Here is a 72089-nt window from a genome sequence, read left to right on the forward strand (position 1 = left end):
CCCACCCCCCATCATCAATGCTCCCGTAAAGTAATTGTGCAATTAGGACGGAGAGGCCAGAACCCCGTGTTTCTCCACATTGTTACGTTGGGAGTCTGACTTTGACTCCGGCTTGCTGGAGTGGGTGAGCTGGCCCGTTATTAAAAAAACAATTATGCTGTTAAGAAATCAGGAGCTCCACAAGTGAAGAGCATCGATTGGCAAGAGCTGGTCAGTTATCACCAGAAGGTCCTGACAACACACTAATAGGTTTTTCTGAAGATCCAATCAAATTTTCTAGGCAGAGGCTCGAGGTGTTCCACATGGGATAATACTTGTCCTGTGCGGTATTGATTTCAGTGTGTGGCTCTCTCCTCTCTCCCTCTTACGGACTCCCACTTCTGCTGAGGCTACCTTTTTTCTCTTTTTTTTTTTTGGTAATAAAGACTTGAGCTTTGTAGCCCATGTTAACAGTGGGATGAGGGAGGGGGAGCCTCGGACGCCTCCTTCTGCCCTTGGCTGGGACCTCCGTGTGCTATCTCTTTTGTTAGTCCACCCTTAAAGACAGCCGCATCATGGCTGTTTCTGCTCTGCTTCTCCCTGACCTTGTGGACTGTGTTCTCATAGCTGTTTCCTGCCTAGCCAGCAGCTCTCTTAAAAGATTCAGTCAGGAAGCCTACTGGGAAGGAGGGAATGAAACAGCGGGAAATCACAGAGGTTTCCCACCCTCATAGACACTACCAAGAGAATAACTTACAAATACAACATGGGAATAGCCTTGGCCCATACTGTGTGTGTGTGTGTGTGTGTGTGTGTGTGTGTGTGTGTGTGTGTGTGTGTGTGTGTGTGTGTGTTGGCTATGGATGGTGAGAGAGAGAGGAACACAAGGCTACAGTTGTGCAGACTCTGTTTGACAAGGGTGTCAGATCACAGGAGTCCATGGAGACAGAGATGAGGCTCCTCTTCTGCTAACCAAGCTCGGTGCCCTGACACAGTGACATCATCTTTTTGTTTACTTGCTTGTCTGCTTTTCGAGACAGGGTCTTGCCGGATAGCCCGAGCTGGCCAACTCACTCTGTAGAACAGGTTAGCCTTGAACTTTTATTTGTTCCCTGCTCTATTTTCCTGAGTGCTAAGACTTCAAGGGTTTATCACCACACCCAATCAATGCCTGAAACCTTTCTCAGCCAGCTTCCACAAATTTTTGGTTTTCTCCTGAAAACCTTATTTTTCTCTTCCCTAAGGGGACAAGTGTTTACCGTCACACCTGAACCAAGTACATCTCCAAAGGAAGGAATCTGGTGTGGTATTGATTTCTAGTGTATACAACATGAATTACTTTGCTACCAATTTCTGCTGGATCTGGACTCTTGGCCACTTCCAGGAGCGTCTCAGATGTAAAGACCATGTTGGGACTTCTCACGATCATTCTGTGGTCATTGGCAGTCGCATTAGCTGGGACCTCTTACACCTACTTGGTTAGCATTCACCTTACCCACCCATGAGTCCAAGTAAAGACAGTCCACAAGGCCCCGGGAGGCTACACAGAGCACTTCTGCTCACACTATCTCTTTCACGCTCCTTACCCAACCTTTTGACCAACACTGGCTTTGACTGATATTGGTTGAAGCCCAACTTCTCCTCATGACCATCAACTTGAGACAAGTCTGAGCCTGTTTCTTCATCCAAAACCTATTCACCTCACACCAACTGGTGGGGATGGTACAGGTAAGAATGCTCTGTTGCCACACAAGCATCCACTACTGAGTACTGTCTAACTCAGAGCTCTGGAGCCTCACTTCCTTTCAGGGCCTCTCCCCTCACCACTCGCCATGCCCCAGGGTATCCCCTAACCCACTCAGGTCAATTAGCACATGGCTGTGACTGACATGTCCCTCCATGGCTCCGTGGTAACTCCTTGATTCCCCTGGGTACTTACCATCATGAATCTTTTAGTGTGAAGCTCTTCCCACCTATGAAGAGACTTAAATGGGATCGGTAGCTCTGGTTGAGTTCATCGACTCATACGATACAGATATGTCAGATCTCTATGTCAGTGCCCCAGAGCCCATCCAGTTCAACCCCCTCAATTTACAGACTTAGACTATAAGCTGCCTCACAGAAGGAATATCAGGTACCAACCTTGGAGATGTGCTACCGACCTCTGCCCTCCTCCAAGCAAGACAAGAGCCAAGTTAAGGAGGGCAGTGAGTCAAACAGCCGGAACACAGAACTCTTTGACAAGCGGATCCTCAGCCCCACCCACTGCCACTGACTGAAAGCTCTGGGGGGTGGGCTCAGCGATCAGCTTTTCCTATAAGTCACAGGGTAGGTACTAAACGCCCACTCTACTGGGAGCTTTTCTGCCCGTCCTATTGGAAAGGCGCTAGTTTGAAATCCAAAAGCCCCGTGTGTACAGCTGTGGGCTATGCTCTCTGCAGTCAGAGTCTCCGTGAGAGAGGCAGGAGCCCAGCTCACCTCACTCAGCTTTGTATATTCCCCACCAAAGGACACACCTGGCACATAGTAGGCACTTAAGAAACGTTCGCAGCGTTTGAGCTGCCACTTGTCTGGGGTGAGTGGCTGGATGTCTGATTGCGAAGCTGATTAGAGGACATGCAAGTTTCATCAGTTTCATCAGGAAAGACAAATCTATTAAGTGGCTAGACGCATGGCATTCTGTGAGCTGCGTGCCGGGGCGGGGGGAGCTTTCCACGAACTGGGACAGACAAGAAGATACAGCACAAAGGCCAAAGGTCCAGGAAAAAAAAGGATCACGTTCTGGGAGTCAGTCCCAATCCAGCCAGCTGCCTTCAGGACCTCACAGACTTACAGTGACGCTCATCCACTCTACAGATATTTCCAGGTCTCCACTCCGTGCCAAACAATGTGCTAGGCATAGAGACCACACAGAGAAACCAATTCCCTAACACTTTGTTGTAGATGAAAGTATACACCAGCCCCCTGTGTCCCAGCCCCTTTACAGTAGGACGGGGTGTAATGCTGCCTCTCCGGACCAAGACCACATGGTCTTTGCTCACGCAACAGCCCCCAGCCTCTTCTCTCTGCTACAGTGTCGGAGGAGGCCGGGTGTTCTACTTGGTCCATCCACAATGGGCTGAAGCTGCCACTGCCCTCGGTCTCTGAGTGACAAAGTGGAGCAGACACCATTGCTCATCACCATGGGACACAGGACATAAGGCAGAAACAGGATTGGGAATTTATGACGATACTGCTCAGCTCAGCCTTTCCTGACAAGTGTCGGCTGTACTGTTACATGCACCCAGAATACAAATACACACTCTCTGAAATATCCAACTAGTACCGAGATGTGCTGTTAAGGAGCCCAGGGGCTACCGAGGAAGCATGCAGGAACGGAACCATGTTTTTCCTTGGAGCTAGGGGGTGGCCTTAAAGAAGATGTGGTCCTCTGCCTTCCATTAACACCACAGGCACCAGAGAGAATCCATTTAGAGAGGGAAAAGGTTTATGGCTCCCTTTCGGAAGTTTCAATATGTCTTTGATTGGTTGGTCCCCTGGCTTTTGGGTCTGTGACAAAGTGTTATCTCATGATACAAGAACTCACGTCTGGGAAGTAAAACAGAGGAAGAAGAAAAGGTTAAGGCTCCACTATTCTTTCCAAAGACCTGCCCATGATGAACTAAAGACCGCCCACTGAACCCCAGCACTGAAAGCACCCACCCCTTCCCAGTAGTGTGAAGCCAAGCTTTAATATAAAGGTCTGGGGGGCTGCATGAAAAGCTTCTCTGAGAAAGGTAAGTTGAGACTGGAGAACTGGAGAAATGAGTGTTGAATAGCGAGAGCTCAGAAGCAGGGGAGAGGGAATATGGACAGAGACCAGTCCAACGGGGAGGATCTTGTGGAGGTGAGCTGAGGGGCTGATCTGGAGGATAGGATAGAATAACCCAGGTTCAGGATTTTGGATTCGATCTTAACACCACTGACAAAGAGGAACTCTTAAGTGACAGTGACAAGAAATTTGGTTTCCTGATGTGACGAGAGAACTTCACTCTCTTCAGAGCCCCAATGAGTGTCAGGGCTGCACGGTGGCTTTGAAGCCTAGTGGGGGTAGGATACCAACCCAGGTAAGACACTAGCACCAAGCCCGTGGCTAACGCTTAGAAGATCCAGCTGTCACTCTATCTGCTTTGTCCCCGCTCAGCAGGTAGGTCCAGTGCAAGTGCACTCTTGTGTTCCTTTATGAGAGAGGCTTCATCTTCAGGCAGAAGCTAGAACGCCATGCTATAAGATCCTGGCTGGTAATTCTTACTCCATGACTCCATGGGCCAAGCCTGACTGTGGTAACTTTTGTTCAGGATGAGAAACTCACAAAAAGGACCATTAAACTATTTGTCAGGGTCATGTAAGATCTTAAGTAGCTGGGTATATTGAAACTGAACTATAGATTCAGGCCCTGATCCCGGGGCCCTCTCTGTTATTCACTCAGATTCATTAACTCTTTGGAACTTAGGGGTTTTGGGGAACCACAGTGATGGAGGTGAGGGGGAAGCACAGACTGCCCGTGAGAAGGGAGTCTCAGCTTAACCAGGACATCACCTCACCTCTCTGTCCCTGGGAGTAATGCACCTGCTGCAGGTCACCTTCATCAGCCTCCAGGGAACCTTCCTGAGAAGCTCCTCCTTCCCACAGATCCTTGTTCAAGGACAGACACAGAGCCACAGTGGGAATGGAGTCTGGCGCGTCAGTACCAGCAGGGCCCTTGATGTCAGAGAAGGGAGAAGGTGTGACCCTAGCTGGGCCTGGGGACAAATAGGAAGCTTCATGCTCCTGCCCCTCTCTGCAGTCAAGCAGAAAGTCCAAAAGCTTGCACAGCGACCAGTGAAGCAGATGGCGGAGAATATCACTTGTGTCCAATATCCATGAAGTGGGAGCTGAGCAGACCTGTGGCCGAGACTCCCGTCCCAGGCAGCGTAATTCGGCCCTGTGTGATGAACAAGACTGTGATCGGGGTAGTTCCGAATTACTAACCATTTGCAAAGATTACACACCTCTCACATTTTATCCTAATCTTACTTTAATGCACACTACTCTATCTGGATGTATAATTTTCAGGGCGGGGCAGGGAGGGGGAGGGGGGGAACACAGGACAATTTGTAGCCTTAAAAGCCAAAGCTGTAGCTAATACACTAACATCCAGATTAGAGAGAAGGAACCTGTAAGATCTGGAGCTAAAGCCATCCAAAGCCCCCTCCCCTTCCACACAGGAAAAAGACAGCTGCACTGTAAGGTGCTCCGCCTCACTACCCATGTCTCCAAGGGGATGCAGGGCGTTACGGAGGGCACGCTCTCCAAGCTTCACTTGGACCTGCCCACGGCATCCAGCGGGGACTCCTTGAAAGCATATTGCTCTTCACTGGAGGAGATGGGCCATTCCTGTGTGAGGAAGGAAGCAAGGGGCACAGGCAGAAGAACTATGGAGTCATGGAGTCACAGTTGGTGTCAAGTGCCCCTTCCCTAAAGCTTAAGGTTTGTAGGGAATAAGTTAATTACTTAGCTCTACCTCAGGTCATCATCTGTTGAATGGGCATGAGATGAAACAGAGACACTCCCTCCCTATTCATTCATTCTTTAACAGTTCCAGGACTTGCTAAGTGTCCAGCACTCTTTCAAGTACTGGGGAAACAAAAGTCAAATTAACTAGATAGATAGATAGATAGATAGATAGATAGATAGATAGATAGATAGATAGAATTATTGATAGATGGTAGATTGATAGGTGATAAATTGTGGGTGATAGGTAGATAGATAGATAGATAGATAGATAGATAGATAGAATTATTGATAGATGGTAGATTGATAGGTGATAAATTGTGGGTGATAGATAGATAGATAGATAGATAGATAGAATTATTGATAGATGGTAGATTGATAGGTGATAAATTGTGGGTGATAGATAGATAGATAGATAGATAGATAGATAGATAGATAGAATTATTGATAGATGGTAGATTGATAGGTGATAAATTGTGGGTGATAGATAGATAGATAGATAGATAGATAGATAGATAGATAGATAGATAGAGCGATCTCATTCCCACTTAGTGAGCTTTATTATTTAAAAAAAAAATCAGGAGACTAGGTGACAGAATGCCTACATTTAGAGAACTCATAACAGAATTATACTCATATAATACTGAGGAAGGCATGAATCTTTGAGGATATCCCAGAGACCCCCTTTCTGCCTAGGAGGTAGTCCAGCAGGACTCCCATACTCCCACTCCCCAGCAGTTCCCTGTATAAAATGACACTTGCATAAAAAAGGGACAGGCAGCAGCGACTTCCTTCCTAGAGTGCCACCATCCAGAGAAGACCTTTGGTTAGAGCTCTACTGATGAGAGAAGGCAGGTAGGACATCCCTTCACTTACACAAAGGAGGCCAAAGCACAGAGCCATGGAAGGCAGTGCTTGGCGTTCATTCTGTACACCATGTTCTGGAATCCTTACAAAGACCCATCTATCATGGACAGCAAGGCCACAGGAGAGAAGACCCTCTCTGCTTCCTAGCCCAAGCTCACCAAGATGTGAGGCAGGGGGCTGAGGAGATACACAAGAACGATGAGACTCTTGATCAGGACCAAACCTCTGTCACCGTCCAGCAGTAGTGGGCCAGCAGAGGACATGCCCGATGACAGCTATTCTGGCTGCCCCTCTGCAATCTGCATCAGAGCCATCCTGAGGACCAGGTAGAGCCCCAACATGAACTGTGATAGCCCTTCTCCTCCTAGCCTGTCAACCCACAAATGGTGCATTGGGATATTACAGCCCAATTTATCCAGGCCTCCCCAACCTTCCTCTAGCACCTTCCCATATTCCCTCTGCCCTTGATGGCCTTGCCTTCGGCCTTGAATTAAGGAAGCCTAACTGAATCAGGGCTCTATTCCTGGAACTTTCCCATCAGATCTACCTTGAGACAATGTACATATCCTATGGACCCATCCTCCTCCTTCCTTTGTACCCTCTCTCTCAAATATACAGTCACCAGAGCAACAGGGTGTGGCTGTCTAAGGCCAGCAGGTAGGCAATGAAACAGTCGTTCAGGTCCATGTGTGAAGAAGAGAGCTCAAGCTACAGGCTGGGAGCCCCAAGCTCTCCTCAGCCTCCACCTTCTACCCTCTCAGTATCCCTAGCAAGCCCAGGAAGGTCTGGTGGCTGCTTGTCCCAGGCCAGGCAGAAGAAGCTCTCTCACCAAACTCTTAAGAGCCTTTTATATTAATGAGAACATTAGTAAGCCCCAGGTTTCATCATTAGCATTGTGTAACACCATGGTTGGTGGCACAGAGCTGTTTGCTGTAATGCCAGCACTTGGAGAATCAGATCATCCTTGGCATCTTAGCAAACTCGAGGCTAGCCTGGGCTACACGAGATCCCATCTCAAAAGACAAACAGAAAAATGGACCTCCTCACAAAACATTTATTAAACGTTTACTCCTCACCATGCTGGCATTTGGACATGGGGATCTTAGCTGGGTTTGGGGAAACTTTTGAGTACAGCACCTCAGGATGGGGCAGCAGTTTCACAGGGCAGAAGGGACTACGGTTTGTTTACTTTGCACACCGAGAGCCAAACCGGCTGACAATTTGGACTTGGATGTTCCAGCCTCCTAGAATTGTAAGAAATACTACATGTGACTTAGACCATCCAGGCTGTGGTATTCAATAAGTAAAATGGTGGGGTGAGAATAGACCTTTCTAGACAGCAGCCCTGCCTAGTGATCTGACAGGTCCCTCTCCTACACTATTCTTCCTACCTGGGTCTGGTTTCTACCTTTATAAGAGTGTGAGCTATGCACACTCTTGAAGGGAGAGAGAGGAACCTCCACCAAACGAGAAGGAAGAAGGAAGAAGGAAGTGTGTATATGTGTGTGGGAAATGGTTGTGGTTGCCAATGTCCTAGACTCAGAGCCATTGAATGGGGGCTGAGCTAGTCTTAGAACCCTCTCAGCTTGCCTGGGGACAAGGGTGATCTAGAACAGAGAGCTAGTAGGATTGAACCCAGACCTGTTGGGCACAGTCCACTCTCCTACGGTTTGTGTTTATAACAGGGTTCTCTCCTCAGCAGGATCCTGGGGCTCTTTCAACTTTGGAAGAAGGTTAGAAAAGGAAAAAGACCTTTCCTCTGTGCCTCAGCTCCTTCCTGCTTCTACTGTCTCGTGAGAAGGCGGGGCAGTCACAGTGACAGCTGACGCTCACTGGGTGCCATTCACGCATGGCAAGCACAGCCCCAAATCCTGCAGATGAATCAACTAATCTACCTTCCTGATGACCTTTGGAGCAGATGCTGCCATTTCCACCCCAAGAAACAGAACCGGAAAGGTGATTTGTGCCCCAAGGCAAAGAAAACAGGAGTAGCTGGCTAGTAGGGGGACTCACCTAGGCCATACCTCTAGCCCAGGCTTTCCACTTAGCATGGGGTAGCTAAGCTTCTTGTTTCTATGGGAACTGGTGGGCTGGGAAGAAACAGAGGCAGGGGACTGCTTTCTGGAAGCCAATAGTTAGCTTTTCTCTTGGGGCTGAGGTAGTCTGAGGGGGGCACAAGCCTGGGTCCTCGAGGCCATTACCTAAGCTTCCATGGTTATGTGTGGGCTTCCCTTGAGTTTATCGCCCACTCCCTGTCTTTCTAGGGTTAATGGCCTCTCCTCTCTCCAAGGATTTAATGACCAATCCTGTGGCACTGTCAGAAAGTGTGGCAGGTGGCCTTGTGGCAGAAACTCTCTGAGCCTGTGAAAGAAGCAAAGAGAATCGTTGATCACAGGTGGCTGATGACAGCATGGCGTTCTCTGAAGTCTTCAGGCTGGGAGCTTCCGGTCTTCCTGGAGCCAGAGAAGCCCTTCTTTATCTGCACAAGCCCAGCCCAGGGCTCTACAAGCTGCCTATGCAAAGAGAGTATGTGGGACACTCCCCTCACAGTCCACCAGTGATCCCGGGTAGAAATGCTGTCATGAGTGTTGGGCTTCCCTCCCCCTGCCTTTCTCCCATGTCTGAAGCAGAGTGTGGCTTTTTATATTTTTTTATATTTGTTTTTGAGGTTGGGTAGACTCTGTAGACCAGGCAGGCCTTGGCCTCTCCCTAGTCCTCCTGCCTCAACCCATCCCAGTGCCAGGATTATAAGCACGAGCCACGATACCTGGAGAATGTGCCTTGGAAACCAGTCCGGTTTCAGTTCAGATTCAGCTCCCAAGCATAGCCCTGTAGTGACATAGGTTCTGCCACCAAACTTCTGTGTCTTCATTTTACGACCTGCTAAATCTGATGTAGGCTTACACGACTACTCCCTGAGAGTGCCCGGATTTGTGTCAGGCCCACGGAAGGGCTGCATAAGCAATAAATACAATTACCTCAGGTCAGAAAGCTGAGAGCACAGTGGGACCTGTCTGCCCTCGGAAAGGGTAGAGCCTCGGAGGGTGCCACAGAGGGCACATCTCTCCTGTGTGTTTAAAAGATCTCCAGGAAAAAGGAGGTTTTTGAAGCTTCCTGTTGCATCCAATTTCATGTTTTAATAATTCCCGTCTGTGATAACTCTTTTCAGGTCCAATCTGAGTCCGACAAGCTTTCACTGGGATTGGTTTGTTTGCCTAGTCTTGAGACAGGGTTCCTCTGTAGCCGTGGTTGTCCTAGAACTCGCTCTGTAGAGTAGGCTAGACTCCGACTCAGAGAATGGCCACTCTCTCCTCCCTCCTGCGGAATTGAAGGCCCGCCTCACCATGTCCTACAGGGTTAATTTTATTTTGTCTGGTTTTCAGAAGGACATGAGGATCGCTCAGGCCCTGGGCTGCCTCTTCTGAAGAATTCAGTCTCTCATCTCGTCCTTTAGAGGCTGTGAAGCAGTTTGGTCGTGATCCCACCTCTGCCAAGCAGGAATGGGATTGCCAAGAGGGCACCGATTCACCCAGCCTGTCCAAAGGCGAACCCACAGCCTGCGCCTGTCCTCAAAACCCTAGTCTGCCCCCACAATCCCGATCCCTCCAGGTCTACATTCTAGAATTCTAGAATTGTTCTTTCTTTCTTGAATTACACGAAAGGTAGGCATGTCACAAGAAAAAGTCTGTGCATGTCTCCTGAACTGGGTTGTCTCCCAGTTAGTGCCAAGACACAATTCCTTTGGTCACAATTCTAGGGGAACAGAAGTGTGGGGTCCTGAGGGCGGAAGAGTTGCACATCCTCTCCTGGAAGGCCCAGTCCTCAGGCCTCTGTCGCACTTCCTGGCTACTTGCCGTTCCATAATCAGCACCATTTTCTCGGGATAATTTTTCCTTTTCTCAGCAATGAAGCCTGCGAAAAGCATACAAGGAAGGACTTGTATTTCTGGGACTATGTGAATGGGGCGGGGTGGGGGGCGTGGTCTTGATAGCAAATGGAAAATTAAGCCCCAAAGCCGCTGATTGGTGCCTGGTGATTGTGCCTGAGCCCCTGTGTGTCCCACTCGCTGCCGCCTCAGCCTGAAGGGTAACAGTAGTCTGCCTACCTTATCTTTGTCTCGCCTATAGTTTAGCAAATCTATAATGCGTTTAATCTCCAGTCGCTGTGCTCGGCTTCAAATGTCTAATTTGTGGCAGAGAGCTCGAGCGATTCTCTCCCCTGCCACTGAGGATGATTAACTGAAAGCCTTTGTTTGTCCAAACAGCCAGGCTTCCCCCTTTCAGATGAGGCCAGCACCCTTGATCCCCTAGGGTGGCGCAGGAGGAGAAGCCAGGGAGGGAGGCAGCCTACAAACCCCAGGCATCACCACCTCACTCACCAATATCCTGCCTCCTCCATGTTTTACCTCCCATCCTCAATCTCACACTGCCCCCACTCCTGGCTTCCACTTCCTACGTCTTCCATTCCTATGCCCGTCCCTCATCCCTCCTACCCTCTCACCCCATCTTTTAGCTGCCACCTCTCCAGCCTTGCCTTCCACCCTCCCAAATCCACACACCTATCCTGCGTCTCAACCCCTCCGTCTTCCACCTCGACCCTCCGTCCCCTCTTTCCAGTCTTCATCTTTCCCACCTCATCCACCCCTACCACCCCCACCCTCTTGCCCTACCCCAACTCCAAGTTCTGTCCACTCCTGGACCATACTACGGTCACGAACAGAAAGAGCAAGTGCCTTCTAGAGGAGTGCCCAGGGCTTAGATTTCGTGTGGTAGGAGAGGAGCAAGAGAGGCTTCTGTTGTAAGAATGTATATGGAATTGGGGCCTAGTGGCTTACTCCTATAGTCACAGAAGGCTGAAGCAGGAAGGTAACTGAGTTTGCGGCTAGTCTAGGCTGTATTTCCTTTTGAGGCTAGCCTGAGCTACACGGTGAGATCCTGACTGCAAGTAAATAAAGAAGGGCTGGGATTCAGTAAGTTGGTAGGTGCTTATCTAGGCAGTATAAGTTTCTGGGTTCAGTCCCCAGCACTGCATAAACTGGGCGTGGCTCAGTTTGGGAAGGGGAGCTGAGGGGGATCAGAACGTCAAGGTCATCCTCAGAGAGGCTACGTGTGGAGTTCAAGGACTGCCTGGACTACATAAGGTCCTGCTGAGAGAAAAGATATCTCGGCAATAGCCATATATTCCAGTTTGGTGGCTCTCGAGTTCTGTCTCAAGGGCTACCACAAAGCCTCTCCTCCTCTTTCTCCTTTTGGTACGTGGGATTATGGGTTGACTGCAGAGGTGCTTTGGCTGGGATTATAGTCTGATGAGGTGAAACCGGGAAGAAGCAGATCGGTACAGGGTTTTCTGTGGAGATTTCTAGAAAATTGCAGGTTTGCAGCTGAGCCCAGGAAAGGTCTTAGGTGGCTAATTGGGCTGGCTTTCTGGCTTCTCAGCTGATGAGCGGCCTCCAGCCAACTCCTTTCTCTTCCCACGTCCCTGTCATTTCCCTGTCTTCCTATCATGCCTCAATTTCACCCTGGAAGCAGTCTCCCTCCAGGCCTGGAGCTGGAGCCAGATGACTCCTGATTCCGTCACTCTGATTTCCCCTCTCACAGTTAGGATGTTCTGGACACAAGTGTCAGAGACATATTTGAAAGCTCTGTCACGCCTACCCTTACCTCAGCAGGCCTTCAATGCTGTCAATGTGGCTGATCTTAGCCGAAAGCCCATATCCTGACAGGGCCAAGTCCAATGCCACAGAGTTTTCAACTCGGTTATATTGTTTAACTCTCTTTGTCTCTTTATCTGATCTCTGTAGGACACGGAAATATCTGTGAGACGATCACGGAATCCAGAGAAACGATAGATCAGTTCTAGGTGCGTTCTTCTCTCCCTCCCAGATGACTACACCCAAAGCAAAAATGGGTGACCCCCCTCAGGGAGAAGCTGTGGTTCTTCTCTCCCCCAAGAAGACTCCGTGGAAACTGTTTAATGAAACCAAATGATGTCATCATCACAGCCCTGGGGCAGGATGGATAATACAGTCATAGTTGTGTATTTCCACAACAATCCTGACTGAAGGCGGCCCTAAATTTGTCTTAGGAGAGTTCTACTTCTTACCCAAAATAGCTTTATTTCTGCAAAGTGAAAGTTTGCTTCTAAAAGACAGAAATACTTTTATTAAGCAATTATAGAACACGGCAAGGTGACTTGGTGAGCCCCGCAGTCCTGGAAGGCCATTCTGTCACTTGATGCCATCTGCTTAGTATCTCCCTGCTTGTTCTCGGCTCCGTAGCTTGATTAGTAAGAGCTTCTCATTCAGTGAGATGATTTGCACGAAGCACTTAGCACACGCGTTTGACGATGGGTTTTGTTTTTGTTTTGAGGGCGGCAGCCGAGAAAAAGACTCATCCAGCTGCATCTGAAAGTGTGCTTAGCATGTCCACAACAGATTCCAGGCAAAAACCGAAGCCGAGAGAGAGAGAGAGAGAGAGAGAGAGAGAGAGAGAGAGAGAGAGGCCACAACTCAGAGAGGTGGTAGGTTAGCATCCAAGTCTCCTACATGATGTCCTTGCCCCTTCAGAGACTCATGTGGTGAGGGAAGAGCCCCAGTGTCCATAATCTACAGGTCTGGCCTATGTGTAAACGTAAGCATGTATATGTAGAAGCATTTGCTTGTACATGTATGTATAAGCGTGTGCTTGTATGTGTGTATAAATATGTGCTTGTATGTGTGTATAAATATGTTCTTGCGTGTTTGTGTGTGTGTGCATGCGCATGTGTGCACATACACATGTGCTTGTATATGTATGTATCCTCATGATATCAGGTCCAAAGTAAACAATACTGTGCAGAGCTACAGTACCTAAGAGGCTGTTCTCACCTATACAAGGCAAGAGGCAAATGGCTCTATAATCCTTATGCCTCCTAAAAGAGGACATACAGCTTGCTCTGGTTTCCTAGGAGGTAGATGGACCTTCCTCTACTAGATGGATGGTCCTTATCCTGCAAAGTGAGCTCTGAATTCTATGGGCCTACATGCCTGCCCTTGAGCATTCCGGTGTCCTGAGGCTAGCCCCTAACCCAGGCTTTATCCTTTGCTTTCCTTACCCCTCTCTCTTCCTTCCATTTCTCCCTCCTTCCCTCCCTCCTTCACTTCCCTACTTCCCTTCTTCCTTCTTTCCCTTCTTCCCCTCTCCCTCTCCACTCCTCCTTTTGTCTCTGTCTTTGTCTTTGTCTCTGTCTCTCTCTCTGTCTCTCCCTCTGTCTCTGTCTCTCTGTCTCTGTCTGTCTCTGTCTGTCTCTGTCTGTCTGTCTGTCTCTCTCTTTTTCTCTCTCTCTCTCTCTCTTCCCTTCCCCCCTCCCTGAAAAGGGTCTCATGAAGCCATAGCCCTGAACCGTAGTCCTCCTACCTTCACCTCCCACGTGCTGGGATTATTGGCATAAATCCTCATGCCTAGCTCTTTTGTCTTTTCTGAACTTTATTTCTTTGCTTTTGAAATGGAGGAAACACAGGCTGCATCACAGGGTTGCAGAAAAGATGAAATCATCTGTATGACGATAAACATGAAGAGCTGTGTGGTAGCCAGGATTGGATAATAAAGGCGATAGCAGAGAGGTCCTGCTTCAGAGTGAATTGCATAGCCTGTGAAGTGAAGCTGCTTCAAGTGACAAACATATCTGGGAACACAGTGTGTCACTTAGAGATTAGAGATCAGCTGTATCAGTGCCATGCTCCATCCTGTGGGGAGTTCCCTTCACACACACACACACACACACACACACACACACACACACACACACACACAGACATACTACATGCATTCTACACACATAGCTGCAGATGCTAGTACACAAACATACCATCCGTACATATACTTCATATATATTCACACATAAACTTACAGGTGATCACATACCACATTTATGTGTACATATGACATATAGATATACTATATACATGCATACACATACTTTGTACATACTATACACAGAAACATAGATGTTACATATAAATATAGGTATAACATACACACATACAATATGCCTATCATATATGTGTTATGCACACAGACATAAATAATTGCATACCACATTCACATACCACATACTTACATACATATATATACATTCTATATGCATGCTATACAAACAGATTATAACATACTACATACACATATATACATGCCACATATATACTACACACATAAACTCAGATGTTGCATACCACATATACACAAGCACATTCTACATACTACATTTATACATATGCCATATACAAACATAGTAACATAGCACATTCATGCTACATATGTACATCACACATATCAATATATACCCACACAGATGTTCATACCACATGCATGCATCCATGCCCCATATATATACCCCACACATATGTATATTTTGTATACATATGTGACATCCATACATGTCAAAAACATATCACACACACCTAAGATCATACACATTTTTCCCAGCAATACTTTTCAGTTAGGTGCTATGATGCAGAAGAGGCAGGACCAGATTAAGATGTCATAACATCCCCTTTTCATCATGGATGGCACCCCAGAAAAAGAGGATGCCAGATAGCACACAACATGAGGGAGAAAAAGCCTATGTTGCTGCTGTGTGGACCACTGGTTATAACAAGCTACCACTGCAGTGGAGAGAACACAGACTCATGTGAGTATTTGGAAATGTGTGTGTGTGTGTGTGTGTGTGTGTGTGTGTGTGTTATGTTTGTGTGTGTGTTGTGTGTGTGTTGTGTGTGTGTTGTGTGTGTGTGTCACATTGTTGTTCATCTCTCCAAACAGACACAGGCTCCCCATTGTAGGGGCTTTCAGAAGTAGCCCACTCCCCTAAGCACTGCAGCCCTTAACTTCGAACAGGCCTACCAGGTCTGCTGTCAATTGCTGCTGAGATCAGAAATGAGCCTTCTTCAAAGATGTCTGTGACTCTTGGCAGACAGGGCTGGCAAGCCTCTGGAAAGGCTGGCATGGGTGTTAGTGGTCTCCCCAGCCCCACAGACAGTTATAGTAGGCAGACTTCCCGGAGTGGGCATGCCTACTGGGGCCAGCATCCTGCCTCCAGATGCCCATGTTTACCCAGGGTGGGCTGGATGGACCTGGATGCTGAGCAGTGTCCCCAGGAATTTGGACAGCTCTCCCTGGATAGCCACCAAGGCTCTGCCTTCCAGACAGAGACGGAGTGCCATGCATGCGGTAGTGGCACGAATGCCACAGGTAAGTAACTTGGTTTCCTGGTGTTCCCTGCCAAACGGGCATCTGTCACCTTACACTACTGTCATCTTCCATTTAGGTTCCTGCATTGTGATGCTTTTCTAAATAAAAGAAGGCAAGGGAAGCGGAGTGTGGCAGACTTCCAAGCTTCTCTTAATTGCAAATTCCCTTAAGTACCACTTCCCTGGAGCTGCCGGTCCTGTCTGCTAGTCAGGCCCACTTCAGCCTGCCTAATTTTTAATAGGCAGGAGATCATTCCTGGCGTGCACTAACCCTTCCCTTTTGTTCATCCCCATGTTCTCATGTGCATGTGCATGAGATCTTAAATTATTAGAAAGAGTGGACCTGCCCTTTTCTTTCATCTTAACATTAAATGGAAGGAAAGAGAAAGGGCTAGGGAGAAAGAGAAAGACAGAGAGAAGGGAGGTGGGTGATTGAAGTGATGGCCAGAGGATTTGCATCCACAAGTGGGGGGCGGATGCTACAGAGATCAGTGAGGTTGACAAGTTGATGAGATGACGAAATAGTGCCTTGCAGTCCTCAGGAGCCTTCCCACTGCCTTCCCCATCCCCCCTTTTCCTCTTCCTCCAGGACCCCATTTACTTCCGAATTAGACATGCTAAGGGATTAAATGTGACCAAGGTCGGGGTTGGGGGGCTTGTCCAGTACCATGCTGGGCCTATGCTTGGTCGATGCTCTGGTCTTAGATCATGTTAACTGTTTTGAATATCACCTTGGGCCGAAGCAAGAAGAAAAATGGAGTCAGGGGATTCTTTTCCTTCTAGGGGGAAAGGGAGACAGAGTAGGGAGAAACAGAGTATCTGGATGTAGAAATAAGAGGATGGCACCCAACCCGGTTGCTCCTGTACTGTCTGTACCACTTAATCTCTGACATGGTAAAATAGGCCTAGCTATATGTGTTGTAAAAGCCATGAAGTGAATCGTGAAAGGCCCCAGCCAACCACAGACACACACAGCTGCACCCCCTGGAGGAGGTCAATTCCTCAGGCTAGCAGGGCTGGCCCCAGGTGGCCCACTGCTGCCTCTTAGTCAGAAGAGGTCAGGGATAGAGACGGCAAGGCAGCCCTGAGAAAGTCCAGGGAGAGTTAATATCAGAAACTGCTGTACTGATGCAAAACACGCTCACTAGATTGCCCTGGTACCCAAGGCAACAGCTGCATGGTAATATGAAGGGAAGGGAAGGCCTGGAGACGGGAATTGATCTGGACACTTCATTCTTCCTGACTCAATAGAACCACTCTGAGGTGATTGCTGTCCAGTGACCTGGCCTGTTCCCTCCCCACAGTACCCTCAGAGGGCCTACAGCAAGCTCTTGGCTTTCCCTCGGGAGATGCAGGCAGAAACATGGCTAGAGCAATGGTTAGAGCCGCAGAGCAGAGAGAACTATGTCGCCAGGTACCCCAGCTCTGCTCCTGTCAGTGAGGCAGCCATGAGCAAGCCCTCTAGCCTCACTAGGCTCTGATTTTTCTTTCTTTCTTTTTTTTTTCGGAGCTGGGGACCGAACCCAGGGCCTTGCGCTCGCCAGGCAAGCGCTCTACCGCTGAGCTAAATCCCCATTTTTTTATTTAATTTTTTTTTTATGACTAGGTGTGAAGAAACAGCAGTGACTCTGGAAGAACAAGATTAAAAGAATAAAAGCTGAGGGCCTAGGGAGAGAGCTCTGTTTATAAAGTGCTTGCTTCACAGGCGTCAGGACACAAGTTCAATGCCCAGAACCCTCATAAAAAAAGTCAGATGCATGATCACTGTCCACACAGCCGGGAGGCAAAGACAAGCAGAGTCCTGGGCTTTCCTGGCCGGGAAGCCTATCAACTTATGAGCTCGAGAGATCAGTGAGAAACCCTTTCTCAAGAAAGAAAAAAAAGGGTAGACGATATCTAAGGAACTAAGTCACCAGAGATTTTCCTCTGGTCGTCACATGCATGTGTCTACACGTGCATGTGTACTTTTTTGTGCACACACACACACACACACACACATACACACACACACACATGATGAGGATGCTTTGCGGGTTCAGTTTGGCTTAGAAACAAGAAGTTTATCTTGCTTTAACCCATGTCAATCACTGTAAGTCCCTACCGTTTCCTTGTAGGACAGTGAGAAGGGATCATAAGATCCGGGTCAGGATGGTCTCGTTCATTTCTCTGTACTTGTTGGCTAGCACAGAAGGTACCACTGGGCAGACACCAGATCCAGTGTCTGTCAGTTTAAATGTCCCGAGACCAGCCTGTTCACAGGTTCACTCTGCAATGCTTAAACAGGGATGGCCTTAAAGGTTTCTCCTTCCCCAGCCACTGGATACCCTGTCCCTTTAATATGCTGCTTTTGGAGGAAGTATAGCAATCGCTACAGAGTGTGTTCTACGTGAGCCACGCCACCATCCCCTTCAATCCCACCCACTGCTTGTGCAGGATGGCCTGCAGCCTAGATGCCACTGGGACCCAGGAAGGTTGCAAACTGTGACAATCTTTCTCCTTCTCAAATCACTGGAGTTCTTGCATTGCCACCTTGTGTCCACTCAGCCTCTAGGGGGTTAGCAACCCCCTTGTTCTCAAGCCCACTTAAAGCGCAGTCTCTGAGACCCTAACGGAGTCACAAAGGCCACCCAACACTCAGAGGCATGTCATGAATCTGCCTTTTTCCTTAAGGCTCTCTACAAGTCATTCCTGTTGGAAGAAGAATGACATTAAAAGCCAGACTCAAAGAGGACCAATGCTTCAAACATGTTGAACGTGTACTCTCAGAGCCAGAGCGATGGCTCAGCAGTGACAAGCCCTTGATGCTCTTGCAAAAGGACTCGGTTTCAGTTCCTAGAGCCGATATGGCAGCTCAGAACCATCCATAGCTTCAGTCACAGGAGATCCTATGCCCTCTTCTGACCCCCGTGGACAGCAGGCATGCGCGTGGCACACAGACACACGTGCAAACAAGGCTCTCATACGCATAACATAAAGTAAGTAAATCTAAAAGTAAATAAAAATAAATATATATACTCAACTCAGAGAGTATCTACTCAGTTTAGAGACTCTGTCTCGTGTAAACATGGGTTCACTGGAACCTACCGCCCTGGCAGAACCGAAAGTAATAAATGAAACAGTCTTCCTGACCCCTGATCTAGTTCTCTTGCATGTCCTTGGCCCCAGCCTCCCTTCACAGTAGTGACAATATCCATCTCTCAAGGTTACCATGCAAATCGAACGGGATCCTAGATGTTGGCCCTGTTAGGCCCGCAGTAGCCAGTGTTCAGCCTTTCTTGCTGCTTCTTTTAGCTCAAGTATCTCTTGGTTGATGCTCGAGGCAACATTCTGGCTATTTGGAGTTTTTCTATGTGAGATCAAGTGGGCAAGCATCTAAAAATGAACCCAGATCTGCCTCAGGCCCAAGAAATGCTGGCTTCATAGGCTGACCATGGCTTCTCCTGTCTCCTGCCTACATTGTTCTCTGAGATGTCTGGCCTTTCCGTCCCCCACTATGTCTTTCAGCCGGGACCTTAGAGCGCACTCCACCAAGGATCCAGGCTCTTGGCTGCTCTACCTGGAAGGCGGATGGTGTGGAGTCAGGAGACTTCTCTTCTCCCTTGGCCAACTCAGCAGAACCGACTTCAGCATCCTTTTGGTAGCTTAGCATTCTCGCTCATGTCTGGGTGGGCATGGCAAGGGTGGCAGGGATGATGGCTTTTGGACTCTTCCCTGAAGCTGGGATATTTCTGGGGAGGCTGAACTCCGAGGCTCCCGCTTCTCTGCCATTGAACCACCCAAAGACATCTCTCTTTGTTTGCCTGTATTTCACTCTGTCACTGCCTGAAAGGCTTCTTCCATTTGCTTTTATATATTCATTTGAAATGACTCCTCCAATATTTAATCTTTATCAGAACCTGGAAGCCTGGTGTTTATTTTGCAGGTCAGTTGCTCATCCATTTTCCTTGAGGCCTCTGGCAGGAGGCTGGGGTGCCCGACACCCCGCCCCTCCCCCCCGGGGGGAGGGGGAGGGTGCTGCCATCAATGTTAGTCCTAGTGACAGGGGGACAAATCAAAGTGCTGCAGGCTACCGGGAAGAATATAAATCTGGCAAAAGGCTAATGAGCGGACTGCTCCTGCAGCTTGAGATGGCTGCCAAGAGTCTTCAGGCCTTCTAGAGGCACAGTGGGGGTCGTTTTCTGGGCTCTGGAGTAAGAGGGAATGTGGCCAGACTGTGGTGAGTGTTGAAAGCTTCACCCGCCTGCCAGATATAGCCGGTAGCTGCCTCTGTTCCTAGCGCTTGGTTCGAGCAGGCAGGAAAGTCAGAAGATGAAGGTTGCCCTCAGCTATGTAGGGTGTTTGAGGCTAGCCTCAGCTACATGAGAATCAGTCTTAGATGGAGGTGGCATTGGTTTCCCATGGCTATAAAGCCTGGTCATCATAGTCACATTGCATCGTGAAGGACTTGGGATAAGCAGATGAGAGAAGTCTTAGATAGCCTTGACCAATAACTGTAAAAAGTTATGAAATAGTTTTCCCTCTGTAGGTTTTATTTATTTGTTTGGAGACTGGGCCTAACTATGTAGCCCTGGATGTCCTGGAACTCCCTGTAGATCAGGCTGACCTTGAACTCACGGAGATCTGCTTGCCTCTGCCCCTTGAGTGCTGAGACTAACCCTTTATGCCACAACACCCAGCTCCTTTGCAGATATAGGAGTGGTTTAGAATGCACACCGTGTCTATAAAGAGCCGTCTTCAGCTATGCTCAGAGCGTCTGTCTGTACTGAAGTGTCCCAACCAGTCTTTAAGTGTAAAGGTGACCTGTGTTCACAGAGAGATTATGAAGGCAGCTAAGAAGCAGGATGGCCTGTGGGTTTTTGGCCCCCTGTCAAGCCCATTATTTAGGAAGTAGTCAATTGCAGTCTCATGATCAGAACACCTGGGAAAGGGCATTTGGTCTTAGGAAGAAAGTGGAAAAATTATTGATTGATGCCTGCGTTGGTCCAGCATGGGTGATAGTAGCCATTCCCTGCCCCCCCCCCAACAGAACAGGGCATATCTAATTCAGGAGAAGTATGTTGAACATCTCTACCAGTCCTGTGCAAGCATTCGGTGGAGATGATGGCCGTGGTAAATGGAAGCTATTAGGCAGAATCCAATCTGAGGGAGTGTAGGGAACTGGTTAGTGGCGGCACCTGTCTAAAATCCTCAGAAAGGAAGCTGGTCGAGTGCTCACAAAGCAGAGGAAGGCAGGACTGGAGTTCCTGGAGCAGAGAGGGAGATGAGGAGCAGTGGTGTCTACCTGGACTATTAGTATTCCGCCATCAAAAGCTGATCGTGAAGAACAGATAAGAAAGGCTGGGGGAGGACAGCGAAGGCCAGGTGAGCGGGTTTCTTCTTCCTTCCTTTTAACTTCCTCTGCCCCTTCTCTCAGAAGCCTCTGGAGCAGACGGGGGCCGCCGTGGTGGCCCCTCCCGCCTGGGCCTGTGCATTTCAAAGCACTGCCTGGTGGAGAAGCTGTTGCTGGACTCCTGTGCTGACCCCACTCCAGCAGGCATGTGATGAATATTTCATAGTCCAGATGTAATCCTGCCTGCATTTTCCTCCTCTGCCTCTGGCCAGCACCTCTCTCCTCCCGGTCTTCCATTTCCACCCAAGCCCGAGTCCCCAACCCAGTCCCAGTCGGGAAAAATCAGTCACGACGTTTATCAGGAATCGGTATGAACCAGCCAAGCGCTGTGAAGAGCTAATCTGTTCAGAGCTAATAAGAGCGAACAAAGTCGCCACAGAGTCCGCCATGGGCATCGCTGATAAGAATTTGTCAGAAGAATTGCAGGTGAGATCTGAACAGCCCCGGGAAGTAGAATGCAAATACCTCGCTCCCTGTCAGCTCCGCGGGGCCTCTGCACCCAGGGAAGAGTGCAGGACAGAGTGGGAAACACACAGGGAGGGGCAGGCAAAGGACTGTGGGATGCAGTCCTGCGGAATCACAGAGCACAGTCGGGAGGACCAGGGCAGTGGAGGGGAGAGGGATATGGAGGTGCGGAGTAAAGGATTCGTAAGAATGGGACAGTAATCCGGGAGGCCATTCTTTCGGGTCTCCAGGACTGAATGGATATGGTACACCATGGATGTTGACATTGTCTAGAGGAAGGCTGGGCAGGCAGCTTAGCCAGAAAAGTGCTCTCCTCCAAAGTGTGAGGATCTGAGTTTGAATTGCCACACCCCACGCCCAGCTTCACACAGCCAGCCGTGTGTCTGCAACCCCAGTGGACGGTGGATATAGGAGAAGCTCTGGAGGCAAACTGTCCCGGCCATTTTGACATAAGCAGCATAGGGACAAGTAATAGAGATTTTCGACTCATGTTCTCTTCCAAATAAAGCCAAAAAGAGGCAACGACAAAAGGGATAGAAGAAATAAGACTGCCAACATCTGGAAATTGGGAAGCTGCTGGAGACAGAGGAGTCACCTGTTGACCCCGTAGCGGGGGAAGTGAGACTGTAGGTCATAGCAGGGTGGCGGAGCAGGGAAGAAATGGGCCTGGGTCTCCAATCCTGCTGCTCTCAGCTGTTGAGACCGTCAGCCGGTTGTCTGTCTGCCTTCTTCCTGAGCCTCAGCTTTATCAAGACTCTGCTCTGGTGGCATAAAGGCTGAAAACCTTAGCATTTTCCTAAAAGACACGAGTCACCCTCACCGATGTGGCTTTTGTTTTTCCACTTGGGTGCTGTGGCTGGAACCCAGCACCTCGTGTGTGTTTAGTAGACTGTAGGGTGGCGGGCTGTGAAAGGTACCCTGATTCCTGGTCAAGTTAGGTGGAATCCCCAGGGACCCTTCGGGGTAGCAGTTGCATTCCCAGTCTCCCAGGAGATCAGGTCCCTCTCACGTAGCTGCAGCCCCTCATAGCTCGCTGTAGAGAGGTTTGAGACAGATCAATCACTTAGGGCAACGCCCCAAGCCCCTCCTCCACAGCTGAGGACGTGACAGTAGGTCACGTAGGCTCAAGACAGATCGGTCAAAGGAGGACCACGCCCCCAAGTATGTAGATGAGGTATTCCCACACTCTTAGGCCAAACCAATGGGAAGTACCTGCTGCCAGACCCTGACCTGTCCCAAAACCGTATTTAAGAATCCTGTTCAGAAGGGTTAGAGGATTATTCCATCGTCTGAGAGCTTCTGTCATAAGAGCTGTAACACCTCAGCTTGGGGGAGAGATCTGCTCTCCCGAAACTGACACCAGAAGCTCCCCTGTACCCCTTGCCTGCTAGTCAGTCTTCTGCTGGCTCAGCCTGGCCCGAGCGAACAAAGAGGCAGTGGTGGAAAGGTGCTGCACCAGCAGCAGAGGTGGTGAAAGCGGTCTCTCCACCTCCTCGAGTTCCCTTCCCTTCTCTTGAACCTGCACACCTAACCCCGGGCCAGAGATCGCCAGGGAAATCCACCAGCCTAGCGCGGGAGCTCCACAGTAGACATTCTTCCACAGAGCCACACTTCTGCCTCCTGTTCTTAGTTGCTGGGCATACAACCAAAGATCATCTGCCACTGGGTACCTTTGGCTATTGGTTAAATTTTTCTGTAAAGGACATTTTCAACTTTGAAGGTCAAACAGCATGAATCTCAATGACTGGGCTGTGTTGTGCGTGCCAAAGCCGCAACAGATTGAAAGAGCAAGACTTTATTCTAATAAAACTTTATTTACAAGAACAAGGAGAAGGGCTGTCTCACACCTGTAAGTTAGCACTTGGGAGTCAGAGGCAGGAAGAGCAAGGCCAGACTGCTCTATTCCGTTGGTCCCTTGCCAGCTTTGGTTACATAGTGAGACCCTATGGTCTGAATTTGGTCTTTGGGACTTTCTCTACTGTTGCTGGTGAAATAGATCTGCAAAACTATGTCAGGCCATGTCCTGCAGAAACAGTCCAAAGGCAGGCAACTGGCAGGATGGCTTTGAACCAACTGGCCACCGGGTATGAGGTTTGGAAGGTGGTGAGATACGCAGAGGCTGTGCTGGGCTTTGATAAGGGGCAGACTCTAAGGGACCTACAATTTCCCTCTGAAGAAGACATTGCTGGACGTTCCACCCTGGGTTTGTGAGAGGAATCTTCTGTCTCTGCATCTGGCTGCAAGTTTACTGAGGGATGATGCATTTTTTTACGGCATCTCCTAAAAGCAGACACATCTTCATCTTTTTCTTGAAATACATATCGTTAAATCTCTCTCCCAATTCCTTCTGGCTTATTGGACTTGGGAGCAAGCTGTGAAGAATGATTTGTTTTCGGGCCACAAAGCTACCCCCAGGACAGGCTTCTGCCACACCCCCACAGCCACAGGGGAACTCGAAGGCAGGGAGGGTGGGAGGCTCTGCTGTGGGGTGTAAATGAGGTTTTTGAATAACATTGGTTTTCTATCCCTCACATGCTTTAAAATCTGATAGTTTTCTCAAGCGCTAAACTCGCCACTCCTGGGGCAATAATAGTCTTGCATCTGTGTGGAGCTTTACAACTCGGGAAATACTTCCCCTCTCTGTTTGGCAGTCTCTACTGCCACAAGGAGGCAGCCAGTCCATCCTTAGTCTCCTAGTACTCTAGAAGGGGAAACTGAGGCATAGAGAGGCCGCTTTGGATATAGGTTTGGGGGCAGAAGAGGCAGGGAGGGAGAGTGCTGGGAACTAAATAGGAGTCTCTAATGGATTCAGGTCCTCGTGCGTGGAGCCTGGGAAGGTGACAATTGAGAAGGGGGTCTTCAGACTCCCATGCGACTCAGAGAAAGATCCTCAGAGGGAGAATTATTCTTGATTTTCCCTGAGCCCAGAATGCCATAACTGTCTTTAGGGAGCTAGAAACATAACATACATGCATGCTCATGCACATGCATATATATGCTTTTACATGTACACATCATTCACATGTGTTCACATACATGCGAACACAAATGTTTGCACATGCACAAACACCTGTTCATGCATATGTGCCACAGACTACCAGCCACCGAAAGGATCTGGAAGAGGGATGATTCTGTCCTGGAGCATCTGATGGAGTGTTCCTACTGATACCTTGTTGTGTAGCACTGGGAGAAACAGATTGTTGTACACAAGGAACCAGTGTTCTAATGAAACAGGAGCTAGGAGGTCAGTCATGTGTAGGAAGAAACCTCAGGCCGCCCATCTGTGACCCCAGCCTGCTACCCTGCTATTTGCCAAAGGTAACTGGAAAACCAGTTGCTCCTCACTGCCCTTCACCATGCCACTTAGAGTCATGGGCCTGGGAGAGCTAGAGCCAGGCTGGTGCCCCCAGATGCTCACAGGCTGGCTGGGAATGTGGAGCAGAGCCACAGGTGGGTAGGTGATGGCAGACCTGTCTGTGTGCTTTGTACATTCAGTCACGAGGCTGTCGGTCTTTCCATCACAGCTCTGTCTCCTCTACACTTAGCCTTGGAGGTGACCTAACTCAGGGAAAGTGTTTCCCCATGGACATGGAGGCCCTGTGGGCATGCAGTAGGTGTGAAGGTACCCTAACCTCCTGTCCTGAGAAGGAAAGCTGCCCTGTCCAGCAGGACTCCTGACCAAGAAGTATAATGTCCGGGACCCCTGGGACTGGAATGCCCCAGGAGAAGGTACAAAGGCTACAACAGATGTAATCTAAAGGACCAGACAAGGGTCAGAATAAAAAGGTGAGTGAAAATAAATTAAAACCAAGTTCATTTCTTGTGTTTAATAGTTCTTTCTGTCCTTTCCCCCTTGAAGCAATATTTGGCATATGTAATAGTTTTCTGTCTTAAGTTGCTCCAAAGAGTTGGAACCTAGCTGCAGGAATGGGGTACAGAGCTCAGCTTCATTTAAATTACCCCAGACCTGTAGCCTCCATGGTGCTGGGGAAGGGGCTCTGTCTTCCTCCTCTTCTCCCCTCTGCTGCATATTGGCATACAATTCATTTAGGAGGGCCTCAACCCTCTGGCCCACCTCCTAGAAAGCAGGCTTACCTCTAAGTTGAACCCAAAATGTAAATATCCTAATTGGCATCTAATTAGTGCAAGTAGAGGAGCCCATTGTTACAGAAGAGAAACTTTCCAAGCCCCTGCCAATTAATCTTTGCCTATGGCCAGTCCTTGCTCATTCCATCAATGGGGCCAGCAGCTTCCAGGGTGCACTGGAGGTGGGAAATGGTGACAGCCACCTGTGCCAGGATCCCTGAGTTGGTGAATCAGCTCTTCATGGGTACTTGCTTTTGTCGGATTTCCCAGGGTGAGTCCACAGTGACTGCTGGGCACAGGCTCTGGGAGAGGGAAGAGAACTTGCTGCTGGGACATCCATATGGCCGCACATGGGACACAGCTGTGGAAAGTAGCAGTAAAGAACTGGGATGAACATCTGTCATCTGGGATAGAAATCTGTCATCTGTGGTGGACCTCTGTCATCTGGGATGGACATCTGTCATCTGGGATGGACACCTGTCATCTGTGGGGCTTGGGTGGAAGCTATGCAACACCACAGCTTTGGGATCTCCTAGGAATGTGGCATCCTCTGCCCTTGATGGGAGGCAGAACTTCCTCTAAAACAGTGTACAGTGCATACCCAAGGAGTATCCATGGAAGAATAGGGACACCCTTACCTTTATACATTGTTGTTCCACATCTGTGAGACTTATTGTCTAAATGCAAAGCCAGATGGATTTCGAGTTCTGGTTAAGAAGCCGCACAGCTGTGGGCTCAGTGACAAAGATCCTCAAGTCTTACTTAGTACATGTTTGTGTTGGTGACTTCCGTTCCTGCCCTGGATTTCCCAGAGTCCTCACAGGAAAATTGATGAGAGAATGCTCGCTTTTCCTGTGTTCTCTTCATCTCTTTCCTTCTCTCTCTTTTTTCTTCTAGTGACAAACCAAAGGCCCATTGACCTTACCATCTCAGAAGTTTGTGAGGATAAAGCCAACAGGAGGAAGTAAACAGAAGAAGAGACGGCTGGGCGAGCTGGTGAACACCTTTAATCCCAGTACTCAGGAGGCAGAGACAGGCTGATCTCTGTGAGTTCAAAGCCAGCCTGGTTTATATAGAGAGTTCCAGGTCAGCGAGGCTTCATAGTGAAACTCCATCTCAACAAAACAAAACAGAACAGAACAAAACAAAACAAAACACAGAAAAAGAAAAGAAGGAAGAAAGGGGGGTGCAGAAGGGAGGGAACAAAGGAAGGGAGGGAGGGAGGAAGGAAGGGAGGAAGAGAGGAGTGAGGAATGACCAGGAATCAGGAATAAAGGAAACTGTATCACCAGACTGATGGATGCTTGTTACCATGGCTCCTCATCTGACAGGTTTGTATTGACTAGATCTGGACTTTCATTTGGGTACAGTTAACATGGGGAGAAGGATGTTGGGGGACAGATAGCTATTACTTCTTTGTTCCTAACATTGCTGCCAGAGCATTAAAAACACTGAAAACTAGATTCTGCCCTGCATAAAACTTTGCCTGGATCAGGTTTTTAAATTGCATCCATTTGTAAAATCCCACCTGCTCCCTTAGACACTTAATATTAACCCACAAGCCAAGAAGCCACACGGTATCGCTTAAGCAGAGACCAAACCTAGGGCCTCATTCATTCCACACAAGCTCATTCTATAGCCACATCCCAGCTGAGGATACTTTTTAAGTGAATTCTTGTTCTGCTGCCAGGAACCAATGCATCCCACAGAAGCAATGCATTCTACCGGCCAGGATAAGGAGCAGAGGAGTGTGTTATTTCTGGAGAGCCAGGCATGAGTTAGGCTCAGGGACTGTCCCGTTAGATCCTCACAAACCATTTTGAAACATCTCGTGAATTATTTCCATCATCCTACAGTTGAAGAAGCTGTGGGCTCAGAGCTGGTTCATCTGCACACCAGTCAGTGTCCGGTCTGGCTGTGAAGCCAGGTCCAGGCTCCATACCTGTGCCACCGTGCAGTGACTGGCTGCTCCAGGGCCTCTGGCTAAATGGGCAGGTTTCATCCTTGGGCTTCATACAGCTCTGGATCATCACTCAACTGTGGAGGCTTAACGGACATTTTCTGGAAAGTTCTTCAGGATCCTGTAGCCCCAGGCCAAAGTTTATGCCTCTTACCTCTATGTCACAGCGTGCCAGATAGAAACCTTTCCTAAAGATCTCCCCCGTCCTGCCTCTGTCCTGGGGACTCATGTTCTTTTCTAGAGATAGCAAGCATCTTGAGGATCAAATCGAGGTCTTTTTCCCATTGGTCAGTACAGTTTCTGCACAGGGCATGGCACATCCGGTGCTCCATAAATGATTCACAAATGAATGATGATCCATGCCTGAGAAACACAGAGAAAATGGGGAATTTTAAAGTTCATACTACTAAAGGGACCATTTACTTCCGAAGAGGAAGATTGTCTTTGTGGGTTTTGTTTTGTTTTGTTTTTCCAGATAGGGGTTCTCTGTGTAGCCTTGGCTGTTCTGGAACTTGCTCTGTAAACATGGTTGGCTTTAAACTCATAGAGATCCACCTGCCTCTGCTTCTGCCACCCAAGCGCTAGAATTAAAGGTGTGTGCCAACAGTGCCCAGTATCTTTGTGGGTTTTTAAAAAAATATTTATTTTTATTCTAATTGTTTCTGAGTGTGTGTGTGTGTGTGTGTGTGTGTGTGTGTGTGTGTGTGTGTGTGTGTGTACATGCACACTGGTGCCTGAAGAGGCCAGAAAAGGGCCTGGAACTGGAGTTACAAGTAGCTATGAGTTGCCTGAATGGCAGTGTTGGGAACAGAGGTCCTCTGAAGAAGCCACCAGTGTTCTTCCTGCCTGTGCTCTCTCTCCAGTCCCCCACCTTCATGAATTTCTAATCGGTTTTATTTATTTATTTATTTATTTATTTATTTATTTATTTATTTATTTTTTGCGTGTTTAGTTTTGCTCTTCAAGATAGGGTTTCTTTGTGTAGCCCTGCCTGTCCTGGAACTGGCTGTATAGACCAGGGTGGCCTTGAACTCACAGAGCTCTGTCTGCTTCTACCTCCCCGAGTGCTGCGACTAAAGGCGTGCACCACTACAGACCAGCGCTACCTTTGTGTTGTAATAATACACTTAACATTAGTATATCAGTCAGGTTCCTCCAAAAAGGAGAATCGATACGGTGTTTATGTATTTATTTAAATACATTTATGAGGCCTATTATCGAAATTGGTTTGTGGAAGACCGAGATGTCTTATATTAAGTTGTCTGCAAGTTAGAAAAGCAGCAGGGCTAATTATACATTTAGGTCGTGTCCAGAGTCCTAAGACCAGGGGTGCTGATGACTGTGAGTGGAAGGTGGGGGTGGGGAGGATGTCTCAGCTCAAAGCAGAGAATGAATTTGCTCATTGACAGCTCTTTTGATCTCTCCAGGCATTCTGGAGGTCAGATGAAGTCCACCCATGATGGGAAGCATTACCCATGATGTGTTTTATTTATTTTCTGTCTACAGATCCACTGCTAATTGCCTTGGGAAATTCTCTCACAAATACAACCAGATACAATTTGGGTACTCCATAGCCCAGTCAAGTTGAGACACAAAATTAGTAATAGGCAAGAAATATAGGGTTACCTTTGAACCTCAGTCATAATTAGGTTATAAGGTTCAAGGATGAAGACTGGAATCTAACCCAGACTTTCTGTGGCTTTGGGCTGATGAAAATGAAATGAAAATTAAGCATTGAGAATGGCTAAGCTCACCTTTCCCTACCGCTCATGGTCAGTCTTCAACCTTACAGTGACTTCCTGAAGATAATCCCTGCTATAGAGTTTGTATCTCTAGTTTTTCCCCCCCATAATCCTCTAAAAATAGAGCAGTTTTATGAACTTATCTGGAAATTTAAGTTTTGTTTTGCTTGCTTTGTTCTCTGTTTTCTCAAGCCATGGTCTTACTTTTTAACCCAGGCTAGCTTAAAACTCATCATGTAGGCCGGGCTGGCTTTGAACATGCAGCATTTCTCCCTGCACGTGTACATGCTTGTGGAGGTCTGTGGTCAATGCTGAGTTTCTCATTCAGTTATATTCCAGCTTATCTTCTGAGACAGGGTCTTTCATTGAACCTAGAGCTCACCAATTGGCTAAGCTGACTGGTCAGCAAGCCCCAGGGAACTCCTGTGTTCATTTCTACAGCATTAAGATTATACACCTGCGCCTGCTATACCCAGTTTCGTTTGGGTCCTAGGAACCTGTACTCACTTCCTCCTGTTTGTATAGCAATCACTTTATTGCCTGAGGCAACTCTTGAACTCTAGAGAATTAATTTTAAGAAAGTATTCTATGACACCCTAGATGCCAGCCAGTGGATAAGTGGGTAGAGGAAATACAATTTTATACAACGAATTTTTAAAACTCAGGTATAGAAAACAAACTTATTATATCATTAGTACCTAAATAAAGAAGAAATAAAAAGGAAAGGAAAGAACGTGACTGCTCCCAGGCATGGTGGTGGAGAAAGTTCATTGTAGATAGGTGGGAGAGCATAGCCAGAGACACGCACATCTGGGAGAGTCCGGAGTGGTCATGCCCCTAAGCCATGAAGGGAGAGAGGGTGGGGAAGGGAGAGAGGGACATCAAGTACAGCAGTCAAAGATACAAAAAGGGGGCAGGTAACCAAGATGTCTGGATTATATAGGGGACGGCAGGCCAGCCCCTGGGCTGGAGAGTCCAGAGTAGAGGATGCCAGGCACATCCTGTAACAGGCAGGAACTGAGGGATGCTGGGAGAACCTGGAGGGCAGGTCTGCTTTGATACGCTAAGTAGGCACCTCGGCTGCTTGTCCTGGGTTTGAAACTTAACAGTCCGAAATGGGTAGAATTGAAAGGCACCACATTAAGCAAAATAAGCCAGGCTGGGAAGATATAGAGTGCATGCTTTTGTTTGTAAGTAGAAGGGAGATTGTTGTTGGGGAAAACGGAAGGAGGAGAGATGGAGGGTGAGTAATGGGTGTGAATAAAATCAAAGTCTGAACATAGATGAAAATGTCACAACGAAACCCATTTTTCTCTGCAGCTAGTACACCTTAGTAAAAACACGGCGCAGCACTGTCGGAAAGATGTTAATGAATTGTTTGTCAATTAAAAAGTTAAAAGTAGGCTCAGGCAAGTAGCCTGAGACAGTGTGCCGTTAACTGGTGAGGGCTCTCCGCTCTTCCTCAGGCTCCTCCCTAACTTCCTTTTTCGGCCCTGTGAACACTGCCTGCAGGTGGCGCAGGCTCGGCTGCTGGCCTCGGGACCGCCATGTTTGTATTCAGATCGACTTTGATCAGCTGAGCGCTCCATAAACAGAGAGCATCTCAGACCACCTGTTCTGCATCGAGAGGAAGTCTTGGGAGGCAGCTCTTGCCTGAGAGAGCTTAGCCCCCATTTCATTTTAAAAGTCTACTTTCTGTGGCCCAAGGTCCCCCACCTGCCTGGAGCTCCTCTGACTGAGGGAGGGCGAGACTGTCCTTGGATTGTTCTCATGGTGAAATAATTTCCAGCCGGCTACGGCAGAGCCTCGGAACCACGCGAAGTGTTGTCTGGAGAAATCTTGCCCAGATATAACATTGAGACAACATTTAAAACCTCATTTAAGTGAACACAAAGAGAGGGCTCCTGGGTAAAAGAGACTTAATTAATCTCGTTTCTGTGTAGATACTTTTAATTAAATGTAACTCCACATTCCTTGCAAGTAGATTGGAAAGGCCAGACTTGGTGGAGCTGAGCACAGGGGCTGGCAGGTGGGCTGAGGTAATCAGACGCACTGGAAGTACGCTACTGCCCCAGGGCTGGAAACAAGGGATTCACCTCTCTCTGCCCTCTTTCTGCCTCCATCTAAAGCAACAGGTGCCTCCTGGCATGGGCTCCCATCACGAAACATCTCTTTAGCACCTCCTCCTCTTTCTGTGCTTCATCTTCAGGTCTAGTTCAGGCTCTTGACAGTCTCTCCTGGATTATAGCTATAGATTCCTCATGTCCGCCCTCCCGTCCCCACCTCACCCCCACTCTGTGTTCCTTCTACTCCATTCTAAGTTAGCCGGCTAACTGGTTCCCCTTCAAACCCTACTTTCATTGAAATAGCAAATGTCCAGTAATTCAAAACAGCTTTCTATGTTGTTACTAAGTGTGAACTTTTCCTCTTGGTACAGCCAGACTATCGTATCCAGAGAAAGGGCTGAGCTACGATGGAGTGGACAAGAAGTCCCCTGGGATAAAGACTCCTGGGACCAGAGTCAGGCAAACTGTAAAAATCAACTTGACTGATCTATAAAAAGGGGAGGGATTTGGATTTGAGTCAATAGAGATTGAGAGACCAGAGGAGAGACAGCATTCTCAATGAAAGGGTGAATTCTCCATGGATTCATGATCCCAAGAGAGATCAGCTGAAAGAAGGTTCCGTTGGGTAACCTGCAGTCTGTGCACAGGAGGAAGTGTTAAAGACCAGTCTGGTGTGGTCACAGCAAAGACTGGTTGTTCTTCCTGGTGTGTGAATGCCATCTACTTCCTTCCTCTCCGGTTGGTGGGGCCATGAGTTTTGGCCAATGAAATACGGGTGGAGTTTCAGCTCCTCAGAGATCTCCCACACTGTTGCCTTCTGCTCCACACTCAACTGGAAGTAGGTCCAAGGGAGACTCTAGAAGACGACAAAGATATTAGACTCTGAGCCTCAGAGTAGCTTCCGTGTGTGAGATGGTGTTATGACTAAGGAAAAAGCATGCTGTGTGAAGGTTTGAGCGTGTCCCTTGGGAGTCACAGGTTAGAACCTCAATTCTTCAGTGCAGTGGTGTTGGGAGCTGGAGTCTAGTGGGGTTAGGGTGGTAGGAGAAAGATCCAGAATAGATTAATGTCTACCTTGTAAGAATAAGTTAGATGTTTTAGGCCTTGGGTCTCCTCTTCTGTCTGTACATCCCTCTGTGCTCTTCTTCCACTAGGCTCTCGGTAGAAGCCAAGACGATGCTGGTGCTATACTCTTAAGATGCTCTAGACCCTGAACCAAGATAAATTTCTTTTCATTTATATATATATATATACATATATATATACATACATACATACATATATATTCAATATTTTCTCCCATATATACATATATATATATTCAATATTTTCTCATATATATATGTGTGTGTATATATACATATATATATATATATATATATATATAGAGAGAGAGAGAGAGAGAGGGAGGGAGTGTTTTGCTTGCTATAGCAACAGGAAGCAGAAGACATCAAGCCTCTGAGATATAGGGACTGACACACTAATCACCCTCTCATAATTAATACAGTAAGCATTCGCCATGAGAAGTCTCTTGGGAGAAAAAGAAGGTGGATCTAAAGCACATTAGGTTCCCTCAGCAAAAGCCTATGAAGTCTTGTCACCCATACCAATCCATGTCAGCATTCTACTGCAACTCTGAGTGGCCTCGGTGACCAGAGGAAAAGGAAATCTAGACCAGGTTCTACCTCAAAATGGAGAATCAGAGTTCAGGAGCAGCTCTATTCTCCCGAGACTCAGCTGCAAGAGAGAAACAGCTGTGTTTGTCTCTCCCAGTTGTGTGGTGTTGATTGGGGGAGCAGCTTCAGGCTGAGGGGCGTACTCAGATCTGCTCCACGTGGCTCCTTCTAGATCATGGCTGATTGCAGAAATGCTAACCACTCAGCTAAGTCATGCAAGTGCACTGAAGCTCTGCTCCTTGGCTCATCGCTAACGTTACATTAATCAAAGCAAGCAGTGAGCACAGAGTCAATGAGGTGAGGATGTTTGCTCTGTGGAGAGAGAGGAAAGGAAGGGAGAACGGCAGGCTTGTGGGTCAGTGGCGGAATGCTTGCTAGCGTGCACGCGGGCTCTGGGTTTGAATTCTAGTACTGCCAAAATGACAAAAAGGAAAGCCTTTAATAAGACAATTCCTGCCTAGAATTCAATATCCCTTGTCCTATGGGCCCAGTGTTTGAGTAAGACGCATTTTACCAATGTGGATGTACCAGGGGATTGTGGGTAATAGAAACAGGCCTTGGAGACAAAAGCTCCAGCCTCTTGTCCTGCTGCTGAGTGGCCGAGGACCTTTGCAAAGTCACTTCTCTCTGAGCTGTACTTTAATTATCTGGGACACGAGCAAGATGGGCAGAGTGATTTCTACCATCTTTTCAAGCTCACAACCCTGAAGACCCCAAGCAAATCACCTCCGCGACCCTAAACTACGGTCTTTCTGAAGCTGTTTTCTTCCAACCAGGTCCATGTGCTGTGTGTGCTCTGTATGGTCTGGGAAAAAAAACGTGGCTTTTGCAGAGCTGTCCCGGGAGGGAGCTGGGGAGAGGAGGAGGCTGAGTGCAGGCTTGAGTGTATTTCTCTGTGCTTCTAAAAGCCCTTAGATCAGGCTGCTCGGGGCCTGATAATTTTTCCATTAAGAGGAAATAATTTTCTGGGTCTGTTTTGGTTGTATTTATCTGCAGTTGACAGCGTCAGCCACCTCAGCCGTGACATACGGCCCGCCCCCCAGACCAGACGTGTACTTATGGGGAAAAGAAAGGGGCAGAGGTCTGCCTTTCTCCAAGCTGGCATGAAGGGGAACTCAGTCACAAAGTGACCCTGGTATCTATCTCATGTGACCCTCGGGTGACCTCAGGCACCTCCCACTCCATTTCATCCCTAGAAAAGAAATGTAAACAATAACTCCAGCGTGAAAACCCCCACCGTGCTCTCTCCACCCCAGCCCCCACCTGCTGCCTATCGCTTCCCCTAAGCCAGCCTGACAATAACCATTCATCACCAAAAAGAAAACAAAGCACAGAGAAACAAAAACCAATCTAAGGCCGCAAATTGACGTCAAACTTTGAAAAATGGACTGTGAGACAGTGTGCGGTGTGCTCTGTCTGCCTTCCAGAGCAGACAGGGCTGGGCACCTCCTTGTCTGGAACCCTTGTGGCCTCTAGTTCAGTTTGGAGGTGACTACAGCCCAGGGATCTGGTTTGACTTTCAAAGGTAACATTGGGATGGGCACGGAGAGTCTTCCAAGCATCCTCTGAGCATTGTGGTGGGGAATAGCCACCCCTCACCTCCAGAGGACCACTGTCTTGCGGGGAGAGCTGCAGAGGCTGGGCATATGACAGGGTGACATCAGCTCCATGACAACCTTCTGCGTTCTACTCTCCTGGGAGCTGGCATAGAGGATCCAGGCACGTCTGGCTTCAGGAGAGGCTGAGGAAGAGAGAAGCCGGAGAGATCGATAGTTCGCACTTGTGTGCTTAGAGGCTTTACCAAGTTCAAGTTCCTTTCAAAGGTCTGGGACATGCAGATCCCCACTGCACAGCACAGTATAGAGTGAACCACTCATAGAGCCAACAGCCAGGATCTCCTGCTACCTATGGGCAAAATCCCCCAGAGAAGACTAGGAATCCTTCAAAGAAATTTCCCTGGAGAGGGGCTGAGATGGTAATGGGTCAGACACAGATGGGATGTTTCCTCCTGGGATTTGTCTGGGGACTTCTTACTTGTTTATCCCTTAGACCACCCACAGGGCAAGATGGGAGGGATGGTGATTGGTCAGACAGTAATATGTGAAGCTTTGTTTGTCTCCCTTTCCTCCTCTTCCTCCTCTTCCCCCTTCCTCCTCCTCCTGGAGTCAGGTACTACCTCTCCAATCTTGTGCCCAGTGCCTTGGCCTGTTTCCAGATGCTATGGACTCCCCACCAACCAGCCATGCCTTGAAGAACAGATTAGCTACTTCAGGCATCACCCACACCCGCTCTGCTTTCCAGCCCACAGCCCATGCCTGGGTCATTGTCCATTTGCTCAGGGGCCTGAACTCTGTAAGAAGATCCGGATAATCCGACAGGCAGAACAAAGGCAGACTTCCAAGGTTCGAAACCAGGTCTTCCTATGAGCCTTCCATCTCCAGGCAAGTTAATTAACCTCTCTTAGCTTTGGTTTCCTTATCTGAGAAAGAGGCATACTAACACCTCATAGGGTTATTGGGAACTTCAAATGAATTTATGTAAAGAACTTAGCACAATGCCTGAAGCATAATAAATATTCAATAAACGTTAGTTATTTTTGGCTTTTAAACCTCTTCATGTTCCTGTCTTGGTAAGGGCTAATGAATCACTCCAAAGTTAAAATAGATGTTTTTACAGCAATATAATTAAGAACAAAGACTTTTATTCCCCAAGTCACACCTTTGGAAAAGACCATCATCAGTATTGGGGTCTTCCACCTAAACCCTCAGAGTATGACCCAAGCTTCAGGCATGGATAACCGCATCTACAACTGTCAGTCAACATTCTCATCTGAGCCGGAGCCCACGCCGTCCAGCATGCTCACACAGCAAGTTCTGGAACCATCGTATATGATAAAGGGACATGAGTGGAGGAGAGCCAAGTGGGAGGTGGCCTGTGGCCTGGGTACCACCTCAGCGGGGAGCCAAAGGGTGCAGTTTGAAGACAAGGATGTAAACCTTCCCTCCTCCTTCGCTGTATTCTACTGTCCTGTACTGGCTATGTGTGCTTTGTTTTGTTTTTCTCAACTTAACACAAGCCAAACTCTGATCTTCTAGGAAAGGGACCCTGCACTGAGAAAATGCCTCTGTTTGATTAGACTTTGGGGGCATTCTCTTGATTAATGACTGAGGTGGGAAGGACCAGCTCACTGTGGGTGGTGCCACCTCAGGGGAGGTGGTCCCAGTGTGTAAGAGAAAGCAAACAGAAGCAACTGGACCAAGCCAGAAAGCACAAAGCAAATTGGGAACTCAAGGAAGGGTTGTAGAGGATTCAAAAACTAAGACAGAGAGGAAGACTCTTGATGAGAAGCTGTGGCTTCTACATACATACATGTTGTACACCCAAAGGTGGTGCACACTCCCACATGAGTATGTACATTTTACACACGGGCGCAGACACACACACACACACACACACACACACACACACACACACACACAGTAAAGACCTCTTGGGCCATCACTGAAGTGTGCATGAAAAGAAGAAGGGAGGTTGATGGGGATGCAGGACTGCAGAGCTGCAATGCATTGTGGGAAGGGAAGACGTAAGTCTGGCTCTGCGTCTTTGCCTTTCTATAGGAGCTTTGCTTTTCTCCCTCTGAGTTTTTGCCTTTCTCAGCACATCTGCCCTGTCCTCTTTCCACGCAGTCAGCTTACCCGACGCTTCTCGTTTCCACACACTCCTTATATCCAAGCTCTCTGTGCCCACAAATTCCCTAGCTCCGTCTTTGTAGCACCTGCTGCCACTAATGGCCGTTCCCTGTCCAAGTCTCTGCCAAACTCCGGAAGAAGCTGATGTTCATTCTTCCCCCGACCTCGGGACTTTGGCACGGGCCACTTTATGGCAGACTTTTGACTGTCTGCCACACCCTTTCTCATTTATCTGTTGCTGGAGAACAGGGTCATGAACTCTCAGGTGAAGGGGGATTGGAGTGGAACAGTGTATTAATAACTCTTCTCAGAATTGTAATCAAATATTTGACAAGCAACCAGAGAGAGGGAGGAATCCATTTGGGTCCTGGTCTGAAGGTGGACAGACCACCTTGGTGGGGAAAGCATTGGCTTCAGGAGCAGGGAGAGATGAGGCCAGAGCTCAGCTAGATTTTTCCTTTGTCTCCTTTTATCCAGTCCAGGACCCCAGCAAGGGGGATGGAACCACCCATATTTAGGGTAAGTCTTCTTTCTTCCTGGAAAAGCACTCAAAGGACAAATTCAAAGCTGTGTCTCATCAAGTTCCAGGTGTGTCTTAATCTAGTCAGGTTGACATTTGCAATTAACCAACACAAGCCAGTTCCCCCAGAATGGCTTTCAGGTTAGCAAGCCTGGAAAATCCTGCAGCGTGTAGACAAGCTACCTCCTCAACGTTCTCTGGGTTCATCATCTGGAAAGCAGGTGACTGTGAAGATAAAATGGGGGAGTCCCTGAAGGTGCCTGCCAGTCCTCAGATCTAACTCGAGCTGCCTGCTCTTAGGGGCTCTCTAGGGTCAAGTGTGTCTCTCTCCCCTGGGCCAGTGCAGCCTCCCACTAACCAATCTCTTGCCTCAGGCTTACCTCTCCTCCATTGGGTCAAATCTACTTCCCACCTTCTAGCAATCCTGATTTTGAAACATGAGTTTGAGGACCTACAAGACCGACTCCTGGTCAATGTGTGACTGGGCATCTAGTGCTTTGCTGGTGGAACTGTGTGTTTTGGGGATGTTAGGGAAGGGGTATCTGTTACGGCTAAAAGACTTTTGATTCAGCATTACCACTTTTGACCGATCCATCCTGTGGAAACGGAAGTATGGAAAAGACTGCCAGATTGGGTTGCTTATTATAAAGCATTGCTTTAGGTCATGGTATAATCGTAAATGACCTGGAGCTCCAACAGTAAGAATCTGAAGACTTTTTATTAACCATTACTCCAGAAGACAATATCCATATCTGTCTTAAGAAGTCAGTTCTGAGGGGTTGGGGATTTAGCTCAGTGGTAGAGCGCTTACCTAGGAAGCGCAAGGCCCTGGGTTCGGTCCCCAGCTCCGGAAAAAAAAAAAAAAAAAAGAAGTCAGTTCTGTAACTGGTGATTAGGGGATATATACAATGTGAGGCAAACAGGCTGCTCACTTAAGAGTACCATCCACTTTTTTAAAGGCACACACGGTGAGCAGAGATGGAGGTGTTGAAAATGACTGGGTACCTTACACGCATAAAACAGAAGCTCCCAGGCTTTAGAGCCACCAGTGTTGGTGGGAGCGTTGCATGTTTGAGTGGTGTACTTGACCAGACTTTCGGGAGATGGTAAAGACCTATCTAGAACTCAGCGAGAAGAAACAGGCCACCTTTGAAGGTTATAGGTGATCCCTGCCTCCCCATATTGATCTCTGTCTCTCTCTCTCCTCCTCCAGGAGAAAGAACAGGCTCTTTCTCCACATGTCCTTACCACCGTGGTGTTCTGCCTCACCATGGGCCCAGAATCAACGGAACAAGGGATTGTGCGCTAAAAATCTCTGTGACTGAGCAGAAAGGACTCTTTCCTCCTCGATCAGAGATGTGCAGAACTGCTTGATCCAGTCATAAGTACTGACAGGGCTCTGCCAGATGCCTAGGCCACCCTGTTGGGCCTGACCTTGCAGGTCTGGAATGAACGATAGGTCTGGCAAGCATGTTCTGAGTGACGTTAGTGCCACTCTCTCCCAGAGAACACACTTTGAGAACCCAGGCACAGTGTGCAATGGGGGTGGAGCAATAGGTGTGGGGATGAATATGGACTTCGTCTACTTCATATTCCTTCACTAGATTTTGCATGGTTCTGTCCCTGCTATCAAGCCGGAAGTGGGATCTGGCTTTTTAAAAAGAGGTGAGGAAGTTCTAAAATCAAGAAGTAAAGAGAAAAAGAAAAAGCACTCTGCTTAGCTCAGGTCACCAGCTTTCCCGATTTCCTTTCCTGGCTTCCCATGGCTTACAGAACGAAGTCCAGACTCACGTGCATGGCATCAGACCTCCCAGCACCGAGCTCTTCAGTCATGTGTTGGCTGTACGCAGTAGACCTACCTGCCCGGGATGCACAGAGCCCTCTTTCCCTTCCCAGGAAGCCAGTTACCTACATCCTCATCTTCACTCCTGTGGTGGTTGCCTTAAATGACTAGATAGAGGCCTTTTCTCCTGGATTTGCTGGGACGGGTGGACATTAGAGCCCGGTGCATCCTGGGTAAGTGTTCTACCACCGAGCCCCACCCCTTCCTGGCAATAGGCTTCTCTTTGTGTTCCTAGCACTAGGAACAGGGCTGCGTATACTGTAGGTGCTCAATACACGCTAGGAACCAGAGAGGACAAATGAATGAAAAACCGGCAAACAGGGGAAAGCTCCTACAGGGAACCCCCTATTTGGGTAGCCTGCTACACACAGCATCTTCTGCCAAGGACTGGCTATGCTTCCCCAGGTGCTGGTTTGTCGAAGAAGCAGCGAATAAACCCGGATGGCGGCAGAGTAGGCAGGTGCGCGGGAGCAGGGTGCGCTGCAGCCCCACCTGTCTCTCCTCCAAGCTCTTCAACCTGCTCAGCCTCCCTGAGCCCACTCAGTCTAAGTGGGTAATGGTGAAGGGGGGGTGGAGGATGCAGGGAGGTCCCAGCATGAGGCTGTAAGCGGGCTGAGTCCTTATGCTAATTTCTCTTTGGAGCAAGGATGTGTGTTTGTACGCATGAATGGGCACCTATGGATGTGGGTGTGTGAGCATGTGCATACTCATCGGTAATTAATTACAAAGCCTCACGCTTGTGTGGTACTTTACAGTTTATAAAGCATTTCACGTCCATTATCCTATTAAGTCCTCGTAAAACCCCGTGACTTATGCTGTGATAGTTATTTACATTTTCGTAACGGGCGAAATAAGCCTTAGAGAGAGCTTAAGTGACTTGCTTCAGATGGCACCTTGAGGAAGCTTGAGGATAAAGAGAACACAGGTATCCCGTATCCCTGGCCCTGAGTCCTGGTGCTGACATTCCTCCTGGCACCCATGGCGACGGTGACTGAGAGGAGGCATAGTGGACCTTCAGGCATCAGCTAGTCACCCCCGACTGGGAAGGGTGCTCTCCCCAGTCCTTCCCTGAGCCCTGATAGCTCAGCACACACTGGCCCGAGCTGACGACCTGCAGGCAGAGTGGGGAATAAAGGTGTTTGCAGGAGAGAATGAGCCTTAATAGACAAGAGCTCACTCTTTGAAATCTACTAAGCTTGGGTCCCAACGTTGTCTTTGTTTTTTCTTCCTAGCCATGGCCTATTGGGTCATCACTGACCCTCTTGGTTCCAGTGATCACATCTGGAAAAAAAGAGATGGATTTTGCTAAGCTTGACTGCGGGGCTATCAAACGAGGACAGCATGTGTAAGGTGCTTTGTACAGGGTCCAGTGTGAACGTCCCAGATGACGCAGTCAGGGAGAGGCTCTGAGATGAGGGGTCCGAGTCTTGCTGGGTGTCCTGGAGTCGAGAGGAATCAGGAGGTCTGGGTTAATCAATTCCCTCTGTTTGTCTCTGGGACCTAGCTTCTCTCTAACATCCTGGATCGGCTACTTTCCATGTAACTGCAACCAAATACCTGGCAATACACCATAAAGGAGGAAGGGGTTATTTCGGTCACAGTTGCAGAAGGCGTGGCTCCTCGTGGCTGAGAGGTGACCTCAGAGGCAGTGGCAGGAGCATACTGTGGCCGTGTCTTCACTTGGTCAGAAGCCAGTGAATGCAGGACTTAACCAGCCATGCACATAACCTTCGGGGTCCCCTCCCCAGGAGCCCAAGGATCTACAACCTCCCCAGACAGCTCTGCCAGTTGAGCGGCACGTGTTCAAACACACGAGCTGGCGTGGGGCATTTCACTGTCAAACCACAGCAAAACTGTAAGACCTGGCAAGGAGAAGGGAGCTTGAAAAGAAGGGGGTGGGGGTGGGGTGGGAGTTGACATAGCCGGGGCAAGTGTAGGATCCGTCTTACAGCTGTCCTCAGACAGAACAGTGTGAGCGTTAGGCAGGAGCTTCAGCCCATCAAGGCTGGAGGGTGGAGCCCGTCATAAGTGTCCCACACTTACTTTCCCATCCTTCATGCTCTGACAGGTTTTCTTAGTGCTTGCGTTTAAGCCAATATATCTAGTTGAACCCCGTTTTCTTTACATATTGCCTATATGGTCTTAGACTAATGCCTGAGCCTCTCTAGGCTGTTTTGCACCTCTGTAAAAAGGATAATGTCTATAATGCCAAACTTGTAAGTTTATGACTGTGAATTTTGTGTGGCACGATATCCCTAGCCGTGAGAAGGGAAGGAAAGGGACAAGTCTGAGTCGCTGTCCCCTAATGAACTCGACCTCCCTTTCCATCTGCGGAAGTGACCACCTGCCCACAGAAAAGCTGAAGAAATGCACCTGCATGAACGGGTGTTCTTTTTCCCCAAACAATTTTGACAGAGCTTCAGCCAGAGTGGAAGCAGCGCCCTCTGGGAAGAAACCTGGGCACAGTGGCACAGACAAGGTGCCTTAGAACCTGGAGAAATGGAAGATGGGTCCCGAGATCCTCCATGAGCCCTCATCTCCTCCGGTCTGTCTTCAGTGGCCTTCCAAGATTTCTTTCTAGAGTGTCCATGATTATCTCTAATTCTTTATTCCTCCTAGGTTTGACATGTGACTCTTTCAAAAGACATTTTTGAGCACCAGCTATGTGCCAGATACTTTTTATATATGTCTGCACTTCAAACGTGTCCCTTCAAAGACTTTGCCTACGGCAAACCTGAGTTTCATGGGATGTCTGTGACAAGAGGCGGGACCTCTCAGCTGCCGCTGAGAACAAACACAAAGGGTGGTACCCAGTGTTCTTATTTAACAGATTGAGGTCCCAGGGGTCAGTGAGTCCGAAGTACCTGCCATGTCACCTAGTTAATGGGGAACTAGAATTGAACCCTGAGTGCTGGGTTTGGGATTTAGCTCAGCCATTACACTCCAGCTTCATCCCTAGCCAGGACTTTTGCAGGGACATCCTTCCACTGCCCCAACCCAAGCTGTCCCCGTACTGCCACCCAATCACCTTCCTGCAGTGTCATCTGCCTAGGTGACTTTCAAAGGCTTTCTGCTCTGACTTCACCCCTCTGGTAATGGCCTGGTGGTTTCCCTTCTCTAAAACACAAGACGCCCCTCTTTTTGAGCCCCTCATCACAGGCCCTCAGTCTTCTCAGATGCAATGACAGACTCTCTGAAGCTCGCTGCTTCTGTATCCATTGGCACCATCCAGCCTTGGCAAGCTCCATTCTCTCCTTCCCTATGGGCAGACACCCTCCCCCCTCCTCTCTGGGGAGACTTGGCCTGTTCCCACCAAGACACCAAGCAGGGCGAGGGCCTAGCTGCAGCTTCTGCTTCAGGAAGCAACTCATGGCGTCCTTGAAAAGGAGGACAGGAAGAATAAAGTGCAAAAGTGCAAGTTAGCAACTCACAAATCATCCAGCCTGCGCTTTCTTAGGTGCAGGTGCAGGAGAGAAGGAAGAGCTGGGGGGTGGGACGGTGCTCAGAGGTAGGGCGAGAGTTTTAACGTGAGCTAAGTTGAAGCAGCCCTCTTAAAAAACTAAAATCTGAAAGGCCGTCAACTCTCAACACTGAGAGATGTGAGAGAGAATGTGTGTGTGTGTGTGTGTGTGTGTGTGTGAGCATTGTGTGAGTGTGTGTGAGTGTGTGTGAGCATGTGTGTCTGTGTGTGAGTGTGTGTGAGTGTGTGTGAGCATTGTGTGAGTGTGTGTGAGTGTGTGTGTGTGTGTGTGTGTGCGTGTGTGTGTACCCTCTTGCACATGTGAAGGCCAGAGGAGGACATTGGGTGACCAGTTCTACTATTCCACACCTTGCTTCCTTCTGGGTCTCTTGTTGAATCCAGGGTTAGGCAGGCTGTCATTAGCAAGCCACAGCGATCCTCCTGCCTCTGCCCCAACAGCTCTGTGCTTCCAGGTGTATGTGCTTCTGTGCCTGGCTTTCATGTGAGTGCCGAGGATTCAAACGCAGAAACCTCTGAAACTTTTGAATGGTGACAGTGTGAGATTCCACAGCTGGCTCCAAGTGAAGGGTCAAGATGAAATTGCAGGTGCCCTGAAAATGTATAAAATCACTGCTCTGCTGTGCGCTGGATGTGTGGGAACCACCTGACAACTTCATGGTTCGTCCTGGGTCCTATCCCCAAACAGCTCATTGTGTATACAAACTATTCCAAAGTCTAGAAAAATGCTTAAGCATTCCGAGGAAGGACAGCTCAGTCTGCCCAGGGAGAAGCATCACTGGGCTGTTTTCACTTCCAGCCTCCTAAGCCACCAATGGAGAGGGCTTCCCAGCTAAGCCACCAATGGAGAGGGCTTCCCAGAAGGGGACCCGGCTTTGGCTCCTCTTCCTGAGAGCTTGGTTAAGGTTTACCAAGACAGAGGGGAAGGTGAAGAATATCAATATTTTTGCCAGTGCTGAGCAAAGAAAAGTTTCTATCTGTCTGTCTGGTGATCTGGGTTTGCTCTAGGGGACAGTGCACACATGCACGTGTATGTGTGTGTGTGTGTGTTAATGTATGTGTGACTGTGTGTATGAGTGTGTGTGAATGTGTGTGTGAATGTGTGTGAGCATGTGTGTCTGTGTGTGTGAGTGTGTGTGTGAGTGTGTGTGAGCATGTGTGTCTGTGTGTGAGTGTGTGTGAATGTGTGTGTGAGTGTGTGTGAGCATGTGTGTCTGTGTGTGTGAGTGTGTGTGTGAGTGTGTGTGAGCATGTGTGTCTGTGTGTGAGTGTGTGTGAGTGTGTGTGAGCATTGTGTGAGTGTGTGTGAGTGTGTGTGAGCATGTGTGTCTGTGTGTGTGAGTGTGTGTGAGCATTGTGTGAGTGTGTGTGAGTGTGTGTGAGCATGTGTGTCTGTGTGTGTGAGTGTGTGTGAGTGTGTGTGAGCATGTGTGTCTGTGTGTGAGTGTGTGTGAATGTGTGTGTGAGTGTGTGTGAGCATGTGTGTCTGTGTGTGTGAGTGTGTGTGTGAGTGTGTGTGAGCATTGTGTGAGTGTGTGTGAGTGTGTGTGTGTGTGTGTGTGTGTGTGTGCGTGTGTGTGTACCCTCTTGCACATGTGAAGGCCAGAGGAGGACATTGGGTGACCAGTTCTACTATTCCACACCTTGCTTCCTTCTGGGTCTCTTGTTGAATCCAGGGTTAGGCAGGCTGTCATTAGCAAGCCACAGCGATCCTCCTGCCTCTGCCCCAACAGCTCTGTGCTTCCAGGTGTATGTGCTTCTGTGCCTGGCTTTCATGTGAGTGCCGAGGATTCAAACGCAGAAACCTCTGAAACTTTTGAATGGTGACAGTGTGAGATTCCACAGCTGGCTCCAAGTGAAGGGTCAAGATGAAATTGCAGGCGCCCTGAAAATGTATAAAATCACTGCTCTGCTGTGCGCTGGATGTGTGGGAACCACCTGACAACTTCATGGTTCGTCCTGGGTCCTATCCCCAAACAGCTCATTGTGTATACAAACTATTCCAAAGTCTAGAAAAATGCTTAAGCATTCCGAGGAAGGACAGCTCAGTCTGCCCAGGGAGAAGCATCACTGGGGCTGTTTTCACTTCCAGCCTCCTAAGCCACCAATGGAGAGGGCTTCCCAGCTAAGCCACCAATGGAGAGGGCTTCCCAGAAGGGGACCCGGCTTTGGCTCCTCTTCCTGAGAGCTTGGTTAAGGTTTACCAAGACAGAGGGGAAGGTGAAGAATATCAATATTTTTGCCAGTGCTGAGCAAAGAAAAGTTTCTATCTGTCTGTCTGGTGATCTGGGTTTGCTCTAGGGGACAGTGCACACATGCACGTGTATGTGTGTGTGTGTGTTAATGTATGTGTGACTGTGTGTATGAGTGTGTGTGAATGTGTGTGTGAGTGTGTGTGAGCATGTGTGTCTGTGTGTGTGAGTGTGTGTGTGAGTGTGTGTGAGCATGTGTGTCTGTGTGTGAGTGTGTGTGAATGTGTGTGTGAGTGTGTGTGAGCATGTGTGTCTGTGTGTGTGAGTGTGTGTGTGAGTGTGTGTGAGCATGTGTGTCTGTGTGTGAGTGTGTGTGAATGTGTGTGTGAGTGTGTGTGAATGTGTGTGTGAGTGTGTGTGAGCATGTGTGTCTGTGTGTGTGAGTGTGTGTGAGCATTGTGTGAGTGTGTGTGAGTGTGTGTGAGCATGTGTGTCTGTGTGTGTGAGTGTGTGTGTGTGTGTGTGAGCATTGTGTGAGTGTGTGTGAGTGTGTGTGAGTGTGTGAGCATTGTGTGAGTGTGTGTGAGCATGTGTGTCTGTGTGTGTGAGTGTGTGTGTGAGTGTGTGTGAGTGTGTGTGAGTGTGTGTGTGTGTGTGAGCATGTGTGTCTGTGTGTGTGAGTGTGTGTGTGAGTGTGTGTGAGCATGTGTGTCTGTGTGTGAGTGTGTGTGAGTGTGTGTGAGCATTGTGTGAGTGTGTGTGAGTGTGTGTGAGCATGTGTGTCTGTGTGTGTGAGTGTGTGTGAGCATTGTGTGAGTGTGTGTGAGTGTGTGTGAGCATGTGTGTCTGTGTGTGTGAGTGTGTGTGTGAGTGTGTGTGAGCATTGTGTGAGTGTGTGTGAGTGTGTGTGAGTGTGTGAGCATTGTGTGAGTGTGTGTGAGCATGTGTGTCTGTGTGTGTGAGTGTGTGTGTGAGTGTGTGTGAGTGTGTGTGAGTGTGTGTGTGAGTGTGTGTGAGCATGTGTGTCTGTGTGTGTGAGTGTGTGTGTGAGTGTGTGTGAGCATGTGTGTCTGTGTGTGAGTGTGTGTGAGTGTGTGTGAGCATTGTGTGAGTGTGTGTGAGTGTGTGTGAGCATGTGTGTCTGTGTGTGTGAGTGTGTGTGAGCATTGTGTGAGTGTGTGTGAGTGTGTGTGAGCATGTGTGTCTGTGTGTGTGAGTGTGTGTGTGAGTGTGTGTGAGCATTGTGTGAGTGTGTGTGAGTGTGTGTGAGTGTGTGAGCATTGTGTGAGTGTGTGTGAGCATGTGTGTCTGTGTGTGTGAGTGTGTGTGTGAGTGTGTGTGAGTGTGTGTGAGTGTGTGTGAGCGTGTGTGAGCATGTGTGTGAGTGTGTGTGAGCATGTGTGTGAGTGTGCACGCAGCCTCTGTTCTCCCTGGCTGTGCTTGGATGCTCAGGTACCTGAGAGAGGCTGTGGCCCCACCTTGGAAGGCTACATGCTAATGAACGAAGCATTACAGTGCTGCTCCCCCAGGGCCCTGAGCCCAGGATCACATCTCCATTAATATACCCCTGGAGTTCATTGTGATTGGCATCGCTACAATAAACAGTAAATGAGTGAATAATAATTGGCCATCTATTTGACAGTGTTTCTGAGGTTGCCATGGCAATCACACCTTTTATTAAGCTTTATTAAGCTGCAGCATAGGGAGTGAGGAGGAGGCGGCCCTAGCACACTGGGCAGCTGCACTGAAGTCTGACCTGCTCAGTGACCTTGTGTGGTGTGTGTGTGTTGTGTGTGTGTGTGTGTGTGTGTGTGTGTGTGTGTTGGGGGGGTACCTGTAGGTATAGTTGCCACCTTCTTCTCACTTTTCACTGATTAAAAAAGAAAAAACAAAACAATTTACCTTCTGTGGGGTTTTGGGAGAGATTATTTAATGCCTAACTAGAGGCGAGAGGGTTTGTTTCTGTCTTCTTCTTCAGATATCTGAGAAGTGAAAATTGAACTGCAGGGGCTAGACAATGGTATTTTATGTTTGCTCTGAGCATTTCCCCCTGAACCACGGTAACAAATAAACTAAGGACAAACCTGGAAATCAGAACAATGACAGAAATCACTCAGAAAAGGTGCTGTAATCCATCCCGCCTTGAGTGTGCAGGCTCCGCCCTGCCCTCTGTCAGTGAGTTCTGCATCCCTCTATGCACAGCCCAGAATACCAGATCACTGTCATTCCTGTCCACCAGGAGCAAGACTTTGTAATGTCAGCATCATTTGCACATACAGCAGGAAGGAGCAGGCCTGCACACAGGGGCCATACCATATCCAACCCCTCTCTTCAGACACTTCACAGAAAACGGAAGCAGGGACTTCTATCTCTGATTATGGTTCTTCCCTTCCTTAATTCGTGTGTGTGTGTGTGTGTGTGTGTGTGTGTGTGTGTGTGTGCCTGTGTATCTGTCTGCCTGTCTCTCCCTTTCTCTGTGTGTCTATTTGCCTCTCTGCCTGTCTGTTTCTCTCTGTCTCTATCTCTGTCTCTCTTTGTCTCTGTCTCTCTGTCTCTCTCGGTACTACTGTTCTTGTGCAAAGGTCAGAGGAGGCTGTCAGGTGTCTAGCATTCCCCACCGTATTCCCTTGGGACGAGATCTCTTACAGAGTTTGGGGGTTCACAGTGTTAGCCTGGCCAGTGGCCACAGTGCTGGGGTGATAGGCTACTCATGGCCACACACTTGCCTTTGTATGTGGGTGTTCAGAATTTGAACTCAGGTTCTTATCCTTTTAGAATTCTTGCCCAAGGAGCCATCTCCACCTTATGAGACAAGCTCACTCATTTAACATGGTGCGCTACAGTCCAGCTAGACGGGCCGGCCAGCAAACCCCAATAATATATTGGTCAGCACTCCCCAGCGCTGAGGATATAGGTACACGCCAGGCCTTCTATGTGGAGGCAGGGGATCTAATCTCAGGTCCTCATGCTTGAGCAACAAGCACTTGGCTGACTGAGCTAAATCCCAGCCCCTCTTGCTGACTTCCGTCAGTGACGAGAAGTCAAACACAGTGGTTAGAGACCCATAGACAGCGGCTGAACTAGCCATTGGTGTCTCTGTGGATTTTAAAACAGGGGCTTCCTTTAATACCTACTGTCACATAGTAGGAGAGTCCTGCTTGGAGGTGGTCACATAGAAGGGACCGAACACGGACTTTTATGTTTTCTTTTTAAACCAAGAAAGGTACGTATTGTATTGTCTCTACATGTCATCGGGGGTGTCTTAAGACATCAGTGCCGTGTGAATGGTGAGCAGAGTTGCTCAAGTTAAGCCAGGGAAAACCAGAACACAGCATAAATGTGAACTGCAGACGAACATACAAAAAGTCTTCACATCAGTATGTCCCAACATCACGTGTGTTTTTATTAGTTACTTCTTTTCGTTGATGTGAAAGGCACACACGCAGGAGAGCTTGTCCTGGCTTAGGGCTCCAGAGGGAAAGAGTCCATCATGGTCAGAGACATGGGAGCAGGCAGACGTGCTGGAGTGGGAAGCTGAGAGCTCACGGATCCCAGCCGATCTCTGCAGGAGGCAGAGAAAACAGACACAAGGTGGAGTTAGGACTTTAATCCCAAAGCCAATCCTTTATGATACTCATCTTCTAGCAAGGCTGCGTCATCTAAGCTTCCCCAAACAGCACCGCCAACTGGTGACCAAGTGTTCAATTGTCCTGAGGACATGGGGGGACATTTCTCATACAAACCACCAAAGTATTTTATCTGGCAAGCCTAATTGCACAGTATCCTTTTGGTCTAAATTCTACAGGGTGTTGGGTTAATGGGTGGGGCATCCCAGGAACATATATGTTGAGGGTACTTCAAGCAGATAGCACGTGGGACCCCACCCAGAAGACAATCCCTAGACACTTAGTGCAAAACCTCCAGCAGCTCTTTTTATCTCCCGTCAATAACAGATACTTTGCTAATTAGCATAATTACAAATTTGTCTTCTGTGGTGAACCAAGGGGAGGTCCACATGTCTATACACTTAGCGAGTCCAGTGACCATACACACTCTTCAAAACAATAACACAACATTCTAAACAAGCGCCATTTGTAGACACTAATCAGAGTCAGTCACTCCTAACTCTGTGCCCAAGGAATGCTATGTCTTCTTGCAGTTGGCGGTCACTCCTAAAGGGTACATGACATTGACTCCATGGGATGAGTGCTTCGTTTGGGGTCAGCTTGCAAATAAATATTTGTAGGCATGGAGAGCCCAGCTTGAACTCTGCCTTCACAGACACACGACACCTGGGGCTAGGAGTGTCCCCCACCCACAGACAGAACCAATCAGTTCAGGTTGCTCTGGCTCAGGAGAGAATCTTGCATAATTTTGGTTCTCAAACCTGTCTGAATAAACAGAAATGGGGTTCCTTGAAAAGGCCCTGGAAAATGTTGAGAAAGAAATAGCAGCGCCTTATGGGGCAAAAAGATGTGGGGGGAGGATTTTTAAAAATTTTGCCATTGTGGGCCAACAAGTTGGCTCTTCAAACACAACACCTGCCACCAAGACTGAGTTCCGTCCTGGTGACTCAGGTGGTGGAAGGCGGGAACCGATAACCCCCTAAAACTGTCCAATGACTTCCGCACGCAGCACAGCACACCCAGGCCCACACACATATACATGCATACACAAAAATGTGACTTAGAAATTATTATTTACCACTGCTAAGTCTACAACTCAACAGCATAGCATCTATTCATAATTTCTGTGCAACGGTTGCCGCTATCCCCTGCCCTGTCAGGGCTGCATCTCTACGTAACTATCATTCACAAGCACTCCGGATTTATGCCTCCCAGACCCCTGGCAACCACTAGGCTGCCTTTCCTTCAGACGGCTTTACATACTCAATGGGGACTCAGGTGCCTAGTGTCCTGTTGTGCTGAATGTTACAGGATGTGACTTGACAGTGATGTTGGCTCAGAGCCATTTCCCCTTTCAGTCCAAATGATGTTCACGGTACACATACTCCACTCTCTGCACACACTTGCCTCTCCATGAATGTTTGGTGAGAGAATTCTTCCTAACAGTGAGTGTAAGGTTGAAAGGTAAGTCTCAGCTCTGATATTGCTGTGTGGTATAGGCATGTCACTCAACTTCTCTGAACCTACTTACTTCACACACCTCTCTTCTTGTTCCTTAGACTTTGCCTGTGAAGAGCAAAACAAGGAAGACGTATAAATAGCCAGAGAGTCTCGCTGTCGTAGTGTGCTGCAGTGCGTGTTCTCCTCAGGAGCAACGGGAAGATAAAACCAAAACAAAACAGAAAACAAACCTTTTCCTTCTCGTGTTTGCAATTGCTTCCGTTTTCAAGGTTTTGCCTGTTTTCCAAACCCGATTGAATATAAATATCTCGAGGCTCTGTATCTCGTAGCTCAATTTATTACAAAACTTTGAAATATTTAAGGGTAAATTCAATTAGTAAAAGTGTAATTACTGCAGAAATAAACTATACTTTAAATTTTAATATGCCAAAGAGGATTGCTTTCCGAGCGGAGCAAACCCTGTGTGATGTATTTTTAATATTTCTAAACTAACAAAGTGACGTGCAACTTAGGAAAGACACTAAGACAATTAGTCTACATCTCACCCCTCCCCCAAAAGGCCCTAGCCCACCCTGGGTTGAAATAAATGGACCCTTTTGTTAGAGGGCTTCAAGATTCCATTCTGTGAATTTAAACAAGGTCTATTTTTCTAGGCGAACTTTCCCTATTTCTATAACTGGAAGGAAAATGCCTGCAGGGGGCTAAGCTCCCCAGAGGGAGGAGGGAGGAGGTGCTAAGAAGAGGCTACACTTTGACCCTGTCCCTTGTGACCCTTGGCTTCAGGGATTGCTCAGGTAGGAGCAGGGTTCTGTCAGAGTGGGAGAGGTTGACAAGGGAGTCTGGGGCTATGGGGCTTGGCTAAGGCTCGTCTTCAAAGACACCTGGACATGTAGCAGCCTCCATGTTGTAGCCAATACCTGGGCCCCAGGAGTTTCCCAACAGACAGAGAGGGTAAAGCAAAGGAACGACCAGGCTAAGAGGCAGGTCTCACAGCAGCCCCTCCCTGGTCTGTCCACACTCTCAGTGAAGCTTCCAGCTCATGGGAGCTGAGAGGCCTTTTGCTGGCCAAATCTCTCACCCAAGGCTTCCCAGGCACTTGGAGGGCTAGTAATTAGTCAGTAATTACCCTGTTTATTGCCTCATTAGGGGGACCACCTTTTGGAAAGCTTTTCCAGGAATAGTCTTGTCTCCAGCACAGGCCTCTTAACGCTGGGGAAGGAGCAGGCGGGCATCCTAGCTCCACTGCTACGAGTGGAATTAGGTCCATCCCCATCCTCACCAACTCTCCCTTGCTCTTCTTGGCCTCCACCCAACATTCTGCCTTTATGTTTATCAGTTAACTAGTTGGGTTGAGTGGGTCCCACTAGCCGGGTAACCTCTCCCTTTCCCCACATTTCCCACCTGCATGTGACCTCAGGGGCTTGGGACAATGGCCTCAGTTAGTGTTAGAATCCAGATGCTGGGGGGCTTGTTAGTTCTAGCAGCTTAGCGCCCTCTGCTTGGGCACCAGGACGGCTACTCAGAACAGGTCCCAGGCTTCTGCGAGCATCATTTTGAGCTCATAGGGAAGGGCTGGGAGAATGGGAAGAGGGAAGTTGGATCTGCTGCTGTCTATGCCCCTATGTCTTACAAGCAAGTCATGGGCCAAACTGAGTGGATCAGCAGGGAATGGAGCTAGAAAAATGAGCTTGTGTTTCAATTGAATCCAAATGAGAACGCCTTCTTTTGAGCAGTGTGTGTGCACCGATTCACTGTTGGTGCTTTAGCCACAACATTAAGGCCCACTCAGTTTACAAAGGCAAGAGCAAAGCTTGCCACAAGGAACGAAGAAGACTCAGCACCAGTACCTCACCCAGCATGCACTTGTGAGTGGGCATCTTACTCTCCATATCCCAGTCAAACAGCTTCATTTGCTTGTCTCCGCCTTGCCTACCCTAACACCTCCCGCTCAGCCTAAAAAGGTCATCATAGCCATTTCTTTGTCTTCTCCGAAGCCTTCCGTTGAACGCCAACCTGGGACCTCACACGGCTGGAACATGGGTTTGTAGGATAACCCTGTGTTCCCCTGACCTTTAGCTGCTCCCATTCTCTTACTTTCCCTGGTCTGGAAGGACATTTCCAAGGGTATCCTGTCCTTTGATCTCTGTGAGAACCATGTACTTTCCCGACACTTCCAGAAAGATTAATCTTGCCTTCTCAAGAACCCCCTTTACACTCTGCACAGGAAGATTTGGATAGGTATGGCCCTCCCCATAGTGTGGAGACCAGCAGGGTCCCGAGGCAGGGGTGCAGGCTGCTGTTTGCATGAGCTCTGCACTCAGATGTAGGGTGGGACCTGGCACCTGATCTCATTGTCTGAGGCTTCGTCTCTATGGAAGCTGCCTCCGTTGCTAAGTTACCACAGCCCCTTTCGTGCAGCTTTAGAGCCCAGCGAGGAGGGATGCGCAGATGGTATCAGGGTCTTGTACAAACACTACCCACAGCCTCGGGCCAAGAATCTTTGTTTGAGAGGAGGGTTACATCATTCATTTATCCATCTGTCTTTATGTCCAGATGTCCATTCAGCCAGTAACAATGTCACACTTTCCACGGCCAAGTTCCTTCCTGTCACACTGTGTCAGGCAGTGAAGACAGGAGTGGGCCCATTTCTCTAGTCCTATCTGGCAGCCCACTCTCAGCTCTGTTAATTAAACTCTAGCGAGGCAGCTCTTTATGATAAGAACAGTAGTGGGCACTGGGCAGTGACTGCTGTGTGCCAGGAACTGCTGTAAAAGCCTAAAGATTTTATTTGTATTTGTATGTATATATGCATGCATGTCGAATGTGTGTATGCGTGCCTGTGTGAGTGCTGCATGTGTATGTGTTACGTGCATATGTGCATGTGTGTTCCTGTGCACACACATTAGAAGGCAAGTACCTACAGAGGCCAGAAAAGAGCGTGAGATCCTCTGGAGCTGGAATTACAAGTGGTTGTGAGCTGCCTAACGGTGGGTGCTGGGAACCGAACCCCAGTCATCTCCGAGACCAGCATATGCTCTTAATGGCTGAGCCATCTCTGCAGCTCTGGTTTTGAAGAGCAGACATCTAACGATTGGTTCTGCTCACTGTTCCATTCTGTGCTAGTTCCACCACAGTCTCCATTTTCAAAAGCACATAGAAGCAGAGAGAACGGTGAGTTTATTAACTAATCAGTAAGGCAGAACCAGGACTGAAGCTGGAGGTATTGGCTCCCAACTACACCCGCTGAACCAAGAGCACCGGTGCTAACGTTTGGTTTTACCCATGGAGAACTTTAAGCAGGAGTTAGGCCCAGAGGATTTTCAAAGTCATGCAGAATGATATATAGACGCCACGCTGAGTCAGTGCAAGGGTGGAGGACCCTGGGCCAGGAAGAAGGGCTTTGCAGGAATCCTGTGAGCAGAGAATCAAACCATAGACGGCAGGGTCTGTGTCAGAAAGACAGACAGGACTAATAAACAAACACAAAGAACCACATATGACAATCTATAGGTTATCTTTAGATTTCTGATTTTTCTTGTGTCTACTCTTAATAATGTCTTTTTCTGCCTTTTGGTAACTTGGTCAAAACCTTATTCATTTGAATAACACAGTTCAGTGAATTTTAAAATTTCTGTCCTGAGCCAGATTCAAAATTCATCTGTTATACTCTTCTCAACCCTAAGCAGGCTTTGGATTCTGGTGGAAACAATGCACAACCTGTGGTATCCATTCTACCTGGTGCCATTTTTTTATTGGAGGTGGTGGTGGAGGTGGTGGTGGTGGTGAAGGTGGTGGAGGTGGTGGTGGTGTCTTGATGTGGTTAGGGGCTGTTACTGCCTCTTTCTGCTCTCCTTCCGAATCTGTTGTATCTGGTGGTAAAGCCTAGTGGAGACACAGCTGCTGTTAGAACAGAAGATGTCTTTGAAAGTATGATACCTTCAGATGTCCAGCGACATGCACAGAATGAGCGAGGGACTAAACAAATATGAAAGACATTCATGAATTTTGCTCCCAGTGGTAATGGTAATGAGGTAATGTCTGCTATGGAATGGAAGCTAGTAAAGGGTAAGGATTCCTCTGTGTGTGTGTGTGTGTGTGTGTGTGTGTGTGTGTGTATGTGTGTGTCTGTGTGCGCGCGTGCGCACGCGTGTGTGTGTACACAAGCTCATGTTTCTATGCTGGTGAGAGCATGTATGTGTGGATATATCTGTATTGGTGCGAGTGTTCATGTGGAGAGAACAACTTTGAGCATTTTTTTTCCTCTACCTTGTGCTTTTGAGACAGAGTCTCTCACTCTCCTGGAATTTGCTAGCTGGCCAGTGAGCCCTAGGGAACCATCTGTTTTCATCTCCCTGCTGGGATGATAAGTGTGCCTCATTATTCCTGGCCTATTAAATGGATGTGTATTCTGGGGAACAAATGCTTGCGTGGCACACACTTTCCAATGGAGCCATGTTCACAGCCCAAGAGGTCATTTTGAGATGGATGGTTTCTGCATTTTGTGCTCCAAAGGCCAACCTACCCCTCCAATTTTAACTCCTTGGCATGTTGTTGTTGTTGTTGTTGTTGCTGTTGTTGTTGTTGTTGCTGTTGTTGTTGTTGCTGTTGTTGTTGTTGTTGTTGCTGTTGTTGTTGTTGTTGCTGCTGTTGCTGTTGTTGTTGTTGTTGTTGCTGTTGTTGTTGCTGTTGTTGCTGTTGTTGTTGCTGTTGTTGTTGTTGCTGTTGTTGTTATTGCCGTTGTTGTTGCTGTTGTTGTTGTTGCTGCTGTTGTTGTTGTTGCTGTTGTTGTTGCTGTTGTTGTTGCTGTTGTTGTTGCTGCTGTTGTTGTTGTTGCTGTTGTTGCTGTTGTTGTTGTTGTTGCTGTTGTTGTTGTTGCTGCTGTTGTTGTTGTTGCTGTTGTTGTTGCTGTTGCTGTTGTTGTTGCTGCTGTTGTTGTTGTTGCTGTTGTTGCTGTTGTTGTTGTTGTTGCTGCTGTTGTTGTTGTTGCTGTTGTTGTTGCTGTTGCTGTTGTTGTTGCTGTTGTTGTTGTTGTTGTTGCTGTTGTTGTTGTTGTTGTTGCTGTTGTTGTTGTTGCTGTTGTTGTTGCTGTTGTTGCTGTTGTTGCCTTTGTTGTTGTTGCTGTTGTTGTTGCTGTTGTTGTTGTGGTTGTTGTTGTTGCTGTTGTTGTTGCTGTTGTTGTTGTTGCTGTTGTTGTTGTTGTTGTTGCTGTTGTTGTTGCTGTTGTTGCTGTTGTTGCTGCTGTTGTTGTTGTTATTGTTGCTGTTGTTGTTGTTGTTGCTGTTGTTGTTGCTGTTGTTATTGTTGCTGTTGTTGTTGTTGTTGCTGTTGTTGTTGTTGCTGTTGTTGCTGTTTTTGTTGCTGTTGTTGTTGTTGTTGTTGCTGTTGTTGTTGCTGTTACTAGTCGCATACATTGCTCTCTAGTATGTTAGGAATGCTTCTCTTGATGGTGGAACTAACGTGAAGCACCTCTTGAGAGTCTGTAGAGAATTTAGGTTTGTCTGTTACCAATTAAACTTTAAGACTTATACAGAGCAGAGCTGCAAAGTCACCTTCAGGAGGCAGAACAGCTCCCTGGGTGGCTTGACTTGACAGTAACCTGATTGAATGTATTAACACACCTACAGGAAGCGTGTGTTAATCAGAAGTGACGCTGCTCAGCCATCTTGCATAACAAACAGCCAAGCACCAAGGCATGACCACATACAGGAGGAGACTAACGACATTCCAGCCGGCCCTGTGGATGTGGCTATCATGACCATTTATCAATTCACTGAGTGTGGACCCTCTACACCAGCACATCATAGGGGAATGCTGTCCTATCTCAGCTTCTCAACCTCCCTTTTGATTTTACTAGCTAGCCAACTTGATAAATGCTAGTTGAGGCTGTTATTCTGATTGTCAGTTGGCATCCTATGTGAGGGGAGGACACGATAGTCAAATCAATAGACGTTTCTCTCAAAGCAGGGGGGAATCCAGAGTTCATCTGTGAATTCCTTACAATGGAGTCTCTGTCTGTGAGCAGCACTTCCTCCACCTGTCAAGTGGCATAAGGGCAACCATGCTATAGGTCACTAGGAGAATCACTGAAAGGGTCTGGTCCAATGGGTAATGTGTTCAAGAGTTTCTTTTTGGTGCAATTATTACCATGATTCTTAGATGTAGACTCTGCTCTACATAGCTCTGTTGCTGGTTGGTATAAGACATGTATGTGATGTGTGGTGGTGACAGACTGTGTAGAGCTCATAAACATGCACTAGTACATGAACTCCCCCAACTTTAAGATTGTCTGTAAGTGCCCACTGACATGGGCCAAGTACCTGTACATCCCTGGGTCTTAGGATAGCCCACTCCCTCTGTTTGAAGTGCCCCACTACACCATAAGGGCCAATAAATGTCTTTGATGTTGTTGTTGAGCATTGGTTCACACCTGTAGTCACAGCACCTAGGAAGTAAAAGTGAGGGAACTAGATTTGAAAGTCACCTTCAGCTACATGGTGAGTTTGAGACCAAACTGGGGCAATGTAAGACCCTGTCACCACACACAGTGTCACTGTGTGTGTTCATGTGTGTTCAGGGTGTGTATGTGTGTGTGTGTGTGTGTGTGTGTGTGTGTGTGTGTGTATCAGACATCAACCTCTAGTGTCATTTCTCAGGAACTGTCTTAGTTAGGGTTTTCTTGCTGTGAAAAGACACCATGACTACAGCAACTCATAAAATAAAACATTTAACTGGGGCTGCCTTGGCGTTTCAGAGGTTTAGTCCATTACTGTCATTGTGAGAACATGGTGGTGTGCAAGCAGACGTGGGGCTGGAGGAGTTGAGACTTCTACATCTTGATCCCCAGGCAGCAGGAAGAGACTAAGTGCAGCACTTGGCTTAGTGTGAATATATGAGACCTCAAAGCCCATCCTGACGATGACACACTTCCTCCAAAAAGGCCACACCCACATCAAAAAGGCCATACCTCCTTATAGTGCCACTCCCTATGGGCCAAGAATTCAAACACATAGGAGCCATTCCTATTTCAACCACCACCTTGTGTGTTTAAATAAGGTCTCTCAATGACCTGGAGTTCTGTAAGTAAGCTGTTTGCACTTCCTAGCATTTGGGTCACACATGTGTGTCACCAGACCAGGCTTAGTGCCACTTTCTTTTCTGTGTTTTCTCAAGCGTCCTTTCCTGGCACTTTCTGACTTCCAATGTCGGCTGGGCATGCTCTTTCCATATGTATTCCCTCCTCTGCGCTGCATGAATCCATCCCACGGTAGGGACTGCACACTGCCATCCTCTCATAGACACAGAGTTCATACAGGTGACATATCATCTGCACCTACAGACACACCTGCAACTACACCTGACATACAGGCAGAGACTACAATCCTTTAGTTTCAGCGCTCAGCAGCTCTTAATGCCATTCGGGATGGGGTGGGGGTAAAGTGGCCAAATGCTTCATAGGACTTACCTGGAGCTCACTTTCCAGCGATAGAACTGAGTGACTCTGGGTCACTGACATGAACGGTAGACAAGCCTGGCACAGAGATGACATGAAGTAGGTTTTAGTACTATGTGTAGGCATGCATAGAAAGATCAGTTGTATCACAGGAGAGCAGGAGCAGAACTGGAGTGACTGTTGTGCCCAGTGCTGACCTATGCCAAGTTGTCACTGGGCTCCCACTCTGGGAGGGGTCTGGAACTTCCCATCCTTTATCTGAACATCCTGGAGAAGGCACAGGCTCCTGCTCTCCACTCTCTGATCCGAGTAGAGTGGAAAGCGGGCCTGTGTTTTGTTTTCTGGGCTCTCTGGACCACTAACATTGTGCAAGATGAGAGACAAGATGGTGGCCGTAAGGCCAGTCGGGGAGAAGCTTGCATTGAAGAATCTTAAAGAAAAGATCATTACTGGTAAACAAACCCAGCACTGTTCTGAAGCAGAGCTTGTGTTTTTCTCTCAAGGGCCCCAGGAAATCAGCCAGCTGCCCACGCATCTGAGAGCAGCTGGGCTACCCCTCCTGACCTCACATTACAGCTAATGATAAGGACTGCAAGCCCATCTCGGGCTCCCAAGGTGAGAGATGTACTTTATCTTTGGGGATTCTCCACAACCGGTTTATTTTTAGTAAGGAGAGATTTTAAATCCCACAACTCAGTACAACTTGTTTGCTTAAACAAATTGTGTGTGCTCACCGCTTCTTCTCAAGAGAGCATTGGGGAAGGCGGTTAGAACCAGTCATCATCTCTGGCCATGGGAGGGAAGGTCATTTTCTCAGAAGTCATGCATAGAGAGTCCAGATCCCAGCAAAGTAGTTTTGGGTACCATTCTGAAAGATGCAGATTGCTCTGCCCTGGAGTCCCTCGACCTATCCGTGTTTCTTTTTCAAAATAGTGCAAGGCAGAACCTTGTTTCCCAGCATGCTCTGGGGATTCATGGCCCCAGAAGGTGTGGCCCCTGGAGATAGTGCACTGTGCCTAAGAGGAGGTCTGGCTCATACCAGTCACCACCTTTAGGGCCTTTGTGCATATCGTGCCTTCTGGTTGGTCAAATTGACTTAGAGATAACGATGTAGCCAGCTCTTTCCTTCTTTAATTCCTTACTCAGAAGTGAGGTCTTCACTAGACACGCCCATAGCCCCGGTTCCTGTTTGAATTTTTCAGAGTGCTCATCCCCAGTAGCTTCTCTCTTTCTATTCCATGGGTCAGGTCTGCTAAGCCCTATCTTCACAGTCACCATGTCAAGAGGACACAAACATGGCAGATTATCTGCTGACTCGTCAGCTTGCACAGTAACTAAATCATACCAGAATGGCTCATATAACACTGGGCCGATCTGGTCCAGGGCTTCATCCAACTTGAACGGGAGAAGGAAGCACCTCGGTCCCTGATCCCAGAGGAAGAAGTAGCCTCTGCACCCTCAGTTGTAATGACTTCCCTAGTATAGTGGCTCTCAATCTTCCTAATGCTTTAAAATTCCTCATGTTGTGGTGACCCCCCCACCCCCAACCAGAACAAAATTATTTTTGTTGCTGCTTCGTAACTGTAATCTTACTACTGTTATGAATTGTAAAGGAAGGATCTGTATTTCTGGTCTTAGGTGACCCCTGTGAAAGGGCTATTGGACCCCAAAGTGGTCATGACCCACAGGTAGAGGTCCGCTGCTCTAGCAGCTTGCTATGGTTCATGGGATGTTATACCAATGACCCTGAAAGGCTTAAACATGTTGGCACAGGCTGGTTTCTACCTCAGCTGAGGAGAGAGTTCTTCCAGAAAGCCTACCTGACTACTGCATCTGAGGAAATGACTGTTTATCTCACGAACCTTCACATACCACAGTTTCCCATCATGCTGGGATTTACTCAACTCCCTCTCCCACGACAAGGCTCCCTTTGCTCTACCACTTAGTCTCTGAGTCAATTCCATGGTGCATTAGAAAGAAATCAAACAGAACAGCAGAACAGTGTATGTAGCAAGGCTTGGTAATAGCCATCAGCTACGCATGCCTGGCTTGGTCCTGTTGCCGAGGCTGACTTGTAAGCTGTACTTTTAAAGGATATACTGTGTGTGTGTGTGTGTGTGTGTGTGTGTGTGTGTGTGTGTGTGTGCATACAGGTGACCACCAAAACTAGAGTAGAGGAAGTCAGAGTTGCGAAGTTGGGAGCTGCCTGTCTCAGGTGCTGGGAACTGAACTCTAGTCCTCTGCAAGAGCGACAAGTGCTCCATTGCCTTTGTCTGACACACATTACAGTGTTTTATAGCCTAGCCCTCAAGCACACTTTAAAATTACTTTATGAATGAGTTTTCAGTGGCTTTAGACAGATGCAGCATAGAAGGCCGGACACTCGTTCTCAGTCTTGCTCCCCCTGGTGAATGACTGCCACCTTGCATTCCCAATGCCAGATGACCGTCGCTTTCGGAAACAGCTGAAGGAAGCAGGGTTCCCCCTACCTCCACAGCCACCCCGCCCAGGCTTGCAAGCCCCAAACAGCATCAGCAACTGGGGACCAAGTATGCAAATGTCTGAGACCATAAGGGAAATTCCTCACTCAAGACACCACAGTTTCTTACACAAGCATGGACGATTTGGACAGCGGCATCAGCAAAAAGCTGACCCCAGGATGATCAAGAACTCCAGGAAGCCTCTTCCCTGAGCTCCTGTGCAACTTGGGGCAGCCCCCTGTCTCTGCATATTGCCTGCTGGTATGACTGTGCCCACAGAAGCCTTGGAAGGCTCCTGAGCTGTTTGTGAGTTAAAACTCTTGTGAATCTCTTGAACCTTTCCTGCTTGCTGTCCTCCATGAGGGGATGCTTTCAATCGAGGGGGTGGGGTGGTGTTATAACCACACAATGGCACTTCTGTCTGGAACCTACTACCACTCACTCCAGTGCAAAGAGGTTGAGATGTTTGGAAGCTTAGAGTTTTCTGTTGTAAAAAGAAAAAAAAAGGGGGGAGGGAGAATTACCTTTTTTGTACAGTTGAAGTACAATACTGCAACTGAACACTCAACGAATCAGGGCTATTTCTCATTCTACTTGTGATCACTGGAACCCAGGGCTTCCCACATGAAGGCTAGTGCCAGCGAGAATCTCCTTTAGGAGCTTGCGCTTGGGGGCAAGGCATCCTTTATTCTGCACTGCTGCATTTCTCTCCAGAGGGACAAAGATCTGCAACCAACACCAGCACTTTTGTATGACTAGCACATCTCTTCTCAGTGTGAGAGCTGCCGAGATTTGGCTTTGATGGGCAGGAAGAGAAGGAGACACAGAGCAGAGGAGCTGCAGATGACTGACTGGTGTGTGGCCTGAGGGGCCTAGGTGCCTAGAACGTAACAATTCACACTGTTTTACTTCAGTGGCAAGAAGCAAGCTACAGATGATGTCAGATCTCTCTGGGCCTCAGTTTCCCTCTTTCGGAGAGACAACTGCATATTGTCCAGGGAAGAGTACAGAATATAAATACCAGAGTGACTCTTATTTGAAAACAAGGGTGTGGTGGTGGTGGTGGTGGTGGTGGTGGTGGTGGTGATGATGATGATGATGATGATGGCGGCGACGACGACGACGACGACGACGATATCTATTTGTTTCCACTCCCTGGTTCCTGGAAGAGTTCTTGACTGTGGAAAGAAGGGAGCCAGTGCACAGTGAACTCAGAGAGCTGCAGTACATGCCATAGGAAAGTCCCAACAGACAGCAGAAGAAACAGGACATTGCAGCTTGATGTCCTCAGCTCAAGTCCTGGCTCAGATGCTTCCAAAGGATCACAGACAGATTGTCTTCCTTCCTTTGCTTTTGATGCTAGGAAGGCACCCAGGGCTGTATGCAGAATGAACATGCGCTCTACTGCTGAGCCATCCCCCCAACCCCCACACCAATTACTCACTTTCTTTATCTGTCAAACGAGTCCAAAATAATTCCCATCCTGTGCCACTGAGATGCTGAGCAGATAACAAAAACAAATGCTCTTCAGGAAGCTGAGAACAGTTGTGGACTGGGAAGGTGGTTCAGTTAGTAAGACATGAGAACCTGAGTTTGAATCCCAACATCCACGTAAGAGCCGGAGGACACAGGTATGCATCTGGAACACTGTTGCTGAAGAAGTGGAGACAGGAGGATGCCTAGGGCTTGATGACTCTATTCAGTCAGTGAATTCTGGGTTTGTTAGAGAACGCACCTCAACAACCAAGGCAGAGAAGTGATTGAAGGAGACACACACTTGTGCATGTGTACCTACACACATATGATCCACACACACATGTTCATACTCACACGAACATATTCATACCCATACACAATACACACACATACATCACATACCATACCACATACACCAAGTCTTACACACACACACACACACACACACATCACATCACACACACTAACATACACATACATCACATACACCAAACCACACACACACATACACATCAACACACACATACATAACATACCATAACACATACACCAAGTCTCACACACACACATACACACACACATCACATCACACACACTAACACACACATACACCACATATACCAACCCCCCCCACATGCACACATAGATACACCTGCACACAGACACACACATGCATGAGCATGCAGACACACACAAATAAACTCACACATGTGCACACACATCACACACACATCACACACACCAATACACACATACATCACATACCACACCACATACACCAAGACACACACACACACACACACACACACACACACTCCAACACACACATACATCACATACACCAAATCTCACACACACACACACACACACACATACACACACACACACACACACACACACACACAGGCTAACATTGCAGAAGGTGGTATAACATGAGAATGTAGTACATAGTTACAATGCTGCTTTGGGGGCATTCCTGCATTATGATTCTATACTTTTTAAAGTACGAAAGTCCTGATATTTTTTTGTTGGCACGAAATAACTGTTATTTTTGTAATAGTAAAATAATAGGATTTAACTATAGCAATTTATATAATCTTATGTGATTACTTGCTAGTATGTTCCTATAAATAAAAATTTAAGGTATATTATTATTATATTCTAATAAGTACCCAATGCTATCATTTCCAAAGTTGTAAAGTGTGAACTATGAATTACCGCAACCCCCCAGACGAGGGAGAGGAACACACGATTCATATTTATGGGTCCTTTGTTTTTGTTTGTTTTGAGGCAGGATTTCACTTTGTAGTCTAAGCTGGCGGGGAGCTCACTAGATAGCACAGGCTAGCCCAGAACTCATTATGTAGCCTATGTTGGCTTAAAACTCATGGTGATTCTCCTGCCTCAGCCCCCAGAGTTCTGGGATTGCAGAGGTAAGCCACCACATCTGGCTTCCTGGTTTTAACTGAACAAACACATGTTGCTTTGAAAGCATTGGACCATGAATCTTTGTCCAGGCGAGACTTCCCAGTGCAACCTAGATTTATATTCAATTCCATTGCCAGCATCACCAACAGAAGCAGGGTGGCAGGACATGAGAGGACAATCGGGTAAGGAGACACTCTGCTCTCCCGACTGGACCGACCTGTGCCCTTTCCTCACGACCTAAGCTTCAGCTTCCTTCTGCTCTCATTGGTCCGCTGGGTCCAAGTTTATTCTCTTGGTGGCTAGGAAATAGGGCATTCAGCTGGGAAATGGGCTCTCTTTTCCAGAGAGTCAGCGTCTGAGGATTAAACCACACAAGAATAGAAATCCTTCCTCTCACCATTGTGAAGTACCAGTATTCAATAGTAGATGGATTCCCTTTGATAGTTTGGTTAATGTTGCTGCCACCGTGGATTAAAGAGCAGAACTTGCCAGCTGGAGAGATATTGTTGCTGGAGCAACAATAAAAAGCATTGGCTGTGCACACAAAGAACCCAGGTTTATTCCCAGCACCCACTTGCTGGCTCACAACTGTCCAACTTCAGTCCCAGGGGATCTGATGCCCTCTTCTGGCCTCCTCAGACAGTAAGTATGCACATGTTGCACATACATATATGTAGGTGAACATTGATACATATAAATTAAAAATAGATATATTTACTTTTAAAGGGGAGAATTTGCTGTCAGAGTACATGACTACTCTGAGGATGTTAGCCAGTCATAGGACATCAGGGTTCAGCTGCCTTCTTTAAAAAGCAAAACGAAACAAAAACCAAAGTCTGAAAACTGTGTGTGTGTATGTGTATGTGTGTGTGTGTCTGTGTGTGCGTGTGTGTGTGCACATGTGGGTGTATGTGTATGTGTGCGTGTGTGCACGTGTGGTGTATGTGTGTGTGCATGTATGTACATATTTGTGTATGTGAGTGAAAACAAGTTCCAGATCAGCTAAAAACCACACTGTTTTTTGGGGGATCTAAACTCAGGGTCTCACCCTTACACAGCAAGCACTTTATGAACTGAGCCATCTCCCCAGCTCTTAAATCCCCTTGTGTCCGTGTGGTGATCAATGTGGCATCTGGCTTGGTACCTGGCCTGTAGCAGGAAGACAGCTCTCTTTCTTAACTAGACTGCACTGCTCGACACTGGCCTGAGAAGCATCTCATTAGAGGAGTCTTTGTGCTTTCAGCTTACATGATGTTTAGTCACCAACATCTCAGCCACACGGTGTTTGTGTCCCTGGCTGAGGTGGGGACATGAACAAGGATAACTGGGATGCGCCTTTGTCTTCGCCTGGGCGACACACTTCTTTGCAACACACAGAGCCATTTGTTTTCCCACTTAGCAGGCAGGACTAGAATAAGACAAGTGTTCAGCCCCCTTAATGACCAGTGTCCCTGTGTTTGCACAGTCCCATTTGTGGGACGAGTGGAGGGTTCCGAGCCATGGCCTTGGAGATGGGATCCAGAGAAGCAGCCACTTACCAGCACCTCAGTTCCCTCTTCCTCAGGGAAACCAAAGATCAAAATGTGTGTGTGTGGGGGGGGAAGGGGCTGCAGGAGAAAGGGTACGCATGGATTCTTAAATGGGTTTCCAGATCACCTACGAGGTTGGTTTTGGTTATTTGAGGATTCTCTGCAGTCCGGGGGTGGGGGTGTCTCTGAGATATGTGTCTGTGGCAGCTTTCTCTGATGACATGTAGGGGTTTCCATAGCCAGGCTGCTCTTCGAGTGTGAGATGTGGGATTCCTATTGCCAGGTCACTCTCTGAGTTTGCTGGGTCCCTAAAAGAAGGACTGGGCTGTGAGAAGATCCCCTCAGAGCACCTAATTTGATTCAGGTTATCAGGCCGGTGATGAATCATCTCACTGGCCCTTGTTTGTTTTAAGACAGGCTCTCATTATGTAGTCCAGGCTAGCCTGGCACTATGTAGCCTAGGCTAGCCTGGAACTTCAGAACTTTCTGCCTCAGCTTCCTTGGTGCTGGGGTCACAGGAACACACCACCACGCCCAGCTTGGACTCTATGTCACATGCATTGTTTTTCAATGTATTTCCCCCTCCCCAGCATGATCTCTGCATTATAAGTTAAGAATGTGGGTGTCGGAGACATTAAACGGCTAGTCTAAGGTGACAGAGCAGAAGCTGAACAGACTAGCCTCAGAGAACTGGGCCAGCAGGCTGTACTTCTTTATATAGTGAGTGTGCCGTGCTCTGTTCACGTCATCCACAGCTGACTGAGGAAAACTCAGGACAACGTGTCATGTCACATCCAAGTCACATCAAGCGGGATGTTGAGACAGAGGGCTTGGCTTAGCTCAAGGAAGGAAGCGTAAAAGAGAGGATCCTCTGGCCTGGGCTGTCCCATTTCATTTCTATAACATGGTATGTCTATTACTACCACCCCCTTTTACAGACAGCAAAACCGAGGCACAGGGAGATTCAGCGATTTCCCCAAAATCACAGAACCAGAAAGCAAGCAATACTGGTTGAAACCTTTTGCCCTCCAGCCTGAATCCCCTGAATCACTGTGTTTCTTTCGGAGGACATTAAGCACAGGAGGAGAGAAGCTGATGAGAGGGGAAGGTTAGACTCTTAGCAGAAGGACTGGGAATGCAGCTGCCTGGTGGAGTGTTTGCCTAGCTTGTGCGTGGCTCTAGCTTCCACCCCCAGCACCAAAACAAACACAAACAAACAAACGAATCATCTGGTGATGTAGGGAACCAGGTTCAAGTTTGTTTCCAGTTATCCAGAGTCTTGAAGGTCATAAATGAGCCAACATTTCCATAGATGTTGTCAAACTATTCCAAGGGCATTTTTGCTGATCAAGGGCTGGCATGTAGCTCAGGGTTTAGTATCGCCTGCATGCGGTTCCAGTTTGGTCTCTAACACAGCATAAACCAGGCTCCTGACATCCCAGCACTGGGGAGGTGGAGGCAGGTGGATCAGAAGTTCAAGGTCATCTTCAGCTCCACTGCATGTTTGAGGGCAGCCTAAACTATGTAAGACCCGGGGGAGGGGAGGGGAAGCAAAGGACCACAGTGTCTGCCACTGGGGGGATGACCTCCTGCAAGTCCAGAGTCCATGTTTGGCTTTTGTAGCATTTCCTGAGCTAAGAGGCTGGATTGGCAAATCCTCGAGGTCATTAGCGACCCTTTAGGGTTATGGACTGATCCTATTAGACATAAGACCTGGAGTGATACCACACACCTGGACTGCTACCGGTGCAGTGGAGTCCCCAGACCCTGTCCAGTCAGAGTCCTTCACCCCGAGCATAGTGCGTAACTAGCATCACCTCCTCGTCCCCATCCCCTGCACCCAGACTGGTACTTGTTTATGTTTCTCTCTAGACACATTATATCATCCCTTGAGTTTTCTTTGTTTACATAAATGTTTCCTCTCTGTCTTGTGAGCTTCTCAGGGGCAGGATACAATGCTTTATTCAACACATAATCTCCTCAGCGCTTGCAATGGTGGGAGGGTGTGAGGGGGGGGGATCCTCCATTCCTAGGGATCTAGAGTGCTGACTCAGGACACCTGCTGATGGGTGGGAATCCTCAGTGTGTGTCCTTGGGCAGGATACCCAACCTCCTGTGCCTGGCTTCCCTCATCTAGAAAATGACAGTCACCATAGCGCCTACCCTAGGGTTCCTGGGAAGGAAAATACATTAATTTTCACCTAGTGCTTAAAATGGTGGCAGGCACTCAAAAATATTAGCTATTAATAGTGCTTGTTATTATTCTCAGCATCTCACAAAGAGTAAGTGTTTCCTGAATAGATGTCTGAGTGACTGAGTGTAGAATTCTTATAACCTCAGAGTCACCCAGAGTACTGTTTGCTAGAGAGCTGGGGTACTCCAGTTGGCAACAAAACAAATCTATACTTGTAGTGGGCTTGGGTTCCGGTCCCAGCTCGGCTGGAAACTGGGAATACATGTTGGGAAAGTCATCCGACCTCTTGTTGCCTCTGTCTCTTCTTTTCCAAATGTTGTAAATAGAAGCGGATGGTTGCTTCTAGGTTTAAAGGCATGGCCTCAGCCCTCACACTTGGCCTGAGAGTCAGGTGGGCATGTCAGACGCTGTACGCAGGTGGAGTCCGGAAGCCTGCAGGACAGCTGCCCCCACACCCCTCCTTCTGCGACTGGAGGGTGTCCACAGTTCTGGACTTACCGGCTTTGGTTATTAGCAGTGAGGATCCTGATGCCAGATTTCTAAAGTCGGCGTTTGCTGAGTGGTCTATTGTGATCGGCTCAAAATAGCCTCATGCGACCGTGTGGGGTATCAGGCCTTTGCCTAATACCCAGTAACTTCGTACTCAAAACATCAGCCAGCCATTGTGTAACTCCAGTGACAGCAGGTTCTTGCTACAAATCCTGAAAGCTGTCTCTTGGATACCCTTAACGTATTCATAACATTGGTATTTATGTATTTATCTCTGAAAACCATAACCTTGGAAAAAGCATTTAGGGGAAAGAAGGCTGTAGTGATTAAAGAAAGCTCTGTTCATTTGAACAACATTAAATACAACTGGCATAATGACAACTGAGAGATCCGATAGAATATAGAGAAGGCTGCAGATAAAGGGCTTGTATTTTTCCCTGATGTAACATAATGGTCACATTTTTCTTTCACAATGGTTTTGCCGAGATAAAGAACAAATTATACTGATTTGATTGCTACTTAGAAATACTTAAAATTGAAAAAGACAGCAGGTGGGCCTGGTTAGAAAGGATGGTTATTTTAGCATAACAGATGTATGCATGAGACATTGCCCCACCAATTTTTTAATCATAAGACCCCCCAAACTTTCCCCTACTCTTTTCCTTGGGATGTGAGTGTGTGTGTGTGTGTGCGTGTGTGTGTGTGTGTTGGAGGGGGTGAGTAGGCTTTGTTGAGGGGCACTCTCTGGGTTCTAAGTGGCAGCCATTTCCAGAGAGCCTGTGGCAGGGGTAAGTTCTGGGGTGGAAGTCAGCCCAGGGCCAGTCAGATTGTAGGGCAGGGCAAGGCAGGGCAGGGCAGGGCAGGGCAGGGCAGGGCAGGGCAGGGCAGGGCAGGGCAGGGCAGGGCAGGGCAGGGCAGGGCAGGGCAGGGCAGGGCAGGGCAGGGCAGGGCAGGGCACAGGGCTGGACCCATCGACCACAAGCACTCAGGAGCCAGGAGACAGGGAATTAGTGTTTCAAGTTACACAAACAAAGATTTGCGTGTTTGTGATTTTTTTTTCTTGTTTCCTTTTTGGAGACAGGGTCTCACTGTGTACTCCAGCCTGCTGGTCTGTGTATAGACACACATGTTTGTGTATGTGGAAGCATGCCCAATCTTGGGCATCTTTCCTCAGACACGGTGCATATATACCAACTTTCATTTTACTTATTTATTTATTTTTGACAAGGTTTTCTTACTTGCCCTGAAACTCACCAATTATTCTAGGCGGGCTGTCAGCCAGTCCCAGGGATCCACCTGTCTCTGCCCTGCCAGTTCTGGGATTACAAGCAAAAGCCACCCTGTCCAGATCTTTCTGGAAACCAAGCGCAGGTTCCCACGCTTGTTAGACAAGAACTTTTCCATCTAGGCGTTCTCTCCAGCCTCATTGGTTGGTCTTTAAAAAAAAAAAAAAAAAAACGATCCTCTTGCCCTCAGCTTCCCAAAGTGGTGGGTTTCAGCCTCCCCTGAGCTCCTCAAATTCTGTTCCCTGATTACAGGAGGAAGGGAATGTGTCAGTCCCGAACCCCGACCCTCCACCCTGAGTCTCTTGTTCATCACTGGCCTTCTTCCCCTGGTGACAGAATATCATCCAACCAAGCTGTGGCTTCAGGCTTTCGGCTCCCTAGAAACACAAATTTGGGATCGCGAAAAGAAGTACCCATTAACTCTAGCCCATGCCTCGCAGCCTGGCAAACCGGTTCTCTGACTCCAGCGGGTCCTGTTTTCTCTGTCGGAAGGTGTGTGAGCCATCGACTTGTGCAGCTCTTCGTCAAAAGATGAAAAGGACGGCTTTATTCTGGGTGAGCGAATAGAAAGTGACGCAGGTGTTTGAGTGGCGGGTAAGCAGCGCAGGCTGGCTTTGTCTTCTTAACACAAAGCCTTCAGATCTCTGGCCCTGCTTGCTCTACTCCCAACCGAGCAGACAATTGCGCGTAGATCCAGATCCCGGAGGCAGCCTGAAGAAGCAGGGGTATTGCTGTCGGGAACCAGGCCTAAATTCCAGGCTCAGGATGAAACTGGCACCCTGGTTCTCGGGGCCAAGCACTTTGTTCTTGGTTTCTTTTTTTTTTTTTTTTTTTTTCCGGAGCTGGGGACCGAACCCAGGGCCTTGCGCTTCCTAGGTAAGCGCTCTACTACTGAGCTAAATCCCCAGCCCCATTCTTGGTTTCTTAATGCTCCGTCCATCCAACCGGCCTCCTTTAGCCAACTCCTACAAAGGGCGCACACAGGCCAAATCTCTCCAGTTTTTTTTTTTTTCCTTAGACATATTTTGTTTTTAAATGGACTGAAAATTTTTTTTTAATTTTTTGGAAGCAAAGTTGGAGTTTATTAAAAAGACCTTTTTCCTTTTATTTATTTATTTATTTTTAGCATCGATTTTAAGAAGAAAGTAGAAGAGAAGGGAAAAAAAGAGGTAGCCAAGAGGGGGAGTGAGGGCTTCTCGAACAATTACATGTTTTAAAGTAACCATAGGTATCTTTATAGTAACCACATGTATGTTTTTGACATATATCTTAAGGATGACCGATGGCTGATGATCCTGATTATTATTATTATTATTTAAAATTTCATATAATGTATTTTGATTATATCCTTAAATAAACTTTCCATTGTAAAACAGTTTTAGGCTTATGGAAAAATTAGATGACTGAAAGGAAATTTCCCATATACTCTATTCCAGTCACCACTGATGTTGCTATTTCATGCTTAACACGTTATTCTGGCCTTGGTTAAAAACATTGATACATTGTTACTAACACAAGTGACGCTTTATTCCTTCTTATGTCCTTAGCACTCACCTATGTTCCCATTTCTTCTCCCTGCTTCCTGTGTGTGTGTGTGTGTGTGTGTGTGTGTGTGTGTTTGTGTGTGTGTGTATGCATTCATCTGTGTACCTAACTGTGACAGCCAGAGGTCTAGGTCAGGTGTCTTCCTCTTTGGCTTTCCATCTAGTCTCTTGAAAGAGCACCCTAGCAATGAAAACGGAGCTCACCGATTGGCTAGATTTGCTGGCTAGTTGCTCACATAATCTACCCGTATTGATATACCCTCCTATGCTAACCCCACCCATCGCCAGCAGTAGGGTTATAGATGTATGCTGCTGACCCTGGCATGGCAAAAACTTTACACACCAAGTCACCTTCCAGCCCCAACTCACATGCGCGCGCGTGTGTGTGTGTGTGTGTGTGTGTGTGTGTGTGTGTGTGTGTGTGTATGTGTGCCTGTGTGTGTTGAAATCATGTTTCACTCTGTGCAGCTCCATCTGGCTTTGAACTCAATACCTTCCTCTCTCTGCCTTCCAAGTGCTAGGACTGCAGAGTTTCTTCCATTCATTTTCTATTTCTAGTCCAGCCTCCCATCAGACATATCTCATGGCATTTAGCCACCGTGTCTCCTCTTGGCTGGTAACTGTTTCTTACTCTTTCCTATTTTGGGTGACTTGGGTGATTCTGAGAGCTGTCCAGGTGGTGGTTTCCTGTGGTGGTTTGGGAAGGGGAAATCTCAGGGTGAGTTAGTATTTTCATCATATCTAACCAATTCTGTCCTACCTAGAAACATATTTTGGGTGGATATAAGATGAGTTTTCTAAGGGTTATCATTGTTCAAAGCCATAAATGATTTCCCATGGTTTTCCTGTGATAACCTAACAGAGAAAGAAGAGACCCAGAGACTGAACATGAGTCTAAGACCAAGATAACAGAATAGGAAGAACTGTGACCCTTCAAAGCTCACCTTTCTAGGTTCTTTTTTTGTCTTAAGCATCTTCTCCCTTTGTCTATTTCCCAGGTAACATTCCCACCCTTTCCCATTGACCTATCATTGTCTGAAGGTACCTTACGACCTAACCCTTTCCAAAGCCCCGCCCCCAAATCTAGTAAAATAACATGAGATAGCTCTGATGACAGCTAATACAACAAGAAGGTACACCATGTGTCTGTATCCGCTCTCTGCCTCGTCCTCTCCCCAGTCTCTTTAGAAAGACTACAACTCCCTATTCTGAGAGAAGACCCATCCTCCACATAAATAAGGTAGGAATGCAGGGCCATGAGACTTACCTAGACCAGATAGGACTCATAGGAAAAGAAAAGAATGCTTTAACTGGAGGCCTTGAGAGTGAGACAGATGCTGGCCATGTGGTTTGTGTAAGGGCCAGCCACAGGCTAATACAATGTAGTCCGGAGCAGCACCCAGCCAGATATGTCTGTTCTAACATGGGTTGACTAGACATCTTGCCTATCTGGCCATGCCCCTCTCTTTTATAAACTTCTTCTTTTCCAACTCACCCTGCCTATCACCTACTCCAAAAATCATGGCTTGGGCAATGCTAACCATTGGGTAAGTCAGCTTATGTTCACCCAAAATGTGTTTCTAGGTAGTTTTCTCTTATTGATGCAACCCGTGTGTCTCTCCCAGTATGACCACACAAACCAACCTAACTCCCGCTCAGCCATCCTTCATATAATTGAAAGTGTTTTTTTTTCCCTTTCCTTTAGTTCTAATTCTATAGAATATCACGAATGTTTTTTTCTGTCTTTAACTATCTTTTGAAAACATGATCCTTACAGGCTTCATAATATCTCATTGTGATTATGCACTGTAATTTATTTAACTACCCTCTCATTGTTGATACTGAGATGCTTTTCAATTTGAGGTTATTACATATAATATGCAGTGAGTGTTGTGTATATCTTTGTCTGTTTCAATGATTTCCTTGGTGTGGATTATTAGAAGTAGTGTTAGTGGACCAAAGGGTAACTGTTAGATTGTATTTTGACAAAGAGTAGAGTCTTGCTATTATGTGGAAAGATCAGGCAATGCTGTGTGGTATGAAGGTTGAGACAGATTGGTTGAATGGTTGGTGGCAGTTGAGGATCCTCAGTGGCTACTGAAACATGGTGAAACTTCTGCATTAAAGAACGGTTTTTGTCCTGTGTTAAATAAGTTCAGAGTGGAAGATCAGTATGGAATCCTATATGGGGTTGTAGACATCTACAGCAAAGACCCTTACAAGGCAAAAATATCTTTTGTAGATGGAGGAATTACAGAAGAAAGGCTATTGGGTTTGTGTGAATGTGCGTGTGCATACACGCACGCATGCATGTGTCTGTGTCTGTGTGAATTTGTGTGTGTATAATATGAAAGCATGTGTTTGCTGAGGGTACACATACATGTGGAAGCCAGAGGCTGGGTATTTCCCACTGTCA

General features: G+C 47.8%; 1 long non-coding RNA gene across 2 annotated transcripts; it reads right to left on the reverse strand.

Annotated features, from left to right (window-relative positions):
• Positions 1–31178: 31178 nt before the first annotated feature.
• Positions 31179–39211, reverse strand: LOC102550769 (uncharacterized). 2 transcript variants are annotated; one of them, XR_001839365.3, is made up of 4 exons: positions 39110–39211; positions 34588–34729; positions 32387–32522; positions 31179–32168 (listed from the first exon to the last, which is right to left on the reverse strand). It is a non-coding gene; the product is annotated as an uncharacterized LOC102550769 (long non-coding RNA). The 2 variants fall into 2 exon arrangements; XR_593867.4 differs by having other exon boundaries at positions 39106–39206.
• Between the last annotated feature and the right edge of the window lie 32878 nt (positions 39212–72089).

The sequence above is a fragment of the Rattus norvegicus genome, chromosome 8 (genome assembly GCF_036323735.1).
Source record: "Rattus norvegicus strain BN/NHsdMcwi chromosome 8, GRCr8, whole genome shotgun sequence".
Classification (NCBI taxonomy): Eukaryota; Metazoa; Chordata; class Mammalia; order Rodentia; family Muridae; genus Rattus; species Rattus norvegicus.